At 41.9% G+C, this 72,089-nt stretch overlaps 2 protein-coding genes across 2 annotated transcripts; one reads left to right on the top strand and one right to left on the bottom strand.

Annotated features, from left to right (window-relative positions):
• Nucleotides 1–34,872: 34,872 nt before the first annotated feature.
• Nucleotides 34,873–45,305, bottom strand: ZCCHC18 (zinc finger CCHC-type containing 18). Its single transcript, XM_030304829.1, is given in 5 exon segments — nt 34,873–35,020; nt 37,484–37,629; nt 44,105–44,883; nt 44,886–45,116; nt 45,119–45,305. Coding segments are annotated over 5 exon segments (1,491 nt in total).
• Nucleotides 45,306–47,060: 1,755 nt separating this feature from the next.
• SLC25A53 (solute carrier family 25 member 53) lies at nt 47,061–57,576 on the top strand. The gene is made up of 2 exons (XM_030306321.1): nt 47,061–47,150; nt 55,046–57,576. The coding sequence occupies exon 2, from the start codon at nt 55,078–55,080 to the stop codon at nt 55,996–55,998; it is 921 nt and encodes a 306-aa protein (XP_030162181.1). The 5' UTR covers nt 47,061–47,150; nt 55,046–55,077; the 3' UTR covers nt 55,999–57,576.
• The last annotated feature ends 14,513 nt before the right edge of the window (nt 57,577–72,089 follow it).

The following is a 72,089-nucleotide window of genomic DNA, read 5'->3' as shown; positions in this document are numbered from 1 at the left end:
TCTAGATCTTCTGTTCTCCTCTTCATCATCTTTCTCTGTTTCTCTTTTCTGTCACCTTCAATCTTCAGTTTTGCGTTATAGTTATCTGGGCACGTATCTGGCCTTCCCGCTGGTCTGTGAACTCCTGGAAAACAGAATCTATATTAGATTGATTTGTCGGTTCACCATAGCTCTGTAATTGATGTTTTCATCTTCAGGAACTGTAGAGAGAGCACCTGAGCCTGGAGATGCTAGTGAAGATCACACATCGTCACATAGTGGCAGAACTAGGTACCAGAACTCAAGTCTCTTAATTCACAGCTTTATGCACTCCACTAGATGAAGGAGAAAAAGGAATGAAAGGGGGAAGAAGAAAAACAGGAGGAAGTAGTGTGCTTCATGAGGGCAAAACTTTATGTCTGTTTTGTTCATTGCTGCATCCCCAGTGCCTAGAACAGTACCTAGCACATAGTAGACACTTGATACATATTTATTGAAATTCTAAATGATGAACATATGTAAGCATCCTTGTACCTGGATTATAACAAGTTTTAGGGGTGTGTGTATTGTCTACTTATCACAAGTTTTTTTCTCATGCATTGCCTCGATGCAAGAAAGGAGAAACACCCACCCAGCTGTTTCTGCATTTGTATCTTTCTCACTGCTTTCTTGTACCACTTGTATTTCCCTGAATTGCAACTCTGAGAACAGTGAGGCAGCTCCCACTGAACTCTTTACATTAGTGTTCTGACAACAAAAAACGTGATGTGCTGGACACAAAATGTCTTGATTATATGTAAACATTTTCTGATAAATGTAACATTTCATTAAAATAAGAAGGAAAGAAAAGCAGAGCTCATTACTATGGCTGCCTTTTATGGGCCTTGCTGTCCAGCATCACAATGGGACACTGGGTCCAGTGTCCAGGGTTGTCCAGGGTCCAGGGTTGTCCAAGAAGCCTGGCTGTCTCAGTGGAGCTGACCCCAGGTAATGCAGACTGTGGATGTGGCTGAAAAACAAGAAATAGGATGAATAAAAACACATACTCTTTGGCTGTAGTCAAGCCTCACTAAGGGAATCCTCTGCTCACCAATCTGAATTCTTCTTCCCTTGGCTTGGTGGTCTTTTGTTTTTCTTGTCTTTGCTTATTGAGTTGGGAAGAAGATATTCTTTCCATCGTTCTACTCTAATCTTTTTTTTTCTTCCTCTCACCCCCAGGACCAAAGTGATTTGCACAAATTTATATAGGAAAATTATCCCCTCTGTTGTCTGTGGTGCCTTAAGATACAGTTTCTAAGATTTAAAACCTGGGACGGGGTGCCTTGCTGGCTCAGTCTGTAGAGCATACAACTTTTGATCTCGGGGTCATGAGTTCAAACCCCACGTTGGACAGAGAGATTACTTTAAAAAATGAAATAAAATATTATTTAAAAAGTAAAACCTGGGGGCGCCTGGGTGGCGCAGTCGGTTAAGCGTCCGACTTCAGCCAGGTCACGATCTCGCGGTCCGTGAGTTCGAGCCCCGCGTCGGGCTCTGTGCTGACTGCTCAGAGCCTGGAGCCTGTTTCCGATTCTGTGTCTCCCTCTCTCTCTGACCCTCCCCCGTTCATGCTCTGTCTCTCTCTGTCCCAAAAATGAATAAACGTTGAAAAAAAAATTTAAAAAGTAAAACCTGGAGCAGAGGGAGTAGGAGTAAGAACCCTACTTTGGCCTTAGTCTAGTCCTAAACCACATGGTTTATAAGAACCCCTCCATCTGAGGAGTTAAGGAGGCTTGCCCAGATTAAGAGTAAGAGGATTGACACTAGAGCAAGACTTCATGTGTTGGAATGTGGGCTCCACACTCTATATGGTTTGATAACCCTGGGAAAGTTGTTTAATCTATCTGTGCTGCTGTTTCCTCATCTGTAAAATAGAAGCTTTGTAGGACGATTTGCAGAGTTAATATAGGTAAAGGTGCCTAGTAAACAGTAAGTGCTGTTTAAATGTTAAGTATTATTATATTTGTCATAATTATCATTAAAATTATTAAAACAGATCCTTGTGTGTATGCATCATCAGAAGGCTGGAGGGGAGACAAGTGGTAACCCACATATGTAACATATGGGTGTTAGAGAAGCAAAACATGACCAATTAAGGAATTACATCTAAGAGAGTGTTTTCAGGAGTTTACTTTGGTTGTTTTAATCCTTTACTAAAAACAAATCTCAGTTACAAGTTGTTGCTTGTGCTTTTAGAGTCATAGCTAAGACACCATTGCCTGATCTAGGATCACAAATGTTTACACCTGTGTTCCATTCCTGCTTTATGTTTTTAGCTCTCACATTTAGGTCTTTGATCCATTTTGAGTTCATTTTTGCATATGGTGTAAGTAGGAGTCCAACTTCATTCTTTTGCATGTGGATATCTAAGTTGTCCCAGCACATTTGTTGAAAAGACTATTTTTTGAAAATCAATGGCCATAAAGGTCTGAGTTTATTTCTGGATTCTCAACTTTATTCCACTGATCTATATATTTATCCTATGCCAGTACCAATCTTAATTACCACAGCTTTGGAGTAATTTTAGAAATCATGAAATGTAAGTCCTCCCACTTTATTCTTTTTTTTTTTCAAGATTGTTTTGGCCATTCTGGTTTCTTTGCATTTCTATATGAAGTTTAGGCTCATCTCATCAAGTTCTACAATAAAAGACTGCTTGGATTGTGACAGGAATTGCGTTGAATATGTATATCCATTTGTGGAGTACTGCCATGTTAAAAATATTAAATCTTCTGATCCATGGGCATAGGATGTCTTTATATTTATTCCAACTTTATGTTGTTTCAGTATACAACTTTTTCACTTATTTTGTTAAATTAATTCCTAAGTATTCTTTATGCCATTGTAAATGGAATTATTTTATTAATTTCCTGTTTGTAGTGTTATTGGTAGTGTATAGAAATGCAGTTGATTTTTGCATATTGACATTTTATCCTGCAACCTTGTTGAATTTATTATTTATAGTAGTATTTTTGTGGATTTCTTAAAATTTTCTATATACAAGATCATGCCACTTATAAGTAGAGGTAGTTTCACTTCTTCCCTTCCAATATGGCTGCTTTTAATTTATTTTTCTCTCTTTATTGTCCTGCCTTGTGTAGAGTAAGTGCTCACCAAAAGACAGCCATATTTTTATCTCTGAATCCAGCTACAAATCCAGATGCTGAAATGCACAAAGCCTGGAAATCACATGGATGTGGTCAGAATCTAAACTGTTTTTGAATGCTCTCTGCAATTGCTTTGTTTATTTCTGTTCTGTTTACCTTTAGAATTTGTCAGCATCTTTTGAAAATGCCAGCATGTTTTTTTTTTCATGCTAGGAAGAATCATATGGAGTGTTTTTTGTTTATATTTAAGACATCACATTAAAGGAAAAACACTCACTTTGGGAGCAAAGAGTGTGTTAGAAGCAATGATCCAGCAGAGAGAATTCCGGGAACTAGGTGAGATTCAGAGGGATGAAGTCTTGATCAGTTTAACCTTCTACTAGGAGATTCTACTATTTGAGATTTTCTCATTGGGTTTCAGAGTTCCAAGGTTTTTATTTATTCAATCATCAAACAAGCATTGGGAAGGGGTGGGGGTGCAGTAGTATTTTTTTTAACTAGCACATGGGCTCTGGACCAAGGTCAGGTTTGAATCTAAGTTCTATCTTGCATTTCCTAGCTCTGTGACCTCAGCCAGCTTACCTAACTTTCATGTGCCTCTGTTGCTTTATCTATAACATGAGGATAATAATATTACCTACCACCTGGATTTGTTTTTAAGGGTTAAATGAGTTAATACATATATATGTAAAGGACTTAGATAAGTTCCAGGAATATATTAAGTGCTCAACAAATGTTAAATAACTATTATTTTTATAGTAGGTGGGAAGGTAGCTAATTTCACTCTCTGTTTACATGTTTAATTCTCTGTTTATGTGCTCAACTAGTTTTGTTCATGTTGTGTCTTCCATGCCTAACTCATTGTCCTAGATATGACACATAAGTTTGTTGGGTGAATTAATGAATGCTCATAGGTAAATCTAGTATAGTGAAAGGTGTTAGAAAAAGCTTAAGTACAAGGCACTTTTCAGGACATGAGGGATATGATATGATATGCTCAACTTTGTGGGGTTTTTTTTTGCTCTTAGATTTATTTATTTAAGTATGTATGTATGTATGTATGTATGTATTTATAATATGAAATTTATTGTCAAATTGGTTTCCATACAACACCCAGTGGTCATCCCAACAGGTGCCCTCCTCAATGCCCATCACTCACTTTCCCCTCCCTCCCATCCCCCCATCAACCCTCAGTTTCTTCTCAGTTTTTAAGAGTCTCTTATGGTTTGCCTCCATCCCTCTCAAACTTTTTTTTCACCGTTTCCCTCTCCCATGGTCTTCTCTTAAGTTTCTCAGGATCCACATAAGAGTGAAAACATATGGTATCTGTCTTTCTCTGTATGGCTTATTTCACTTAGCATTACACTCTCCAGTTCCATCCACATTGCTACAAAAGGCCATGTTTCATTCTTTCTCATTGCCGAGTAGTATTCCATTGTATATATAAACCACAACTTCTTTATCCATCCATCAGTTGATGGACATTTAGGCTCTTTCCATAATTGGGCTATTGTTGAAAGTGCTGCTATAAACATTGGGGTATAAGTGCCCCTATGCATCAGCACTCCTGTACCCCTTGGGTAAATTCCTAGCAGTGCTATTCCTGGCTCATAGGGTAGATCTATTTTTAATTTTTTGAAGAACCTCCACACTGTTTTCCAGAGTGGCTGCACCAGTTTGCATTCCCACCAACAGTGAAAGAGGGTGCCTGTTTCTCCACATCCTCGCCAGCATCTATAGTCTCCTGATTTGTTCATTTTAGCCACTCTGACTGGCGTGAGTTGATATCTCAGTGTGGTTTTGATTTGTATTTCCCTGATAAGGGGTGACGTTGAGCATCTTTTCATGTGCCTGTTGGCCATCTGGATGTCTTCTGTAGAGAAGTGTCTATTATGTCTTCTGTCCATTTCTTCACTGGATTATTTGTTTTTTGGGTGTGGAGTTTGGTGAGTTCTTTATAGATTTTGGATACTAGCCCTTTGTCCGATATGTCATTTGCAAATATCTTTTCCCATTCCGTTGGTTGCCTTTTAGTTTTGTTGATTGTTCCCTTTGCAGTTCAGAAGCTTTTTATCTTCATGAGGTCCCAATAGTTCATTTTTGCTTTTAATTCCCTTGCCTTTGGAGATGTGTCAAGTAAGAAAACTCAAACAGGAAGAAATAGAAAATTTGAACACACCCATAACCAGCGAAGAAATTGAATCAGTTATCAAAAATCTCCCAACAAATAAGAGTCCAGGACCAGATGGCTTCCCAGGGGAATTCTACCAGACATTTGAAGCAGAGATAATACCTATCCTTCTCAAGCTGTTCCAAAAAATAGAGAGGGAAGGAAAACTTCCAGACTCATTCTATGAAGCCAGAATTACTTTGATTCCCAAACCAGACAGAGACCCAGCAATAAAAGAGAACTACAGGCCAATATCCCTGATGAATATGGATGCAAAAATTCTCAACAAGATACTAGCAAATCGAATTCAACAGCATATAAAAAGAATTATTCATCGTGATCAAGTGAGATTCATTTCTGGGCTGCAGAACTGGTTCAATATTCGCAAAGCAATCAATGTGATACATCACATTAATAAAAGAAAAGAACCATATGATTCTGTCAATCGATGTAGACAAAGCATTTGACAAAATTCAGCATCCTTTCTTGATATGCTCAACTTTGAGCAGTTCAAGGGACATTTCATTGAGAAGGCCTGTTGTGTTCCAGAATTTTTACAGTGTGGAAACTACCAGAGGACTGACTGCATTCAGGAAAAGTAAAACCATAGTAGAGAGCCACCGGGTGGCAGTATTGCCAAGGGATTCAACCAGCAGAGGCCCAGACCAGCCCTTTCCAGCCAAGAGTTCATGTTTCATGTCTGCAGCAGTTTTTCTGTCCTCCACAAAAGTTCAAGCCATGATTTCTTTCCTAGTGGTCTGCTGGTCTTGGAGCACTGCCATTCCTACCCAAGGCTGCTTGGGAGCCCTCTGGCACTCTTAGCTACTCTGTATTTACTGAACAGAGAAGAGAAATGGTGCTGAGTATGTTTTCAGTTCTTTGAATGTTGGGTTTCTAATTTGAATCCACACTACTGACTTGCTGTTTCTTCTGCTAAACCCCCAGGGATGGAGTTAAATGGCTGAGGAGAGAAGCAAAACTAACATTTTTTGAGACAGCAAGGGCTATATCAGCAATTTTATATAATCATTTCATTGAATTGCCACAAAACCCTCAGATTAATTTTGTCTTTTACTTTATCCATCACCCTGCTTCAGCAATTATTAATGTAGGTGTGGCCAGTTGTGCTTCAGCTCTACCCCCACACAACAACACTGGGTTATTTTCAGGCAAATCTCACATTTCAATACATTCTTTCATTTTTAAATACTTTCTTACATCCCTTTAAAAGATAAGGACTTTTTAACACACCAAAGTACCATTATAACACACACACACACACACACACACACACACACAAACCCAACAAGTAATTATACCTTAAAATCATTAAATACCTAGCCAGTATTTAAATTTACCTGATTATCTCATTGTTAAAAATTGCATTTGCTGTATTCAAATCAGGGTTAAAACGAGATCCAGAGATTGCATTCATTTGGTATGTGAGCTGTGAGCTGAAGAGAGAGAAACTGAGGATCACATAAGATCTGTTCAGTATTCAACAACAATTGAATCAGACCTGGTATCAGATGTTGGGGATACAGAGATTAGGAAGGTACAAGTGTTTGATCTCAGGGAACTCAATCTTGTGCTTCTATAATGCTCTGTGAATGTATCATAGGACTTAATCACATTATGTCATTAATATATCTTTCTTCCCAGGTAAATGGCAAATTCCTTAGGAAGCAAGGGCCATTTTACAGTCAACATTGTATTGCTAATACCTAGCATAGTCCCTGGTACATAGTAGATATTAAACATCATTGGGGAAAAGTAGTAATTTTAGGCAGTCGGAACCAGTGCAGAGTTTCAAGCAGGCAGTAGCATGATAAAGTTTTCACTGTAGCTAGGTAACTCAGTTTGTCAGTTGGATTGGAGGCATGACAGACTAGAGGCAGAGAGGGGACTATTGCTGAGTCCATGCTGGAGAGGATGAGAGCCAGATTAGGGCAATGGCAATGAGTATAGAGAAGAGAAGACAGATTGAAGAGTTATAGGGGACATAAAATTGGCAGGATTTGGTGATTTATTAGATGTAGAGAATGAGAGAGAATGAAGAGTTCCAGGTTTCTGGCTTGAGTGATAGTGGTGCTGCTAATAGATTCAGAGTAAAGAGGGAAAGCAAATTTGTGGTGGGGGAGATGAATTCCATTTTGAATATGCTAAAGGTTTGTCTGTGTGATCTTCAGGAGACAATATCCATGTGATGTGTGACACCAGAGCTCAGGCAACAAGTGAGTAGTGAAGATCTGGGAGTCACTGCATATAGGTGGGGCTTGAAAGTCTGACAGTGGATGCCATCACTCAGGGAGAGGACCTGCAGTGAAATCAGGAGTGGACTAAGGAGGTAACCCTGACACTTACCAAGGGATTATATAATGAGAAGCCCATGGGAAAGATGGAAAAGGAATAGCCAGGGATATTGAAAGAAAACCAGGAGAGTGTGTTGCCACAGAATCGGAGGGAGGAAAGAGTTCAGAACAGAGGAAGAAGGAGTGGTTGAAACTTTCTTTTTTAATTTAAATCCAAGTTACTTAGCATATAGTGTAATAATGATTTCAGGAATAGAATTTAGTCATTCATCACTTACATGTAACACCAAGTGCTCATCCCAACAAGTGTCCTCCTTAATGCCCTTGGCCCATTTAGCCCATCCCCCCACCCAACACCCCTCTAGCAACCTTCAGTTTGTTCTTTGTATTTAAGAAACTCTTATGGTTTGTCTCCCTCTCTGTTTTTATGTTATTTTTGCTTCCCTTCCCTCATGTTCAACTATTTCGTGTCTAAAATCCCACATATGAATGAAGTCATATGATATTTGTCTTTCTCTGACTTATTTCACTTAGCATAATTCACTCTAGTTCCATCTACATTGTTGCAAATGGCAAGATTTCACTCTTTTTGATTGCTGAGCAATATTCCACTATATATGTATATATACACACCATATCTTCTTTATCCATTTACCAGTCGATGGACATTTGGGCTCTTTCTATACTTTGGCTATTGTTGATAGTGTTGCTATAAATATTGGGGTGCATGTGCCCCTTTGAAACAGCACTCCTGCATCCTTTGGATAAATACCCAGTAGTGCAATTGCTGGGTTGTAGGGTAGTTCTATTTTTTGATTTTTTGATGAAACTCAATACTGTTTTCCAAAGTGGCTGCACCAGCTTGCATTCTCACCAGTAGTGCAAGTGTTCCTCTTTCTCCGCATCCTCGCCAACATCTGTTGTGGCCTGAGTTGTTAATGTAAGCCACTCTGATAGGTGTGAGGTGGTATCTCACTGTGGTTTTGATTTGTATTTCCCTAATGATGAATGATGTTGAGCATTTTTTCATGTGTCTGTTAGTCATCTGGAGGTCTTCTTTTCAAAAGTGTCTATTCAAGCCTCCTGCCCATTTCTTCACTGGATTATTTGTTTTCTGGGTGTTGATTTTGGTAAGTTCTTTGTAGATTTTCGATACTACCCCTTTATCTGATATGTCCTCTGAAAACATCTTCTCCTATTATGTCTGTTGCCTTTTAGTTTTGCTGATTGTTTCCTTTGCTGTGCAGAAGCTTTTTTTTTTTTTAATTTTTTTTAACATTTATTTATTTTTGAGACAGAGAGAGACAGAGCATGAACGGGGGAGGGGCAGAGAGAGAGGGAGACACAGAATCGGAAGCAGGCTCCAGGCTCTGAGCCATCAGCCCAGAGCCCGACGCGGGGCACGAACCCACGGACCGCGAGATCGTGACCTGAGCCGAAGTCGGACGCTCAACCGACTGAGCCACCCAGGCGCCCCCAGAAGCTTTTTATCTTGATGAGGTCCCAATATTTCATTTTTGCTTTTGTTTCCCTTGCCTCCAGAGACACGTCACATAAGAAGTTGCTGCAGCCAAGATCAAAGAGGTTGTTGCCTGTTTTCTCCTCTAGGATTTTGATGACTTCCTGTCTACATTGAGGTCTTTCATCCATTTTGAGTTTATTATTGTGTATTGTGTAAAAAGTGGTCCAGGTTCATTCTTCTTCATGTTGCTGTCCAGTTTTCCCAGCACCACTTGCTGAAGAGACTGTCTTTATTCCACTGAATACTCTTTCCTGCTTTGTCAAAGATAAGTTGGCCATATGTTTGTGGGTCCATTTCTGGGTTCTCTATTCTATTCCATGATCTATGTGTCTGTTTTTGTGCCAGTACTATACTGTCTTGATGATTACAGCTTTATAATGCAGCTCGAAGTCCGGAATTGTGATGCTTTCAGCTTTGGTTTTCTTTTTCAAGATTGCTTTGGCTGTTCGGAGTCTTTTCTGGTTCCATACAAATTTTAGGATTGTTTGTTCTAGCTCTGTGAAGAATGCTGGTGTTATTTTGACAGGGTTCACATTGAAAATGTAGATTGCTTTGGGTAGTATTGACATTTTAACAACATTTGTTCTTCCAATCCATGAGCATGGAAATTTTTTTCCATTTTTTTTGTGTCTTCTTCAATTTCTTTCATACGCTTTCTATAGTTTTCAGTGTATAGATTTTTCACCTCTTTGGTTAGGTTTATTCCTAGGTATTTTATGGTTTTTGGTGCAATTGTAAATGGGATAAATTTCTTGATGTCTCCTTCTGCTGCTTCATTATTGGTGTATACAAATGCATACGATTTCTGTATATTGATTTTATATAGTATGACTTTGATGAATTCATGTATCAGTTCTAGCAGTTTTTTGGTGGAGTCTTTTGGGTTTCCAACATGAAGTATCATGTTATGACGAGTGGAAGTTTGACTTCCACCTTGCTGATTTGGATGGTTTTTATTTGTTTGTGTTGTCTGATTACTGAGGCTAGGACTTCCAACACTTTGTTGAATAACAGTGGTGAGAGTGGACATCCTTGTCGTATTCCTGACCTTAGGGGGAAAGCTCTCAGATTTCCCCATTGCACATGATAGTAGTAGTGGTCTTTCGTGTATGGCTTTTATGATCTTGAGGTATGATCCTTCTATCCCTACTTTCTTGAGGGTTTTTAATCAAGGAAGTGTGCTGTATTTTGTCAAATGCTTTCTCTGCATCTATTCAGAGGATCATATGGTTCTTATCATTTATTTTATTAATGTGAAGTATTGCATTGATTGATTTGCAAATATTGAACCCGCTTTCCATCCCAGGAATAAATCCCACTTCATTGTGGTGAATAATTCTTTTCTTTTTGAAGAGTTTTGCATCCATGTTCACCAGGGAAATTGGTCTGTAGTTCTCCTTTTTTGTGGGGTCTTTTCCTGGTTTTGGGATCAAGTTAATGCTGGCCTTGTAGAATGAGTTTGGAAGTTTTCCTTCCATTTCTATTTGGAACAGCTTCGAAAGAATAGATATTAACACTTTTTTTGACGTTTGGTAGAATTCCCCTGGAAAGCCATCCAGCCCTAGAATCTTGTTTGTTCAGAGATTTTTAATTACTGATTCAATTTCTTTGCTGGGTATGGGTCTGTTCAAATTTTGTATTTCTTCGTGTTTCAGTTTTGGTAATTTATATGCTTTTAGGAATTTGTCCATTTCTTCCAGATTGCCCAATTTGTTGACATATAATTGCTCATAATATTCTCTTATTTGTATTTTTTCAGTGTTAGTTATGATCTCTCCTCTTTCATTTGTGATTTTATTTATTTCAGTCATTTTTTTTTTTGTTCTGATCTGACTAGCAGTTTATCAATTTTGTTGATTTTTTTGAAGAACCAGGTTCTGGTTTCATTGATCTGTTCTGCTTTTTTTTTTTTTTTCAATATCACTGATTTCTGCTCTTATTTATTATTTATCTTCTTTTGCTGGTTTTGGGCTTTATTTGCTGTTCTTTTCCAGCTCTTATAGGTGTAAGGTTAGGTTGTGTATTTGAGAACTTTCTTCTTTCTTTAGGAAGGCCTGGATTGCTATACACTTCCCTTTTATGACTGCTTTTTCTGTATCCCAGATGTTTTGGGCTGTCATGTTTTCAATGTACTTTTGGCTTCCATGTACTTTTAATTTCCTCTTTAATTTCTTGGCTAATCCATTTATTATTTAGTAGGATGTTCTTTAATCTCCAAGTATTCATGGTCTTTCCAAATTTTTTTCTTGTGGTTGATTTCAAGTTTCATAGCATTGTGCTCTGAAAGTATGCAAGGTATGATGTCAGTCTTTTTGTACTTGTTGAGGGCTGATTTGTGTCCCAGTATGTGATCTATTCTGGAGAATGTTCCATGTGCTCTTGAGAAGAATGTGTATTCTGCTGCTTTAGGATGAAATGTTCTGAATACATCTATTAAGTCCATCTGGTCCAGTGTGTCATTCAAAGCCATTGTGTCCTTATTGATTTTCTGCTGACATGATCTGTCCATTGTTGTAAGTGGAGTGTTGAAATCCCCTACTATTATGTTATTATTATCAATGAATTTCTTTATGTTTAATTGATTTATATATTTGGGTTTTTCATGTTGGGGGCATAAGTGTTTACAATTGTTACAACTTCTTGGTTGATAGACCCATTAATTATGATATAATGCCCTTCTTCATCTCTTGTTACAGTCTTTATTTTAAAATCTAGTTTGTCTTTTATAAGTATGGCTGCTCCAGCTTTCCTTTTATGACCAGAAGCATGATAGATGGCTCTTCATCTCCTTACTTTCTATCTGCAGGTGTCTTAGGTCTAAAATGGGTCTCTTGGAGGCTCTTGGGGGCTCTTGGGGGCTCAGTTGGTTAAGCGTCCAACTTTGGCTCAGTTCATGATCTCACGGTTTGTGGGTTCGAGCCCTGCATCGGGCTCTGTGTTGACAGCTCAGAGCCTGGAGCCTGCTTCAGATTCTGTGTCTCCCTCTCTCTCTGCCCCTCCACTGCTCATGCTCTGTCTCTCTCTGTCTCTCAAAAATAAATATAAATGTTAAAAAAAATTTAGATGTGTCTCTTGGGTGTGGCTGGGTGGTGCAGTTGGGTGTCTGACTCTTGATCTCAGCTCAGGTCATGATCTCACAGTGTGTGAGTACCAGCCCCGCATCCGGCTCTGTGTTGATGGCATGGAGCCTGCTTGGGATTCTGTCTTTCCTCCTCTCTGCCCCTCTCAGCTTGTGGTCTCAGTCTCTCTCAAAATAAATAAACTTAATTTTTTTTAAATGGATATCTTGTAAGCAGCATATAGATGGGTCTTGTTTTCATATCCATTCTGATACCCTATGTCTTTTATTTGGAGTTTTTGGTCCATTGAAATTTAGAGTGAGCGCTGAAAGATATGAATTTAGTGCCACTGTGTTGCCTGTAGAGTTGGAATTTCTGGTGATTTTCACTGGTCCTTTCTAGTCTTAGCTGCTTTTTGTCTTTTTGGTTTGTTTGTTTGTTTTTGTCTTTTCTCCGCTCAGAGAGTTTCCCTTAAATTTTCTTGCAGGGCTGCTTTAGTGGTCACAAACTCCTTTAGTTTTTGTTTGCCTGGGAAACTATCTCTCCTTCTATTTTGAATGACTTGCTGGATAAAGAATTCTTGGTTGCATACTTTTCCGATTCAGCACATTGAATATATCCTGCCATTCATTTCTGGCCTGCCACGTTTCTGTGGATAGGTTTGCTGCAAATCTGATCTGTCTTCCCTTATAAGTTAAAGACTTTTTTCCCCTTGCTGCTTTCATAATTCTTTCCTTGTCTGTGTATTTTGTCAATATGACTATAATATACCTTGTTGATGGTTGGTTTTTGTTGAATCTAATGGGAGTTCTCTGTGCTTCTTGGATTTTTATGTCTGTGTCCTTCTCCAGATTAGGAAGTTTTTCTGCTATAATTTTCTCACATAAATCTTCTGTCCCCTTTTCTCTCTCTTCATCTTCTGGGACTCCTATGATTCAGATGTTAGTCCTTTTTAAAAAGTCACTGAGTTCTCTAAGTCTTGTATTATGCTCTTTTGCTTTAGTTTCCCTCTTTTTTTCTGCTTCATTATTCTCTATAATTTTGTCTACTATATCACTGATTCATGGCTTTGTTTCATCCATCCTTGCCATCATGGCACCCATTCAAGATTGCATCTCAGTTATAGCATTTTTAATTTCCTTCTGACTAGATTTTACTTCTTTTATCTCCACAGAAAGGGATTCTATGCTTTATTCATCCCCAACTAGTATTATTATTATCGTGGTTCTGAATTCTAGTTCAGACATCTTGTTTATATCTTTGTTTATTAAGCCCCTGGCTGTAATTTCTTCCTGTTATTTATTTTGGGGTGAATTCTTTTGTTTCATCATTTGGAGGAAGAAAAAAATTAATAAAATAGCAAATAAAAATTTAAAATAACACAAAAAATCAAATAAAGGAAGCTAGATACTAGGTGTGTTTTGGTCTGTTTTTTGAAAGAAGCTTGATAGCATAGAGAAAAAAAAGGAAAGAAAAGAAAGAAAAGAAAACAAGTTAAGAAAAAAATTTAAAAAGATTATATTATAAAATTCACTAAAATGAAATTGAGTAAAAACTTTTAAAAATTAAAAATATAGTAAAAAATTAAAAAATTAAAAATTTTTGGGGCACCTGGGTGGCGCAGTCGGTTAAGCGTCCGACTTCAGCCAGGTCACGATCTCACGGTCTGTGAGTTCGAGCCCCGCGTCGGGCTCTGGGCTGATGGCTCAGAGCCTGGAGCCTGTTTCCGATTCTGTGTCTCCCTCTCTCTCTGCCCCTCCCCCGTTCATGCTCTGTCTCTCTCTGTCCCAAAAATAAATAAAAATGTTGAAAAAAATTTAAAAAAAAAAAAATTAAAAATTTTTTTCAAAAGAAAATAGAAATAAATTTTTCTCTTTCTGTATCCAAGACAAAGGAAAAAACATTTTTAAATCAATTTAAACAAAGACAGAAGCAAAAAAAAATGAATAAATGGACCAGTAAACAGAATGAAACCCAAATGTTTCCCCTACAACTCAAACTACAAAGCACGTATAGTCCATACACTAAGCAGGTGGAGAGACTTGTGCTGGTTTTCTAGGGGATGTGCTTATAGGGCACATTTGGGCGGGGCTTACTGTAACTGCTCCATTCTACACTAGGTGGCGCTGTTTAGCTTACTGGGGTGGATCAGTGTGGAGCTCCTGCGTGTGTGGGGGGGTGGAGATGGGGGGGCGGGAGGAGAGAGGTGGAAATGGCTTCACCCAGCTCCCTAGTCTCTGGCACAGGAACTTTGCTCTCTCACCAACCTGTATTTAAGTATGCTTCCTTTGTCTTGGGCCTTGTTCCACTCCACACTTCTACCCTGTCCGTGTCCAAGCCCTGCACCTTCCAGATAGCACCTACCTCCAGAGTTTTATCTCAGATGGGTTGTGTTTCAAAACGCCATGCTTCAGAGACCCCCACACCTTGGACCCACTCTGAGTCTCTGGGGGGAGGGTCTGGCTGAGCAATGGCTGGGCGGAGGCTTGCCCCAGAGAATGTTCATGTGATCATGCAGTGGCAGAGGTTCAGAAATTGTGGCAAATCACAACACATGGCGGTCACCAGGGTTTCACCATACTCTGGTGTCCTTTTCCCAATACCAGCAAGTGAGGTTGCTCTCTGGGGTCCACTAGGACCTTTGCCTGTGTGGAGGCCATATGGCCTCTACCAAATGTTCTCCATACAGGGGAACTGCTTCTCCCTGTGTGGCACACAGACCTCTCAGACTCTGTTGCCTTCTCCTGGGGATTCACCCTAGTTCCTCACCACAGCAGTGCCAGGCACTGAACTCCAGAATTTCAGGTTCTGCACTACAGTGTTTATATTTTGGTGAACATATTTCTTGTTCTGTCTCCTGCGAGTGTTTTCACTCTTTCTATCCAGCTACTTTCGGGGGAGCACCTTATTGGATGATCCCGATGCACCGTGCTCTCCCCCTTTCTCTTTCTCTGTCTCCTGTCCACAAAAACAGTTCCCTGACCTCTGCAGCTTTTCTCTCCCCCAGTTCACCTCTCTGCACAGAACCTGCCAAGTTCTGTGTCTCAAGTTGTGCAATATTGTTGTGTTAATCCTCAGATCAATTTCCTAGGTGTGCAAAATGGTTTGGTGCTGATCTGTGTTTCACAGATGAGAAAAGCTGAAAGTCTCCATGCTGCTCTGCCATCTTTCCCTCATTGACACTTTTGAGGCAGGTAAGGAGAAGATGTTTGAGAATACTTCAGTGAAGCCAGCATATGGTTGGTGGTGGAGGAATGACAAGAAATGAGCCAGGAAAGGCCAGTTGGGTCCTCATTCAAAAGGGCCTGAGTCACCAGGCTAAGGAGTTAAGGCTTCATTTTGTAAATAATGGGGAGTCATCAAGGGGCTTAAAACAAGAGTGACCTGGACAGATTGGAGTGTTCTAGATAGGCCAGGCTGAGGCATTGTGGAAAATGCTGTGGAAGAATTGGACTGGAGTCAGGGCTCACTGGAGTGGAATAACATGGCACTTGAGCAGTGAAGGTAGAGACTATCTTTTAAGATCTTTAGTAGGTAAAATTGGCAGGCACTGAAAATGGTAGTTAACACTCATTAAGTGCTTATTATGTGCTAGGCATTATTCTCAGTGCTCATTTGAATTATCTTCCACAATTCCCACAACCAATCTATGGTATAGATAATGTTACTAACCTCATTTTATACATGAGGAAGCCAAAGTATAGAGAGATAAAGGAATTTTCTGGGGATCACAGAGCTAGGAAGCTACAGAGCATAGATTCAAGCATAGGTAGTTGGCTCTAAGGTACTCTAACCTGGTTCACTGAATGCTACTCCTAATTTCTAGATTATTTTGCCTTGATTACACTGGGGAGTGAGGGGGTTGTCAGTTAGGATTAGTTTCAGCTATGAGTTATCTGACATCCAAAATAACTGGATTAAACACGATAGAACTTCATTTCTATTTCATGTTAAACCCTGAAAGGCTTAATGTCCTATCATCTCCACAGTGTAATACTTGCCCTCATGATACAAAATAGAGCTCCAGCCATCACATTCATGTTCCAAGCAGCATAATGCTTTGTGGAGGAAATGGGATAACAGATACTGGAGACAACTAGTAGTCACTACTGTAAGAGAAATCCCAGGACTCTGCCATGAGTGATTGCATGGAAGATGGTGTTACCGCTGAGACAGAGAATACAGGATACCTGATAGATCGTTATTGTTTTCCCAGTGTCTTTCGCTTACCTTGGAAAAAAAAAAAAACAAACAACTCTGTTTTGGGGGAGGGGAGTGCTGCTTCTTTCCTGTCCAGCCATGTAGTTCTAGTGGGGGCTTCTAATCATAGTAGTTGATTTGATTGTTTTGATATATGGGCATGTGATCTAGATCAGAACAATCAGAATCCTTCTCTTCAACTTTTTTTAAAACTTAAATGGGGGAAAATATTGTGTCCCACTTTTGTGGCATAACTGGGATATGTGTGTCCAGGAACTGCTTATAGCCCCTTTAGCAGCCACAGGGAGGAAGCTTGCCTGAGAAAATGCACTCAGCATGCAGGATGAGCAGTAGATTCTTACTGGTGCTCAAGTCTCTGGTCTTACTTGTCCTTGAGGCCCTCCTGCATCCATGTCCTTCTTATAATTATATGAGAATTGCAATAAACTTCCTCTTTTGTTCAAATTAAAGTTGCATTTCTTTCCTTTGCAATCAAAGTCCTGATTAATCTGGAATCAGTGTAGATGTGTTTAGAATCTGTGTGTGTTTGTTTATGTTGGGGTAGAGGTCATACTAAATAGCAACCAGAAGCAGAGAGATGATTTCTGGTACCGTATTAATAGTCTACATGAAAAACAATGAGAATCTGAACTAAAGTGATGTCAGTGGGTACTGTAGCTCCTGGCCAGGCTACATTTTCTGTTTCCTCTAGAACTTGAGCCAGTTGCCTATATCTGCAGGCTGGTGATCTTTTACCTGGATGGAATGCAACTGGTCATTATTCATTATGAGCATATTTTCTACTATGTCCTTGGGCATAGTTATAATAGCTGCATAAAAAGTCCTGCTAATTCCAGCATCTAGATTGTCTTAGGGCCAGTCTTCATTGATTGTCCTTTTTCTTCAGTATGGTCACATTTTCTGTTTCTGCTATATCCAATCATTTTGAAATTTCTCCTAGACATTGTAGAAGACATGTTGTAGAGATTCTGGATTCCATTATGTCCCTCTGAAGAGTATTGATTTTTGTTTGTCTTAGCAGGCAGTTAAATTGACTGAACTCAAATTCCATATTCGGTCTCCCTGGTGGTAAGCAACGGCTGAAATTTTTATTCAGTTCTTTTAGCTTTAAGGGCTGTTTGGAGACTGCCCCATGCATGCATGGTTCACAGGTCATCCAGAGATTTGGATAGAATTCATACAAAGAATTTAGGGCTACACCTGTCAGGATCTCTCTATTCCAGGATTTTATCCCGGCTGCTGAAATACTGAATTCTGCCTTCTGGTTAAGATTCAGTTTCACCCACTGATTGAGGCCTGCCCTATGGCCAAAACCCTTAAAAAATTAGAATCTCACATAGTTCTAATCTTATCTTTTAAGTATAGACTCTCTTCCAGTTGCTGCCTGCTTTGGGTTGTTTGTCAGTACTTTCATGTAGTTGTTTTTTACCATTTTGTCCAGAGTGTATTGTTGTTACATTTCAGAGAGGATGGGTTTCTTAAGCTACTTTGTCATTTAATAGTGGAAGCCAGAAACTGTGTGGTCACTTTTATATAACCTATAGCCAGTATAGCAAGAACGTTCTGGTGGGATAGCAAGAAATTGTACCCAGTATCTGATGTTAATTCCTGATGATGTGGCTTGATAAAATAAGTTTTTATAAATAGAGAAGCTAAATGTGATGAAGTTTCAGGATAACAGGTTCAGGAGAAGCTTCATAAGCCCCAAGCTGGGATTTCCCATGAGCCAAAATAACTTCATTGTGGACAGGTAGAATCCTGTTGCCACCCATCTGAGTGCTTCTTTCCATGAGGAGCTTTACTCTTTAAATATCACCTATCCTGATATCTCTTGGTCACCTCTTCTTTAAAAAAACAATATTCGAGGGGTGTCTGAGTGGCTCAGTTGGTAGAGCATGTGACACTTTAGAGTTCAAGCCCCATGTTGGGTGTGGAGATTACTTAAAAATAAAATTAAAAAAAATTAAAAAAACGTCATTTGAGTTTATTACATTAAACCATAATTTCTGTACAACTTATAGATCATTAGAACAGGCTAAGACCCCTCAGTCCTCTGCCAGACCTGATATCTGGGATGAAGAAGGGTGGATAAATTGAGCAGCTTCATAGCATGCTGAATGGTCATAGATTGCTAACAAAATATATGAAGGAGGATTTGAGAGAGTAGACTTAAGGATGACTTCCACGTTTTTGCCTTGGCTTTCTGGAAGGATGGTCAATATAGGATAGGGGCTATAAGAAATAGAGCAAGTTTAGAGGAGAAGATGAATTCATGTTTGGCCACATTTGAGGTACCATCCAAGTCAAAGTACATCTGAGTCTGGAAGACTGGAGAGACATCTGGGATGGAGATTTATATTGAGGAATCCTCAGTAGATAAGTGATAGATAAGGCCATAGGTGTAGAGGCTATAACTAGATAGTATATGCAGAGTGAGAAGATAATTGATAACAAAGCCCAATAGTTAAGGGGAGAGCATAAGACATGAGTCACTTTAGGAGACTGAGAAACAGCCAAAAAAATTAAGGGCAAACCAAAAAAATGTGGTATATAGAAGCCACGGTAGGAGAGTTTCATGAAGTAGTTAGTGGTTAATAGGGCCCAATTCAGCAGAAAAAGCAAGCAAAGAAAGCACTGAGCAGTATGCATTGGATTTAACAACTAAGAGGTCTTTACCTCAGAGATTGTGATTACAGTGGAGTGACAAGGAGTGTTGCCCGATTGAAGTTGTTGAGGAGTGCACAACTATGATAGATTTTAACATGTGGCTCGTATTGACCATTCCTCCCAATAATCATGCCCCTGTGTTGTCCCCTATTCTTGAATTAGGTGGTCCCTGTAAATAAGTTTAACTGCTAGATTGAAGGGAAATAATGATGCTTGACTTCCAAGGGTAGGTCATAAGAGGCCTTGAAACTTTTGCCTTGGTCTTTTGGAGCCCTAAGCAATCATGTAAAATTCTGATCACCCTGATGGAGAGATCGTGAGAACATGTGGAGAGAGAGAGAGAGAGAGCGCAGCCCAGCTGTGCCCAGCATTCCAGATATCCCCACTAAGGCACCAGGCATAAAGGAAACCATCTTGGACCCTCCAGATCAACCTAGCCATCAGCTAGATACCACTGAATGACTCCAATAGATGCCATGTGGGGCAGGAGAGTTGTTCAGTGAGCCTTGCCCAAATTTCTCACCCATGCAATCATGAGTATAACAAAATGATTATTGTTTTCAGCCCCAAGTTGTGGGGTGGTTTATTACACACCAATGTATGTCTGGAATGTTGGGATTGAAGTAATGGAGACTGTAAATGCATGTTATACTTTCAATAAGTTTGGAAAGAGAAAGATCAGATGGCAGCTGGAAGGTCTCATAAGATTGAGGTAACACTTTTTTTAAAGATGGTAGAGACTTGAGAATGTTTATATGCTGATGTGGAAAGAGTTAAAGAAGTTCAAAGATGAAGAGAGAAGAGACGGCTGATGCACTAGGTTTCTCAGAAGGGAAGGTATAATATCTAAAATACTACTGGAGGGGCTCATCTTGGACACAGGGGTAGTGGGATACTTTATCCTCTAAAATAGGTGTCAGCCACCCTCTCACTCAGTCTTTCCATGTATTGAATCTGAGAGAATATATGATGGTTTGTTGGACAACAATAGATCTCTCAAGAATTGGTTGACTGAGGCACTTTGGCTTATTCACTTACTCTAGACCAGGAGGTGACTTGAATTCATACCCTTAGTTTTATTTTTCCTCTGTTAAATAAGAGTTGATTCTGTCTACTGAGAATATTGAGATCAGGGATAGGTATTGGGCTCAAGGATAGTGACGATTCGGAAGAGCTGTTGTGAGAAATGAGGGCAGGAACTGACTAAAGATTTGTGAGAGGATTTCCAGGCAGTATTATTGGTTGAAAATCACAAAAATGGGATGACACTAATCATCATATCTACAATACTTTTTTCATCAGTGCTTAGAAGCCATGGCATAAGATAGAGAAGACAATTCTTGGATGGATTCAGAGCTGATGTCTTGTGGGTAAGATTTGGTGAGCATATTGGTCAGAGAGGTTGAAGCAATTGATTTTAATATGTATGCTAAATAAACAAGGAAATGGGAAGACATACTGTGAGAAAAGTAGAGGGACCAAGGAGGTCTCAATAATGTTGCAATGTTGGGGCAGTGGGAAAAAGAGAAGGAATGAGATGCAGAGATAGTAGTAGACTAAAGTTCATTGTTTCAAGGGTAAAGAAAATTCTAGGTGATCACAAAGTTCAAGGCATGACCATGGAAGAAGATCATTGGAGATAAGATGATCACGGAATAAGAGGCCAGGGTATTAGCTGAGTAAAATTGTGAAACTTGAAATCACTTAAGATAATGGGAATACTTGGGGGTGGAGAAGTAGAAATTAATTGAGATGTCATATCCCTAAATGAATATAAGGGAATGAACAGGGATCAGTAGCTGATACAGCAAGAAGACTGTGATATGCCTTACAGAGAAAATGCATGTAACTAGATAAGCTTCATTCTTGAATGAGTTATAGTGTTGTTGGCTGTGAGTTCAATTGATTGAATTAACAGTACAGTACATCTAGAAAAGGAAAGAGGAAATTTATCTGTAAGTGATGCTGCTCCAGAAAGTGCTAAAATATTATTTATTGTGTGTGATGAAGCTATGGAAAAGATGGAAAAGCAGGTAAATTTGTGGATTCATGAGATAACAATGTAATTGTAAAAAGCATAGTAGACAACGTTGTTGTAAGGCTGAGAGCCAGAGAAATTTAAGATCATGTTACTCAGGGTCAGGAAAATGTTAAACCCTTTACAGCTAGTGTTTTATTATAAATAAATGCTGCATATAAATCATTATTTTGAGAAATATAAAATAAGGTGTCTTTAAACAGAAGCACAAGTGAAACAAGGTTATATATTGATTGGTTGATGGGAATGTGACCAGGGGTTTGCAGGGACCTCACTCTGCATTTTTACTAGGAGCACTAGCTCAGTATTTGTTAACTCACTGCTAGTGATGATATTATTGAACATAACTACTGCATATAATGAGAATTTACATGTGTGTATATGTTTTAGAGTATTTTAATTCAAATTGCAGACATTCTAACATTTACTTTGTAAATTTCTCCAGCACTGCGATTCTCCAAGTGTGGTCTGACTCTAGGGACAGCTGACACCTGAGACCTTTCCAAAGGTCTGGGAAATCCTGCTTTTTCCAACTACATATCTCCATAAGGTTGGATTTTTTTCATATACTTCAACCAAAACAACCATATCACAATGCAGAAGCAAATATGAGAATCTGTCTTGTATTAAGGCAGACATTAAAGAGATTTTCAAACATATAAAACATTTCTAAATCATTTTTTATTTTGGAAAATATAGTTATTTTATAAAATATATTATTTATGTTAATAAGTAGTAGGTTTATTGGTATTTTTGATGAATTCATAAATGCTTTTAGATAATTTCAGTTTTGATTTCCAATACAGTAAATATTGGTAGATCTGTAACCTACATAAGCAAAAACTCTTTAGGGTCTAAAAATATTAGTAATATCTTTTTACCATCTGAATATAATTTTATTTTAAAATGTATCATAAAAATAACTCAGAATTTTTTTTAAAAAAAGCACTAGCACACTTCCTTTGAGCACATGTTTGTAAAACTTGCCAAAAGATGGGGAATTTTTAAACTACTCCAACTATGCGTGGAAAGCAACCAGCAGAATGATTGCAATAATTAAATTTACCAAGGCTACTTTTTGAAACTCTGGACACCCATAGTAGCTCTTTAAAAACCAAGTGGCTTTTAAATAATTATAGATTCACAGGAAATTGCAAAAGAAATTCATAGAGGGGCGCCTGGGTGGCTCAGTCAGTTGGGCGACCGACTTTGGCTCAGGTCATGATCTCATGATTTGTGAGTTCGAGCCCTGCATCGGGCTCTGTGCTGACAGCTCAGAGCCTGGAGCCTGTTTCAGATTCTGCGTCTCTGTCTCTCTCTGACCCTCCCCCGTTCATGCTCTCTCTCTGTCTCAAAAATAAACCTTAAAAAAAATTAAAAAAAAAAAAGAGGGGGCTCGACAGGAAGATGGCGGCGTAGGAGGACGCTGGGCTCACCGCGCGTCCTGCTGATCACTTAGATTCCACCTACACCTGCCTAAATAACCCAGAAAACCGCCAGAGGATTAGCAGAACGGAGTCACCGGACCCAAGTGCAGACGAGAGGCCCACGGAAGAGGGTAGGAAGGGCGGCGAGGCGGTGCGCGCTCCACGGACTGGCGGGAGGGAGCCGGGGCGGAGGGGCGGCTCGCCAGCCAAGCAGAGCCCCCGAGTCCGACTTGAAAAAGCGGAGGGGCCTGACGGACTGTGTTCCGACAGCAAGCGCGACTTAGCGTCTGGGAGGTCATAAGTTAACAGCTCTGCTCGGAAAGCGGGAAGGCTGGAGGACAAAGGGAGGGAGAACTGCGGAGCCCCCGGACGACAGAGCTCAGTTTGGCGGGGAACAAAGGCGCTCGCCAGCACCATCTCCCCCGCCCATCCCCCAGCCAAAATCCCAAAGGGAACCGGTTCCGGCCAGGGAAATTGCTCGCTCCGCGCAAACACCCAACTCTGTGCTTCTGCGGAGCCAAACCTCCGGCAGCGGATCTGACTCCCTCCGGCTGCCACAGGGCCCCTCCTGAAGTGGATCACCTAAGGAGAAGCGGGCTAAGCCTGCCCCCCCTGCCGCCGTGCACCTTGCCTTCCCACCCCAGCTAATACGCCAGATCCCCAGCATCACAAGCCTGGCAGTGTGCAAGTAGCCCAGACGGGCCACGCCACCCCACAGTGAATCCCGCCCCTAGGAGAGGGGAAGAGGAGGCACACACCAGTCTGACTGTGGCCCCAGCGGTGGGCTGGGGGCAGACATCAGGACTGACTGCGGCCCCGCCCACCAACTCCAGTTATACACCACAGCACAGAGGAAGTGCCCTGCAGGTCCTCACCACACCAGGGACTATCCAAAATGACCAAGCGGAAGAATTCCCCTCAGAAGAATCTCCAGGAAATAACAACAGCTAATGAGCTGATCAAAAAGGATTTAAATAATATAACAGAAAGTGAATTTACAATAATAGTCATAAAATTAATCGCTGGGCTTGAAAACAGTATACAGGACAGCAGAGAATCTCTTGCTACAGAGATCAAGGGACTAAGGAACAGTCACGAGGAGCTGAAAAACGCTTTAAATGAAATGCAAAACAAAATGCAAACCACACGGCTCGGATGGAAGAGGCAGAGGAGAGAATAGGTGAACTAGAAGATAAAGTTATGGAAAAAGAGGAAGCTGAGAAAAAGAGAGATAAAAAAATCCAGGAGTATGAGGGGAAAATTAGAGAACTAAGTGATACACTAAAAAGAAATAATATACGCATAATTGGTATCCCAGAGGAGGAAGAGAGAGGGAAAGGTGCTGAAGGGGTACTTGAAGAAATCATAGCTGAGAACTTCCCTGAACTGGGGAAGGAAAAAGGCATTGAAATCCAAGAGGCACAGAGAACTCCCTTCAGACGTAACTTGAATCGATCTTCTGCACGACATATCATAGTGAAACTGGCAAAATACAAGGATAAAGACAAAATTCTGAAAGCAGCAAGGGGTAAACGTGCCCTCACATATAAAGGGAGACCTATAAGACTCGTGACTGATCTCTCTTTTGAAACTTGGCAGGCCAGAAAGAATTGGCACGAGATTTTCAGTGTGCTAGACAGAAAAAATATGCAGCCAAGAATCCTTTATCCAGCAAGTCTGTCATTTAGAATAGAAGGAGAGATAAAGGTCTTCCCAAACAAACAAAAACTGAAGGAATTTGTCACCACTAAACCAGCCCTACAAGAGATCCTAAGGGGGACCCTGTGAGACAAAGTACCAGAGACATCACTACAAGCATAAAATATACAGACATCACAATGACTCTAAACCCGTATCTTTCTATAATAACACTGAATGTAAATGGATTAAATGCGCCAACCAAAAGACATAGGGTATCAGAATGGATAAAAAAACAAGACCCATCTATTTGCTGTCTACAAGAGACTCATTTTAGACCTGAGGACACCTTTAGATTCAGAGTGAGGGGATGGAGAACTATTTATCATGCTACTGGAAGCCAAAAGAAAGCTGGAGTAGCCATACTTATATCAGACAAACTAGACTTTAAATTAAAGGCTGTAACAAGAGATGAAGAAGGACATTATATAATAGTTACAGGGTCTATCCATCAGGAAGAGCTAACAATTATAAATGTCTATGCGCCGAATACCGGAGCCCCCAAATATATAAAACAATTACTCATAAACATAAGCAACCTTATTGATAAGAATGTGGTAATTGCTGGGGACTTTAACACCCCACTTACAGAAGTGGATAGATCATCTAGACACACGATCAATAAAGAAACAAGGGCCCTGAATGAGACATTGGATCAGATGGACTTGACAGATATATTTAGAACTCTGCATCCCAAAGCAACAGAATATACTTTCTTCTCGAGTGCACATGGAACATTCTCCAAGATAGATCATATACTGGGTCACAAAACAGCCCTTCATAAGTTTACAAGAATTGAAATTATACCATGCATACTTTCAGACCACAATGCTATGAAGCTTGAAATCAACCACAGGAAAAAGTCTGGAAAGCCTCCAAAAGCATGGAGGTTAAAGAACACCCTACTAACGAATGAGTGGGTCAACCAGGCAATTAGAGAAGAAATCAAAAAATATATGGAAACAAACGAAAATGAAAATACAACAATCCAAACGCTTTGGGACGCAGCGAAGGCAGTCCTGAGAGGAAAATACATTGCAATCCAGGCCTATCTCAAGAAACAAGAAAAATCCCACATACAAAATCTAACAGCACACCTAAAGGAACTAGAAGCAGAACAGCAAAGGCAACCTAAACCCAGCAGAAGAAGAGAAATAATAAAGATCAGAGCAGAAATAAACAATATAGAATCTAAAAAAACTGTAGAGCAGATCAATGAAACCAAGAGTTGGTTTTTTGAAAAAATAAACAAAATTAACAAACCTCTAGCCAGGCTTCTCAAAAAGAAAAGGGAGATGACCCAAATAGATAAAACCATGAATGAAAATGGAATGATTACAACCAATCCCTCAGAGATACAAACAATTCTCAGGGAATACTATGAAAAATTATATGCCAACAAATTGGACAACCTGGAAGAAATGGACAAATTCCTGAACACCCACACTCTTCCAAAACTCAATCAGGAGGAAAGAGAAAGCTTGAACAGACCCATAACCAGCGAAGAAATTGAATCGGTTATCAAAAATCTCCCAACATATAAGAGTCCAGGACCAGATGGCTTCCCAGGGGAGTTCTACCAGACATTTAAAGCAGAGATAATACCTATCCTTCTCAAGCTATTCCAAGAAATAGAAAGGGAAGGAAAACTTCCAGACTCATTCTAGGAAGCCAGTATTACTTTGATTCCTAAACCAGAGACCCAGTAAAAAAAGAGAACTACAGGCCAATATCCCTGATGAATATGGATGCAAAAATTCTCAATAAGATACTAGCAAATCGAATTCAACAGCATATAAAAAGAATGATTCACCATGCTCAAGTGGGATTCATTCCTGGGATGCAGGGCTGGTTCAACATTCGCAAATCAATCAACGTGATACATCACATAAAAAAAAAAAAGAGAAGAACCATATGATCCTGTCAATCGATGCAGAAAAGGCCTTTGACAAAATCCAGCACCCTTTCTTAATAAAAACCCTTGAGAAAGTCGGGATAGAAGGAACATACTTAAACATCATAAAAGCCATTTATGAAAAGCCCACAGCTAACATCATCCTCAATGGGGAAAAACTGAGAGTTTTTTCCCTGAGATCAGGAACACGACAGGGAAGCCCACTCTCACCGCTGTTGTTTAACATAGTGCTGGAAGTTCTAGCATCAGCAATCAGACAACAAAAGGAAATCAAAGGCATCCAAATTGGCAAAGATGAAGTCAAGCTTTCGCTTTTTGCAGATGACATGATATTATACATGGAAAATCCGAAAGACTCCACCAAAAGTCTGCTAGAACTGATACATGAATTCAGCAAAGTTGCAGGATACAAAATCAATGTACAGAAATCAGTTGCATTCTTATACACTAACAATGAAGCCACAGAAAGACAAATAAAGAAACTGATCCCATTCACAATTGCACCAAGAAGCATAAAATACCTAGGAATAAATCTAACCAAAGATGTAAAGGATCTGTATGCTGAAAACTATAGAAAGCTTATGAAGGTAATTGAAGAAGATTTAAAGAAATGGAAAGACATTCCCTGCTCATGGATTGGAAAAATAAATATTTTCAAAATGTCAATACTACCCAAAGCTATCTACACATTCAATGCAATCCCAATCAAAATTGCACCAGCATTCTTCTCAAAATTAGAACAAGCAATCCTAAAATTCATATGGAACCACAAAAGGCCCCGAATAGCCAAAGGAATTTTGAAGAAGAAGACCAAAGCAGGAGGCATCACAATCCCAGACTTTAGCCTCTACTACAAAGCTGTCATCATCAAGACAGCATGGTATTGGCACAAAAACAGACAAACAGACCAATGGAATAGAATAGAAACCCCAGAACTAGACCCACAAACGTATGGCCAACTCATCTTTGACAAAGCAGGAAAGAACATCCAATGGAAAAAAGACAGCCTCTTTAACAAATGGTGCTGGGAGAACTGGACAGCAACATGCAGAAGGTTGAAACTAGACTACTTTCTCACACCATTTACAAAAATAAACTCAAAATGGATAAAGGACCTAAATGTGAGACAGGAAACCATCAGAACCTTAGAGGAGAAAGCAGGAAAAGACCTCTCGGACCTCAGCCGTAGCAATCTCTTACTCGACACATGCCCAAAGGCAAGGGAATTAAAAGCAAAAGTGAATTACTGGGACCTTATGAAGATAAAAAGCTTCTGCACAGCAAAGGAAACAACCAACAAAACTAAAAGGCAACCAACGGAATGGGAAAAGATATTTGCAAATGACATATCGGACAAAGGGCTAGTATCTAAAATCTATAAAGAGCTCACCAAACTCCACACCCGAAAAACAAATAACCCAGTGAAGAAATGGGCAGAAAACATGAATAGACACTTCTCTAAAGAAGACATCCAGATGGCCAACAGGCACATGAAAAGATGTTCAGCGTCGCTCCTTATCAGGGAAATACAAATCAAAACCACACTCAGGTATCACCTCACGCCAGTCAGAGTGGCCAAAATGAACAAATCAGGAGACCATAGATGCTGGAGAGGATGTGGAGAAACGGGAACCCCCTTGCACTGTTGGTGGGAATGCAAATTGGTGCAGCCGCTCTGGAAAGCAGTGTGGAGGTTCCTCAGAAAATTAAAAATAGACCTACCGTATGACCCAGCAATAGCACTGCTAGGAATTTATCCAAGGGATACAGGAGTACTGATGCATAGGGGCACTTGTACCCCAATGTTCATAGCAGCACTCTCAACAATAGCCAAATTATGGAAAGAGCCTAAATGTCCATCAACTGATGAATGGATAAAGAAATTGTGGTATATATACACAATGGAATACTATGTGGCAATGAGAAAAAATGAAATATGGCCCTTTGTAGCAACGTGGATGGAACTGGAGAGTGTAATGCTAAGTGAAATAAGCCATACAGAGAAAGACAGATACCATATGGTTTCACTCTTATGTGGATACTGAGAAACTTAACAGGAACCCAAGGGGGAGGGGAAGGAAAAAAAAAAAAGAGGTTAGAGTGGGAGAGAGCCAAAGCATAAGAGACTGTTAAAAACTGAGAACAAACTGAGGGTTGATGGGGGGTGGGAGGGAGGGGAGGGTGGGTGATGGGTATTGAGGAGGGCATCTTTTGGGATGAGCACTGGGTGTTGCATGGAAACCAATTTGTCAATAAATTTCATATATATATATAAAAAAAAAGAAATTCATAGAGGTCCGTGTGCCTGTTACCAAACTTCTCCCAATGGTGGTATCTTATGTCATTGTAGTACAATATCAAATCCAGAGAATTGATATTGGTACAATAGTAACTGGACCATAGACCTTATTCAGTTTTCGTCATTTTTTACATGTGTTTATTTGTATGTGTGTGTAATTCTATACAGTTTTTAAATGTTTATTTATTTTGAGAGAGAGAAAGAGAGCACACAAGCAGAGGATGGGCAGAGAAAGAGAGAGGAAGAGAGAGAATCCAAGTAGGTTTGCGTTGTCAGCACAGAGCCTGAGCCAGGGATTCGATCTCACACACCATGAGATTGTGACCTGAGCCGACATCAAGAGTCAGAGGCTTAACAGACTGAGCCACCCAGATGCCCCTACAGTTTTATTAATGTTTATTTATTTTGAGGGGGGTGAGGGGCAGACGGAGAGGGAGAGAGGGAATCCCAAGCAGGTTCCGTGCTGTCAGCATAGAGCCTGACGTGTGTGTGTGTGGGGGGGGGGGGTGGGCTTGAACCATGAGATCATGACCTGAGCCAAAATTAAGAGTTGAACGCTTAACCAACTGAGCCACCCAGGCGCCCCTCTATACAGTTTTATCCCATGTATACATTTGTGTAACCACCACATTAAAGATATAAAACTGCTCTGTTATCTCAGAAGTGCTTATTTTTGCTAACCCTTTATATTCACACCCTCTGCCCAATCCTTGTACCCTGGCAGTGATTAATCTGTTCTCAATCTTCCTAGTTTTCATGTGGATTGGAAAGTAAGTAAAACCATTATTTTATGCTTATGTATGCAGAAAGAAGGTAAAGATAAAATTTATAATTATTAAGAGACATTAGCAAATCAACATACAAAATTAACATCAAAAGATCAGTTATAGGGGCGCCTGGGTGGCGCAGTCGGTTAAGCGTCCGACTTCAGCCAGGTCACGATCTTGCGGTGCGTGAGTTCGAGCCCCGCGTCAGGCTCTGGGCTGATGGCTCAGAGCCTGGAGCCTGTTTCCGATTCTGTGTCTCCCTCTCTCTCTGCCCCTCCCCCGTTCATGCTCTGTCTCTCTCTGTCCCAAAAATAAATAAAAAAAAAAACGTTAAAAAAAAATTAAAAAAAAAAAGATCAGTTATATTTCTATATACCTTCAATAAGAACTTAGAAAGTGAAATTTAAACAAATATTGCATTTACAAAAGCATACAAAATCAAGTACCTTGAACTAAATTTAATAACAGATGTGTGAAACTTTAAGTGAAAATTATAAAGCTTTATTGACAATACCAAGTGTTTGTGAATATATGGAGTAACAGAAACACTTTTTAATTTTTTTTAAATTTCATTTTAAACCAAGTTAGTTAACATATGGTATAATAATGATTTCAGGAGTAGAATTTAGTGATTCATCACTTACATATAACACCCAGTGCTCATCCCAATAAGTGCCCTCCCTAATGCCCATCACCCATTCAGGCTATCCCCCCACCCAACACCCCTCCAGCAACCCTCAGCCTGTTCTCTGTATTTAACAGTCTCTTATGGTTTGTCTTCTTCTCTCTTTTTACCTTACTCAAATTCCACAAATGAGTAAAATCACATGATATTTATCTTTTTCTGACTGACATTTCACTTAGCATAATACACTGTAGCTCCATCCATGTCATAGCAAATGGCAAGATTTCATTCTTTTGATGGCTGATTATTACTCCAGTGTGTGTGTGTGTGTGTGTGTGTGTGTGTGTGTGTACCATATCTTCTTTCTCCTTTCATCAGTCGATGGACACTTCGGCCCTTTCCATAATTTGGCTATTGTTGATAGTGCTGCTATAAACATTGTGGTGCGTGTGTCCCTTTGAATCAGTGTTTTTGTATCCTTCGGATAAATACCTAGTAGTACAATTGCTGGGTCATAGCGTAATTCTATTTTTAATTTTTTAAAGAACCTCCATACTGTTTTCCAGAGTGGCTATACCAGTTTGCATTCCCACCAGCAGTTGGAGCAACAAGAACTCTTAAACACTGATGGTGGAAGTGGCAGTTGGTACAACTTTGGTAGACAGTTTGGCAATCTCTAGTAAAGTTGAAAGTATACATAATTTATGAGCCAGATTCCACTCTTAGGGGTGGGGTGCTGTGATCTGGTGGGAGCCAGTGGTTTAGGCAGTGAAAGAGTTCACCCAAGGCAGAACAAAAGAGATAGAAATTTATAGAGTACACCACAAGGGAAGAGAGGGCAGGACAGCAAAGGAGAGACTGTCTGCAAAGAGACTGTGGTAAGGGCCACCGTTATAGGAAAGAGTATGGATATGTATGGAATTTTCCCTTTTTTGGTAATCTTAAGAACTGTGCCTGATTGTAATTGGTCAGTTGGGGCCTATGGCTATGTCAAGGTGGGTAACTTAATAAGTCTGTTTGCACTCAGCTCTAGTGGTTGCTGTGGGCCCTTTTGCCTTGCTCAAGTTTCCATTGTTCAAGCCCGTTGCCTAAAGTAGCCTCTACACTAGGTAGATGCCCTATGTTTGCACATGTGCACCAGGAGGCAGAAACAAGATGTCATAGAAACATTTTTCATAATTGCCCCAAACCAGAAACAACCCAAATGTCCATCAACAGTGGAATGGATAGATAATGTCTTGTAAACTCATAGAATGGAATGCTGTAATGCAAGGCTGAAAATGAGCTAATGCTACATGCAAAGAAGGTGAATCTCAAAAACCTAATGATAAAGGAAATGAGCCAGATATAGGATACATGCATTATAGTTCTATTTATATAAAGTTCTAGAACAAAACAATGGTGTTTGGGGATTCCTATTTGAGTGGTAAAGCTCTAAAGAAAAGAAAGAAAATATTAGATATAACTGTCATGAGTGTGGTTTGATGGGCAGGGACTCAGGGACTTCAGGAAATCTGGCAATATTCTATTTCTTGATCTCTATGGTGGTTTGCTTTATAATAATTTGTTAAGGTGCATATTTACATTTTATGCATAGTCTCATTTTTTCCCCTTTACATAAGAATGCTTTTGAACCTGGGGATAATATTAGGATCTATCTCAGGTTTTATTGTGAGAATGAAATGAAGCCATGTGGAGCTCTTAGAATATGCCTGGCACTTTGTAAGACTTTAACAAATGTTAGCTATCAAAACACGATAGAACATTGCTGTTATTATGATTTTTCTTATTTGTTGTCAGTACTTATAGCTTGGTATTTCTTTTTTATTTCTGTTAATGCTGTCTTCTGAGTTATTGTTCTTTCCTTTAACATTTCTTTCATCACTCTTAAACATGGATTAAAACCTCTCTCCAATCCAGAGATTTAATATGTATTTTCTTGCAGTTTTAAGAGGAGTTGCTTTTTGGGACACCTGGGTTGCTCAGTCGGTTAAGCCTCTGACTCTTGATTTCGGCTCAGTTCATGATCTCAGGGTCATGAAATTGAGCCCCCTTCGGGCTCTGTACTAGGGGTGAAGCCTGCCTAAGATTGTCTCTTTCTCCCTCTGCCCCTCCCTCTCTCTCTCTCCTCTCTTTCTCTCTCTATCTCCGAAAGAGGGGTTGCTTTTGAACATTTCATTCTTTTTATTCCTTTCATAACAACAAAATATATTATTTCATAATTAGTACACATTTGCATAAAATCTACATTTATTTATCAAATTAATCTGGATTCATATTCAGTGTCATGGGAGAAAGCAAACTGATCTTTTTTTTTCCAATTGACTAATGAAGTTCCCCTAGCACCATTAATTGTACTATTAACCCCTCCCCCACTGATTTCTGCTGCTATCTCCTCTTACATATGTTAAATTCACAACTGTTTTCACCTAAGGCCTAGAGGGAAATACTACCACCATGCTTGAATGGAGTATGATAATGCAACTGAAGACAGGGGAGGGGGTGGTTGCCAGGCAGCTGGAGTTCTAGCTGCAATACAGGGGGAGAGAAAAAGAAAGGTAGAAAAGCCTCCAAATGTTCCTTAGAAGATTCCATCCTTGTGTGTGACACACACCACTGCTCTTATGACTTTTGGCCAACCACTTCATATGTGTAGACCTCGGTCTTCTCATGCATCATGTGCAGATAGTCATAGCACCTACATCATAGAGTGCTGTGTATGGGAACTAAGGAGTAAGGAGCACTGACTTTGGAGTCAGTCAGCCAGGCATCTCATCTCTGACTCCACCACTAATTAGCTGCATGACCCTCAGTAGTTTCCTAATTTTCCAGCCTCTTTCCTCATCTGAAATAGATGGCAATTAATAGTAATTGAATTAATGTCAATAGTAAATTAGAAATGGAATAGCAATAGCTATCTAATGGGATTACTGTAAGATTAAAGAGCTAGTACATATAAAGGGCTTGGCATTAGGGTGCCTGGCACCTAATAATCTGTCAATAAATCACGGTTGTGGTAGTTTTAATTTTTATTGTGTTACAGAACCAGGCTGGTGGAAAAAGCAAGTGGCACTCGGAGATCTTGGTGGATCGGAGATTTATTTAACACTGGCGGGCTCAGAGGAGACCGTTTCTCCAAAGATCTGAGCGCCAAATGAAAGTGGGAAGGGTAATTTATACTTGTCAGCTTCCATATCTGTGGTGGGTTTTCGTGCGCGCAGCAAACAAGGCAAGAAGAACCCAGAAGAGGGGTCTCTAAGCTGGAGACCAGAGCTTGTTTTAGTCCCGTTGGCCATCTTTGGCACAGTACTTTATTCATTTCTCCAACATTACCCTGCTTTGATGCCTCTTAAAAAAAAACTTTTGGTAGGCATCACCTTTTAGTTTTACAGGTTGGTGCTTTCGGAAGGCTAAGATACATGCTCTAGTTTGGCGAGCAACAGTGTTTTCAACAAAACGTACCACAGCATTCAGTATACAAGGGCCGATGGATACAAGTAAAATTATGGACAGGAGGGGCCCCGCCAGAGGAGAAAGCCAGAATACCCAATCTATGAGATCCCATCCTTTCCATTGATTGATACTTTACTGTTGTCTATCTTGGATTCTGTCCTTGAGTTCCTTAACCTTAGTTGTAACTATTCCTGACTGGTTTACGAAATAACAACATTCCTCCCACAGAAAGATGCAAGTACCTCCTTTTTCTGAAGTGAGGAGGTCTAGGGCTCACCTATTTTGGAGGTCACTGCGGCCAGAGAGTTTATTTGGCTTTGTAAGTTTACCAGAGAATCTGCAACCCATTTCATGTCTTCATTTAGCTCTTGAGATAGTCTATGGTATAGTCCTACAGATGAACCTATGCCCCCTATTCCTGTTCCTATTCCTGTCACAATTCATGCTCCAATCAGAACGGGTAGCAGGACTGCCTGTTTAGTCTGGGACTTGGGGCTAAAGGCTGTTAGGAGCTGATCTTCAGTGTATACAGATATCTCTGGGGTTAGGAAGACAGAATAACATATCTGAGTCCAGTTGGCTTCTAAGCATCGGTAGGCTGAATTAGAACATAGATAGAACACCCTAGGGGTTGAACATAGGGTTGTATTCCTCTTCAAGGTTATATTTCTTCGTTATAGAGAGGTACCATTCATACCCTCAGGGACTGTACAGATTAGATTGTTGGCATTTATGAGACGGACCCCAGTAGCCAGGGGTCCAATTAAGACAGAAATTTTGGTTTTGAGATTTTCAGGAGCTTCCCAGATCAAAGGGATGGGAGTGGCTAAGTAAGCCCTCAGGCTGAGGGGCAAACACATCCAGCAGGTTTGGGTGTGATTATCTGTTTTATGGAAGACTTGTAGAGTAGTGTTGGCCCAACGCTGCAGTGGGGAATTGGTAAGCATCTGATTGAGGGCTGAAAGGTTCAAACCTTGGTAGGCTGCGGGGGGAGTGGTCACCTTTATGGCTTGTATTACCCTATCCTGGGTATCCTTTATAACTTTTTGAAGGGCCCTGTCTTGCACCCCTCCCCCATCCAAGATCCCCCATTGAGGAAGGTAAGTGTAGCAAGCTCGCTTCCCTCTGTGGAGGCCCTTGTTGTGACATGGGTTCCTGACATTTTGGGTTATCTCTACAGTCCAATACTTAGTCCTTGGGGCACCGAGTGACTGACAGAGAGTGGGTGTTTTTCCCTTGTATAATCTTTGTGGAGGGAGGCGAAGGCGCTGAATGCCCTTGACCCCTTTATTGTCATATAACAATCCTGGGAGCAAAGTGGGTAAGCAGCAGTTGTGAGGGTGAGAGAGGTTATCATAGTATACAGGCTATACTTAATAATCCTCCCATCCAGAGGAGGTATGTGAGACCCGGCAAGTATCTTTTGTCCCACATCCAGCTTGTTGGTGCAGTCTCTATCAGCCCAACAGTAAGAAGTAAAATCAGGGCTATGACACCAGCAAGGGGCAAGGGCTGGCAGAGTTGCATCCAAACCCCTGGGCTAGGTTCACACATTGATTCTTCAAGCTTCTGCCTCACAGGCCAGCCAGCTTCTGGGGTGTGGCAGGAGTAGGGCTGAAGGTCTCAGGGGCCAGTGTCTTTTTGAGGGTCAGTTTAAGCAGGTTGACTGGATCTGGATCACTTTGCCAGGTTGTGGGTTCTTCTGAGTTGGCCTTCTTAACTCTGGAGTGATGGACCCATGGGGTGATACCTGAAACTTTAAGGGCTGAATCCTTTATTTGGCTGTATGTCAGTAAAGTCCACCTCTATATCTTCAAAATGGGCGGCCCCCATCCTTTGTGTGCCAGGGGTGGGGCGTGGGGCAGACGGAGAATTGTTTTTGGCACATGTTACACATTGTTCACTGAGAGCTCGGCATAATTCCAGTAGCTGGCTGATACAGTAGTTCTTTTTGAGAAGGGCCTCCAGTGCAGTTTTCCCTAGGTGCGTGAGTTGGTGATATTCCTTCACTAGGTGTTTTCCCATAGACGACAGGACAAAGATGTGCCCATTTGGCATGACCCACCACCCCTCTTTGCTTACTGTGCCCCCTTCTGTCGAGGCCCAACTTCTTTCCTCATTTGTGTACAGGGGTGGGGAGGCATCTCTCTGGGGTGCAAGAGTCATAGTTTAGGTAGGAGCTTTGCCTAGGTCAGGCTGCTCTGACTCTTTTGTCGTCCAGTCGGTTTTTTTTTAAATATGAAATTTATTGTCAAATTGGTTTCCATACAACACCCAGTGTTCATCCCAACAGGTGCCCGCCTCAATACCCATCACCCACCCCCCCTCCCTCCCACCCTCCATCAACCCTCAGTTTGTTCTCAGTTTTTAAGAGTCTCTTATGTTTTTGCTTCCTCCCTCTCTAACCTCTTTTTTTTTTCCTTCCCCTCCCCCATGGTCTTCTGTTAAGTTTCTCAGGATCCACATAAGAGTGAAGACATATGGTATCTGTCTTTCTCTGTATGACTTATTTCACTAAGCATAGAATGCAAACTGGTGCAGCTGCTCTGGAAAACAGTGTGGAGGTTCCTCAAAAAATTAAAAATAGATCTTCCCTATGGCCCAGCAATAGCACTGCTAGGAATTTACCCAAGGGATACAGGAGTGCTGATGCATAGGGGCACCTGTACCCCAATGTTTATAGCAGCATTTTCAACAATAGCCAAATTATGGGAAGAGCCTAAATGTCCATCAACTGATGAATGGAGAAAGAAATTGTGGTTTATATACACAATGGAATACTACATGGCAATGAGAAAGAATGAAATATGGCCTTTCGCAGGTGAGTTTTTTGAGTTATGGGCTCGTTTCCTTTCTGATGTCCCTTATAGTATAGGATAGCTACCTTGTCTGGCAGCCATACGGCCTCAAGAAGCTTTAGTATTTCTTCCTTGTTTTTTGATAGTTTTCCCTGCAGCAGTAAGGAGGCCTCTTTCTTTATAGATGGCCCTGTGTACATGCACAGTAGTGAAGGCATACCGAGAATCAGTATAGATGTTAACTCGTTTACCTTTGCTAAGGATGAAGGCTCAGGTTAAGGCATACAGTTCAGCTCGTTCTGCCAACCATCCTTCTGGCAATGCCTTGGCTTACAGAACTTCGGTGGTTGTGGTTAACGCATATCCTGCTCTTCGGCTGCCCTCTTATAAATAGATGCTCCCATCCCTGAACAGGATGGTCTCTGGACTTGTTATAGCCTGGTCTTGGAGGTCCAGGCAGCTGGCATGGACTTCATCCACTACTTTGGAACAGTCATGGTCAGGTTCTCTCCCTCTTCTGTGGGAAGGAAGGTGGCCGGGTTTAGTGTTCTTACTGTTTCGAGAGTGACCCTTGGGTTTTCATGGAGAAGGCCTTGGTATTGTGTCAGCCAAGAATTGGAGAGGAAACGATATCCTTGGGTGCTCATGAGGGACATGACTGCATGTGGGACCTTAACATTAAGTGTTTGTCCCAGTGTGAGTTTGTCTGCCTCCTTGAAGAGCAGGACTGTGGCTGCTAGTGCTCTGAGGCATGGTGGCCATCCTGCAACCACAGGATCAAGTTTTTTTTTTGACAGGTAGGCTACTGGCCGTTGTCAAGGCCCCATGCTCTGAGTGAGCACTCCAAGGGCTATTTTGTCCTTTAATGTACGAAGAGGTTAAAGGGCCTTTCTATGTCAGGCAAACCCAGGGCTGGGGCTCGTCCCAGAGCCAGCTTTATTTCTGTGAAAGTGGCCTTTGCCTCCTCAGTCCATGGGAGGGGCTCCCAGTCTGGCCCTCCCAACAGGTCACAGAGGGGTCTCGCTATGGCTGGGAATCCGGGAATCCAAATGCAACAGAACCCTGCGACCCCTAAAAATTCATGCAAGCCTCATTTTTTGGGGGAAGCTGTGGCAGTGTGGTGATAACATTTTTCCTTTCTGGTCCTAGTTCTCTTTTTCCTTTTGTGAGGAGGAAGCCTAAGTATCAGACCTGCTGCTGACAAATCTGTGCCTTTTTCCAAGAGGCCTGGTACCCCAAGTAGGATAGGAGCTGCAGGAGGGCCTTGGTACCTTTCATACAGTTTTCTTGGGTGTCGCTGGCAAGGAGGAGGTCGTCTACATATTGGAGGAGGACACACCCTGTGATTTCCCTCAGAAAGTCGATGAGGTTGGCAGCTAGTACTTACCCAAAAAGAGTGGGCAAGTTCTTGAAGCCTTGGGGAAGTTGTGTCCAGGTCAGCTGCAGCTGGCGCCCTGTAATGGACTCAGTCCATTCAAAGGCAAACAATGGCTGTTGACTTTGAGGAGCCAGGCGGAGGCAGAAGAAAGCATCCTTTAAGTCGAGGCATGTAAACCATCTGGCTGACCCCAGAATTTGGCTGAGGAGTGTATAAGGGTTCAGAACCACTGGGTGTAAGGAAACACTTTGTTAATGGCCCTCAAATCCTGTACTGGTTGGTATCCTCCTCCTGGCTTCTTGACTGGCATGAGTGGGATATTCCAAGCCAATTGGCCCACAGCTAGAATACCTGCTTCTCTGAGCTTGGTCAGGTGCTCTTGTATACCCATTCTAGCCTCAAGTGGAAGGGAGTACTGCCTTTGTCTCCAAGGTTGGGCTCCAGGGATCAGGTCAACAATGATGGGGTCCAGTTCCAAGCTAGTCCAGGTGGGTTATCTTCAGCCCATACAGAGGGGAATGTAAGCCTGAACTCTGAAGGGCTACAGGGTAGGGCCTGGGTGCAGAATAGTCTCCATTCTTCTTCCCTTGGCAGGGTAATCGCCACGACCAGGGTATCCTTCTGCCTTGAGTTTAACTGGAGGCTAATGTGTCCAGTGGGTTCAAAAGTTATCTGGTCCCCAAGTTTGGAGAGCAGATCCTTGGCCCAGGAGAGGAATTGGGCAGTCAGGTAAGTAGAGGAACTCATGCCGGACCTTGTGACCCCCAGTTTCACATTGTCAAGCTTGATGGAAGGGCTGCATCACTGTGTCCCAGTAGCCCCAAGTATGGTTTCCATCTTTTGGCTGAAGGGCGCCACCAGGGAAGTAACAACCGAGTGTTCAGCTCCAGTGTCAACAATGAAATTGATTGTTTGGCCCCCTGCTTTCATTTCATGGGGGCCAAGAGAGAAAGAGCCCTGTCCCCTCAGTCTGATTCTATCCCGGCCAGACCAATGAGGTTCTCGCCTCGAGGTTCTTCCCGATATCAGCAGGGCTTTGAGGGGCCCTTTCAATTTGGACATTCATTTTTCCAGGGTCCCTTCTATTTGCAGTATGCACATTGGTCCCTTGCTAAGGGGGCTCTGGTCTTCCCCCCTTTTGGTGGTTGGGGTCTTCCCATCTTCACAGTGTCTGTTTCTTTTAGTGCTGCTGTGAGAAAGGTGGCCTTCTTTTTTAGTCTTCTCTCTGCTTCTCTTTTGGCTGTGACTTCTCTGTTCATGAAACTTTACTGGCAACCTCTATCAGCTGATTGATATTCATCCCGGCAAAGCCCTCCAACTTCTGGAATTTTCTTCTGATGATATTTTAGTCATGTTCATGGGCTTTTTGGCTCCAGCTTGGATTCCCCCAAGGAGGGCTTCCTGGTATCATCAGATGTGGGCTTGTCCTTCTGTGGTGAAATCCCATGTTGGGCGTTCTTCAGGCACAGCAGCTTGAGCCCAGACAGCAGGATCATTGATCCCCGGAGGTGTGTGATCTTCTAGATACTGTCATGTTTCTCTCATTCTTCTTCTTTCTTCTGTATTAAACAGAGTATGGAGTAACTGTTGACTATCTTCTCAAGTCAGTTGGTGGGTCTGGAAGAGGGACTCCATCAACTTGACCATTGCTTGTGGCTTTTCAGAGTATGATGGAGTATTGTGTTTCCAGTTGAGGAGGTTGGTTGTAAAGAAAGGTTGATAATACATCATGGAATGGCTGGCTGGATGGTTCCATCCTCATTCTGTCTTTCAGGCTCTTGTCTCCCTTACAGGCATTTGGAGAGCGTTAGGTCTGGGTCTGGGGTGCGGTCTGGCTGCTGGCCCTTGTCTCCCGGGGAGGGTTCTCTCAGTGCAGGAGGTGAGGAGAGATGGGCAGCAGTGGCAGCAGAGGAGAGACAGATGGGGGAGGAGTTTCAAGCTCAGGGGCATGGGGGAGGGAGCCTGGTGAGTCATAAGGTGGCAGAAAGACGGGATCTTCCTCCAGGTGTCATGCAAACACTAGGGGAGTGGTTGAGTTTCTTCTTTGGCTCCCTGGGTGAATCTCCGGATAAAGCTGCTAAAACCTTTGCCTGACTCTGCTTGCTATGGATGAGTTGCACCTAAGACAGAGGATTTCAGGCAATTTCAAGTCAGGAGTCTATGTATGGAAATTTATCAGGGGTGACCTGGGTTCCCATTGATTATCAGCCAAACCCGCTGCACTACTTGAGCATCTAATGTCTGTTCTGGGGGCCATCCTACATTCAATATGGGCCATTCTAGTTCACAAAAGGTCCTTAACTTCCTGGGTGTCATTTTCACCTTGTAATCGCCTGAAAATCCCTTTTTAAAATTTTTGAGCGTGACCTCTAAAATTGTAGGCTTACTCTGTTTTGATCCCATTATTAATTCCTTTCTCGTGTTTGGTGTCAGGGAAACAGACAAAGGGAGGGTATCCCCTCGGATGCCCTCAGGACCAACCAGATACTCCATTGGTCATGTTCCCAAGGGAAACTTTAGGTGAGGCTTGGCCGTAGCAGACTCAGCTTTGTGACTTGCGATCGGAGTCTAATCTGATGCCACCCTGGACCGTATGCCTTTCACTGAGACTCAGGAGAGCCCACTCAGACTCCGTAGAATTTTGGGACCTTAAGCGTGCCTGTCCGTGGAGCCACAAACTCGAACTCAAGTGGCAAGCCTGGCCAAGCCACACATTCTCTCTCTCTCTCTCTCTCTCTCTCTGTCTCTCTCACACACACACACACACACACACACACACACACACACACACCAGAGTCTATTACATTCCCTCCTGTAAGATTTTCTACCTGTGAGACCACTAAGGTCTCCGGGAAGTGATCAGGTCCCCCCCTTCCACCCTTTTGGTTGGGCCTGACTACTTTGGTGCCCCAGCCTTACCGGTTCTCACTTCAGGTCCAGGTCCTCACCTACCAGGTCTCTTTGAGTCCAGCAGGAACGACAGAACACGGCCAGCCCCAGGTGACTGAACAGGGGACTGCCAAAATTCAGTCAGGACACGCCTTCTCCTTTATGATTCCTTGCTCCTTGCTCCGTCACAGCCTAGCCATTCTTCCAAACCAGTGGCAACAATGGGCCAGCGCGGTTAGGTTTCTCAGTCAAGGAACCAAATATGTTATGGAACCAGGCTGGAACGGTGGCAGAAAAACCAAGCAGCACTCAGAGATCTTGGTGGATCGGAGATTTAGTTAACACCGGAGGGCTCAGAGGAGATGGTTTCTCCAAAGATCTTAGCGCCAAATGCAAGTGGGAAGGGTAATTTATAGTTGTCAGCTTCCATATCTGTGGTGGGTTTTCGTGCCCGCGGCAAACAGGGCAAGAAGAACCCAGAAGAAGGGTCTCTAAGCTAGAGACCAGAGCTTGTTTTAGTCCCGTCGGCCATCTTTGGCGCAGTACTTTTTTCATTTCTCCAACAATTGCTGTTATGAAAGGATCAGGAAGAGAAAGAAAATTTAACAAAAGAGACTGAGAGGTAGGCACCGAAAAGATCTGAGGGAAACTTTGAGATAGGGGTGTCATAGAAAGCAAGGGAAAATAGTATCTAGAAGAAGAGGGATAATGCACAAGAAGGTCATGCAAAGGCTAGTTTCTCCTGACAAAAGATTCATTTCATCTCTTAGCAATTCATGAGAGTGAAGGGAGAAGGGGAAAAATAATCTCAAATAAAGGGTACCAGGCACAAAATTCTCTAAAAGCCTTATTTTGGTTAATCCCCTTAGTTTGATCTGAATTCCCACGTCCCTCAGGGAAGATACATATGTCCTGAATACTGGAAAAGCAAATGCTACACAAAGTAAAATAAAGGATCAGGTTTGTGTCATTTTGGTGAAATAAAAACTCAGACAATTTTAGGTTTACAGGACAAAGAAGATGATGAGGGAAGGAAGTAACGGGGATTAATCAGAACAGTTTTACAAAGCAGTTGTCTGTACTGAACTCCCAAGCTAAGGCCAGTGAAAAGGAGGGCAGTGGTAGGTGTTGTATTTATTTTTCTTTTTACCCTACCTGGTTCCAGAAAGAAATTATGACAGCATAAACTTTTTATTTGGGTAAATTATTCAACAAGCATTTATAGAGTAAAAATGAGAAAAGGTGAGCAGAAAAAGAAAGGATACATTAATCTAGGATAGATAAACGGGCAGATCCCTTCCAAGGGTAGATGTAGAGAAGAGTAGGGAGGAATAAAAGACTATAAACCAAGAGTCAGGGAACGTTGGTGGGCCCCTATGGCTTTGGGGGCCTGAGTGGAACTCAGGGGATAGGGGTCTCTTTTGATGCTAGAGAGATGGAGGTGGCTACCAGGGGCCCAGAATTGTCCTAGAGGGATGCAAGAAGTGGGCCTCATGAGCCTTTGCTCCTGGCCAGTTCTCAGCTAGAGGGTCCAAGGCAGAAGGGCCCTCCCAGTCTCCTTCTGGCCATGGGGTTAAGGAGGTGAAGCTGAAGGCAAACACAGGGTGCTAAGGGGAGGGGAGGGGTGCTGGCAGAGCACAGGAGGCTGAGCCTCCACACCCGTCCATAGAGAGAGAGTATGTGGCTGGGGGAGAGGAGAGGTGGGTTGAAAGGTCGGATTAAGGGGTCAGGGACAAAGCAGGAGCCAGAAGCCAGGGAGGAGCTGATGGGGATGATTCTGGAAGGAGAAGCACTTCATGGCAGGGTCTGGGTATGGCAGTCCGGGGAAGGCTGCAGTGGGCTTCTTGCAGTGCCTGGCTTCTACCCCTCCCCAGAGGCCTGAGCCTGCACCCCTTTGTCCCTGTTGAGGGGCTGTTAACTGCTAGCATAATTAGAGCCCCAATACCCTTCTTCCCTCAGGACCACACAGCCCAGGGTTCTGTGTGAAACCTCCAGAGTCTGCCATTCCTACCAGTCTAGATGTGAATCCCCTGCCCAGTCAAGGTGGCCTCCCCTCCTCTCCCTGTCTTCTCCTCCCCCCAATCTCTACAGCTCTATGCTTCCTCTCCTCCACACACTACCTTCCACCGTGCCACACTCTGTCCTCTCAGCCATATTTCCTTCCTCACAAACCCCCTCAGGTCTGTATTCATTCCACTCTATCCCCTGATTTAAATTAAAACATCCCCTATCAACCTTGTCTTGCTCACAAGGATAGGAACTGATATACCTACAAAGAACAGGGAGACCCTTATGGACAGAGGGTCATTTTTTATCACTCTCCAATGTGAGGCCATGAGATGGGGCAGGAATAGGTGTCCAGGAAGGTCCTTCTGTGATCTCTCTTTCCTATTGATGTCCTCAGTTCTAAAAGGGTATATGGAGGGGTGCCTGGGTGGCTTAGTAGGTTAAGCATCTGCCTCTCTTAGTACATGAAACCAAGCCCCATGTTAAGCTCTGAGCTGACGGCATAGAGCCTGCTTGGGGTTCTCTCTCTTCCCCTCCCCACTCAAAATAAATAAACACTAAAAAATAAAAAGAGTATGTGGGCTTTCTAATTCCCATGTATTTTCATATTCCCTGGCACCCAGATTCCTTTACATCCTTCCTTGGGTATTCCCATTTGTTGGATCAGAACAAGGTTAGCTTAGAGTCCTTGGGCTGCTGTCCTCTACAATGTAGCCAGGGGAAGCTTGGGAGGTGCTGAGGTTCCTGGTAGTAAATTCTGATGAGTAGCTGCTTTCTCAGTACTGAGGGAAGAAGCATAGGGTAGTGTCAGCCCAAAGGACAGTCTTATTGGTGCCACCAGGTATTGTCCAGAAGAAGCAGTAGCAGCAGTCTAAGGAATCTACCCAGGGGAGGGAGAGCACTCCTTCCCAAAGTGAACAGGAATGGAACCCCTGAGATACCCATTTCCCATTTTTCTCCCAACCCTTGTCCATGATCACTTTTCTCAGGATGCATTAGGGAAGAAAGCATTGGGATATTATTAACTAGTGGGTGCAGATTTGACCCTGACCTAGGACCAGGTCAGTTGTGATAAGGAGCTTTTGGGGAGATATTCAGCCCATTTCAGCTTCCCTTTTCCTCATCTGTAAGTGAGGCTGGTAAAAAACTCCATTTCACAATATGACCCCACCCCCATTAGAGCTTCTATGTTTGGTTCTTATTTTTTTTTTCTTCTATATTCCTAAAAGTTACATCACACACAGAGACATTGAACTTGATGCTTGTATATATTCATTGACATAGAACTCCACAACATATATTTGTTTGTTGAAAAATACACAGTATAGAATAGAACTTACCTTTGATCACTTTTATCTATACATACCTGTACACAGTTATAGGGAAATATCTAGAAGGACATTTATCAAAGGACTCACAATGTTTATATAAGGATGGAGAGTTTCAGGTAATTTGTATTTTTTGTATATTCGTTCATTTTGTGAAGGTTTAACAGAGTAACACTTCTTTCATAAGAAGAATAAAGTCACCAAGGAAATGGACACAGGCAGAGAACAGACCCTTAGCAGGGACAGAGGGCAGGCCATCCTCTCCACTTTGATGGTATCCAAGACCTCTCCAGTCCAAAATAAAGCCAATTTGTGGATTAATTAATGCAGATAGAAGTCTACCCACTCTCATTTTCCCATCTGAATACAGTAAAGGATTCACTTAGGGCTGGGTCTAGCACCTTACTAGAGGCCCAGAGAGGTCATTGTGTCTGCTAGGGACTTCTTTTGACCTCTCCTTTTCTGTATGTGTCAGCTCCTGCAGAATGATGATCAGATTCTCAAACACCTCAGCCTTGTTGCTCTCACTGTCACAGGTTTCCTTTGAGTGGCCCTCCTCACCGCAATATGAACAGAAGACCGTGTATTTTCGCTTCCTGGCTCTACGCATATCCCCAGGACCATCATTCTTATACCCAGAACCCCCACTGGTAGAAGGAGATTGAGCCACAGAACTGCTGGAAGAATCAATGACCACTATTTGATCCAGACATCTGGTCCTGCCTCTGAGAGGAGGGACATCCATGGATGTAAGTGGAGGGTCCTGAGACTCAACTAGGATCACATCCTCATTTGAGTCATCAAGAGTATCATCTACCTTTATCACATTGCAGTCATCATTGCTGATTGCTATTGGCTGAAAGCCCTGAAATGCCATGTGGCTTGCTGCCCTCTCCAAGATTAGCCCAGACCTTTTGAGTCTCTTCGGTTTCATAAAAGTGTCATTCCAATCCCCTTCCTCCCTTATCATCTTGATTAACTCCAAAAAATTAGGACGATGCTCTTGATCATTTGCATACATCTTAAGAAGATGTTTCAGCTTAAAATGCAGGTCCATATTCAGCTCAGCTCCTAAAAGTAGCTGGTGCAGGCAAGTCTGGTTTGCATCTTTCTGAGCTATGATCCCTGCGTGAATAGCATTCTGAAGCTGCACTTCTAAAAGAATCACATAAAGGGAGGCTTTCTCCCTTGTGCCTACAGAGTGTTAAAAAATTTACCATGGGCAGCGACACTGCTTTCAGACTCCCCAAACACCAATTTCATTGCCCACAAGAAATCAGCCACTCTTAGATTGGGGTTGGCAGCCTGGAGCAAACGCATGACCTCCCTGGCAGGGCCCCTAAAGGTTTTCATCAAGCACTTGAGCTTTTCCTCCTCAGACATACTCCAATTGGGCAGGACCCCATTGACTTGGATCAGTTTTCAAAGGTTTCTTCCCCTTGGGCTGGCACCACTCTCCCTGAGAACAATTTCACATTTCTTTCTGCCATGTTGACACTTAAAGGACTAAGACTCCTCCCCAGAGACCTCAAAATTGAATGGGCCCAAGGTGGCCAGGGTGTGTTTTGCCTCTGGCTGTTACCCACACATGCAATGATGCTAGCCATGATGGTGGATGATCTTCTATCTGAATATAACAAGATGCTCAGGCTTTTCAGAAAAGCCTAATCTGTATGAGGAATCCCCAAAGCAATGTTCCCAGGCTCTGCTTTCCTTGTATCTCAATAGGGACTGTAAAGAAAAGGGGGAAGAAAAGGTCAGTAAGTAGTAGATTGCAGGGAAGTGGTCTGCAGTCGCTCTACTTCCATGAACACCTACAATAGATTTTATATTTGCTAACTGACCTAAAAATATGCTGCAGGAGACTGGCTATTACAACTTTCTGGAGATACTGGATGTCTTTGTGCTAGCAGGGTACTTTTCAGAGCTACATCCATCACTCCTTTAAGTCCTACAGGAGGGAGGGCAACTGTTGCTTTGAATTCTAGGTGAAATTGTGTGTGGGGCTGTTACTGGGCTCTCAAAATAGAGTGCAAAGGTCTAAGTCTCATAGATTTGTGATAATAAATAAGATATCCATTAAAATAATTGTGTGTTAATCATACTCAAATAAAAAAAATGTAAAGATATCCCTTAAACTCACTTCTCGGATCTCAACCACAGCCCCTTCTCAAAGTCCCTCACCCCTTATTTCTTAGATTATAAAACATAAGCTAGGAAACAAGTGCACGCCTTTATTTCACTTCCAGCCTCTGCAACAGGTGCCCTCCTGAGAAAGCTCGCCATCGGAGTAGGTCGACCTCTGTCCACTGGGGGTTGCAGATCCCAGCCCTGAGGCCGTCAAGACTGCGTGGTCAGGGAGGGCCAGACAGAGAAGGAGGAGTCAAGTGCAGCCTCATCCCTCATTCTTCATCCCACTCCCTCTCCCCCCTCCCCCCCCCCACCTCCGCTGTAGCCAGACGGAAAATTCTATCTCCCACCTTCAGACAGAAAACTCCCTCTTCTACCTTCTGAATACAAGCCAAAGCAAACCTTCCCATTACTTTTCCCTGGGAAATCGTTGGCCTGCCAGCTCTGCAATCAGCCGCAAAGAATTCAAGTTCTGATTTGGCTTTGATGGCCTGGCACGGAGAAAAGGAATAAGAGTTGGACATGCACACCCACATATATTCCTCCCCAGGAAGAGATGGGGATATGCAAAAGGAGTTCAAAGCAGACAGTTTGTGATTCTCTTCCCCTTGTCCCTCCCTTACCACCCTTTGAAAATTCCCCCCCCCCCTTTCAATTCAGGCAAATCCTACCCATTTGGCAGCTTCCCGCAAAACCCCACCTCCTCCCTTAGCTAGCGGGGCCAAGGGAGTGCTCCTTCCCTGCCTCGCAGTTCTTGATTCCCTAAGTGGTGAGCCGCCCGGTACTAGTGGAGCTTCCCCTTCCTCTCTCCTCTCGGGGCAATCGCGCCCCCCCCCCCCCGGCGTTTTATTATTTTTTTTACCTGTGCTCTGCTGGTGGGCAGCGGATGCTTCGTCTTGGACAGCTGTGGATGTCTCCTCCCAGTCTCCGCGGCCTTGCATGGGGATGCTTCTTCGACCTAAGAGCGAACCGGTGCTGCCCAACGGAGCTGCTCCACAGGGCAGACCGGTAAGTGGTAGCTAAGCCTAAGGCAGCACGGTTCCCAAGGCAGCCGCGGCCGCCCCCGCCCACCCACTGGGTCCTCCCTGCAGCCGCCACTAAGGTTAGCCTCTGCCCATTGACACAAAAGAGCTTGATGAGCGGGGCGGCGCGGCCAATCAGCGGAGCGCGGGGGCGGCCTCCTCTCTCAGTCTACGGCCCTGAGGCCATTGCTAGCAAAAGGGGGGAGCCGACCAGCAGGGGCTGCGGCATACGGGCGACAGAGCCAGCGAGGTGTCAAGTGCAGCTCGGACGCACGGACCGGGCCGATTTGCATTTTACCCGTGAGTTTGCTGCTTTCCCCCTTGCTTTCTTTCTCCCTCTCCCCTCCAACTCAACTCTCCTCCCTCTGCGCTTTGAGACCGGATGCCTTAAACACGAGGTGGGACAGAAATCAAGTGAACAATAAGAGTTCCTCACCTTTGTATAGGGGGAAGGGGAGAAAGCATTTACTGAGCGCTTTCTGCGTGCGAATGTGCTGGCACAGACATCTCATTTATTCTCAGCAGCCCTGTGAAGGAGGTAGTGGTGTGCCTGTTTAACAGAGAGAGAGAGAGAGAGAGAGAGAGAGATCTTCAGCACTCAACCAGTATGGTTAGGAAGTGCAGAGCTAAGCGCTCACACCCAAGTCAACAAGTCTGATTTCAAAGGCTACCCCCTGTAAATACTCTCTACTCTTTGAGGGTTGGTGGAGAAAAGCCAAAGTGGAGATGTGAGGGCCCATTTGGAACTATATAGAATTAGTGAGCAAGGACTATTATCTTCATTGTACAGATAGGGAAACAGAGAGGTCAGGCGTCTTGCCCAGCATCACACAGCAAATAAATTTCAGCATCCGATTTTGCATCCAAGTCTGTTGTTCTAATGCCAACTATTTGCCTAGCTGACCTGCCTAGACAGTATGTTTACATCGGTGGTCTCAAACCACCAGGAGTCTTGGTGTGATAGTAGTGTTCAGTGAGAGGGGGAGGGGAGGGAGTGGGGTGGGGGAGTGGGGTAGGGGAAGAGGTAGGCAACTTTTACAGTACCCACTATAGAAAAGAGGAAACTAAGGCACTTTTCTTTCTCATTCTACACTATACTTTATACTACAATAAGCTGCTTGTTTATTTAAAAAAAATAAAACATTATTTCTACAGCTTATGAGCTCAAAGGAAACAAGGCTCAGAGAAGTGAGATGACTTGCCCGAAATTACAAGGTGAAGCCAAAATTTGGACCAAATCTCTCTGACACCAGAAACTATGCTTTTAACCAAAGTATGGGTACAAGACTGGTTGCCTCAGAATCATTTTGGAGAGCTTGTTAGAAAGGCATATTCCTTAGCTCCACCTCTGGGAGATTCAGATTTGTTAGGACTAGGGGTGGGGAGTGTGATTTATATTTTTAACTAGTGCTGTGGTTAATTCTGAGGTGTAGAGAAGTTTATGAATCAGTGCTGAAGACACCACATCATGCTGAGGGTAATAAGTAAATGGCCTGGTGCCAATGTATCTGGCCCACAGCACATCTGTCATGAAATGTAACCCCACTGAGCAGAGGTTCCTACCCAGGGTTCCTTATGAAATTGTCTGCAAAGAATTTGGACTCTGTATATTTTTCTGAGTTCTTAGTTTTGTAGATTTTTCAAGATAAGTTTGTGGCCCAGAAATGGTTAAGAATCATTCCCCTATAATCTTTCTTAATAACATCTTTCAACTTGTACTTCAGGAAGAAGTGTGAGAAATGAAACAGTTTGACCTAACCGCTGATCCACAGCTCTCTACCGCTGATACAGCTCTTTCATTTCCTGGCTTGAGGACAGGTTGCTAGGTTGCCCTTCTGTGAGCTCTTGAGGGGACCTCTCCTTTGCTGTATTTGGCATCACTGGCCCCAGAGAAAGAATAACTCCATGGAAACGGCATGCAAGGCTATGCTGGTCATGCAGGGCCACCAGCTTGAATGGGCTGTGAGGCCAGTGGCTGGGAAACCTTCTCTATATTCTAGGACTTCTCATTCTTGGAGAGCAGGTCTTACTTTCCTTATGTAAATTGTGGCTAGGAGGCCCCTGTGGGGCTTGTTCTTGACTCCTGATGTTTAGAAGCAAATGAACAATCTAATGCCCTTCCACGACTATTGTTGGGTTCATCTTCAACATGCCAAGATATTTCACCTGCTCCTTTCTGCCCTCTTATTTACAAACCCAATACCTAGGGTTCTTTGAAGTAAACAGTTCAAATTTGGAAATGAGGACTTTTATCTGAGGGACCTTTCTCTTGTGGATGGAACAGTGTGGAAGGGGTTGTGGAGGCTGGAGGGTATGGGAGGTAGAGAGAAGGCTGACCTCACCCAGTCAGCAGTGATGCTGGCAGTAGCTCTTAGGCTTCTTGAGACTTTTGCTTCTGCTCCCCAATACCATGAAATCGACCCTGTGTCACAGCAGATTCTGTGTTTAAATTGTCTTCACTGCCAACTTAGGTGATCTGCAGGTGGACCTGGTGGGGATGGGATCATATAGGAGAAATAGATTCTAGAACTCTGACCAAAAAAGTGAGAAGAAATGAATTATGTAAAGGTGTCTAGATTGGGCCCTTAAAACTAAGCTAAGGTCTCTTCCAGCAAGGCTGGGAGGAGGATTTGCTAAACTGGCTCCAGTTGGATATAGAGTATCCCTTACCTCTGGCCTCATGTGTGGGAGTGTGTTCCAATTCATGGCTCTGATGAGACCACATTTTCCAATTTCAACAAAGAAACCTTAAAAGTCTGAAGGTTAGGGAGATAAAGCTTTTCAGCTGAAACAGTAATAGCTTCCCTGGCTGCCTGCCTCCTCTGTGCCAGGAACTTTCCATCTGTTATCTTTACATTTAAGCTTCTCAGCAGCCATATTAGACAGTCATTGTTATCCCATTTTGCAGATAGGGAACCTGAGTTTCAGGGAAATTAAGTAACTTATATAAGGCCACACAACTAGTAAGTGGAGTTACTGGGACTTCAGCCCCCTCAGGGCTGTCACACTTTAAAGCCCATGAACAACTTTGCTGTCTCCCAAACAAGCAATTTAAAATGCACTCTGCAAGGGCACCTGGGTGGCTCAGCTCACTCAGTTAAGCATCTGACTCTTGCTTGGATCAGGTCATGATGTCATTGTTTGTGGGCTCCATCTGGCTCTGTGCTGGCTGTGTGGAGTTTGCTTGGGATTCTCTCTCCCTCTCTCTCTGCCTGTTCCATGCTCCTGCTCCCTGTCTCTCCCTGTCTTTGCCTCCCTCCCTCCCTCTCTCTCCCTCTCAAAATAAATGAAATAGACATTAATAAAATAAAATAAAATCTACTCTGCAGATGACCCAGTGCATTAGACTGATTTCAGCTTTTAGAAGAAGTGTAGTTGTAATCTAATCTTTATTTCTGGGATCTTTTTTTTTATAATGAAACTAGTAATATAATTTAGAGAGCAATTTATATACTGAGTACTGTGTTAAGAGTGTTATATACTTCCTCTCATGCAAGCTTCATGATGATAATTTTAAAGATACGGATACTGAAGCTCAAAAAAGTGAAGAGACTTGGCCAAGGTCATAAAGCTAGGAAGTGACATGGTGAAATTCACACCCAGATCTGTTTGACTCCAGAGACTGTGTCTTTATGCTATAACACTTTTCAGTGGGGAAAACAAATATGACCTTTTTTTTCTAAATCCACTCCTGTCAGCCACAGCTCTATCTCCTTCCCACGGCCTGCATCCAGAACTGTGCACCATTCATATTTTTAGGCCTCTGTGCCTTAGGCCTCTTCCTCAGCATAGAATGCCTGCCATCACTCCTTCACCTAATGAAATCCTGGTCATTGGTTAAGGATCAAGTCAAATGCCCCTCATGAGAGAAATTTCTTCCCTGCTCCCTGTCCCAGATAGAATAAATTGCTCTTGTCTTTCTGCTCTTACCTTGATTAGTGTACCCTTAATTTTGCCTTCCAGTATAGTTTAGTTCATTGTTGACCTGTCTCCCCGACTATATTCCCGAGCCCTTGAAGGCAGGTACCAAGTCCTATTCACCTCTAGCTTCACAGTAATTTATCCACAGTGATTTAGTACACAATCAGTACATGTTTGTGAGCTGAACAAAGACTGACTGAGGGAGACCCTGCATGAACAAATAAATGAGGGGCTGGATTCTGGGGTGATCACAGTCCAGGGTGATTCCCCTGGACTCGACTGGCCAGGGGAGTCTGGAATCCCCTGGGCTCACTTTATTAGGCTTTAAACATAGGAGACACATCATGAGGTATAGGGAATAACTACTCAAGACTGACTCCAGACACATTCTATGGTCTGTACTTTGAAATTCATGTCAAGGGGCCAGAACAGTTTATAGAACATCTTTGCATTCACAGAAGAAAGGTCTTCTCTGCCTCATATGTGAACACAGGATTTGTTCCACCATACCTCTTTATCTGGTTCTGGCTGACCTGATCTTGCAGGAGTATATGCTCTATGGAGACAGATGGCGAAGTCAGGAAGCATCTCTCTATTTTTTTTAATACATTTTATTGAGGTCACCATGATATGGATGCTTAACCACTTTCTCCCATTTTGTTTTATTAATCTTTGCAACAATCTTTTGAGGTAGGTCTATTGTTGCTATTTAATGGCTAAAGAAACAGATTGAGTATAGTGTCTTGTCTAAGGTCATATAACTAAGTGGTAGAGACAGAATTCGGTTTCTTTTTTTAATGTTTATTTTTAAGAGAGAAAGAGAGGTGGGGTAGGGAGAGAGAGGAGGCAGAGAGAGAGAGAGAGAGGGAGATAGAGGATCTGGAGCAGGCTCTGTGCTGACATCAGAGAGCCTGATGGCGAGGCTGGAACTCATACATCACAAGATCATGACCTGAGCTGAAGTCCGACGGTTAACTGACTGAGCCACCCCAGGCACCTCCAGAATTCAATTTCTGATCTGTCTGCTCCCAAAGCCTGGCATCATAATGAGAGACTACACGGGAAAAAATGTGGATTTTCCTTCTCCCCTATAAAATAGGAAGAATTAAATTTATAAAATGATGAATTAGATATTTAAGCTAAGGTGTTTCTAAATTATTGTTCACCTTTAATTCCTGAAAATGACTGACAAAATTGGCAGAAGGAATTGGGGATGGAAAAGCACAATTCTGCAATCAAATATTGGCCCTAATTCCTCCATGTCAGCCCCCAGTGACGTGCACAATATGAGAATGCCTAGAGAGCATTTCACCCTATCAGCTGATTGTATTTTATTATTTTGTTTTATTTTACTTTATTTTATTTTATTTTATTTTATTTTATTTTATTTTCAAGAGAGTGAGGGTGAAAGTGAGCAAGGGGCAGAGAGGGAGAGAGAAAGAATCAATCCCATGAGGAGCAGAGAGAGAGAGAGGGAGAGAGAAGAGGGGCTCATGCTCACCGGAAGCAGGGCTCATGTTCACCCAATGAGAGGCTTAAACTCATGAGCTGTGAAATCATGACCTGAGCCAAAGTCAGATGCTGAACTGACTGAGCCACCCAGACACCCCATTCCATCAGTTCTGTTATAACTGAGATGGATCAGACTCCAAGATGTCAATGAATTTCTAAAGGTCATACAGGAAGATAATAATAGACTGGCACTTAGAATGCTAGTCTGCCAAATCCTAGCCCAGTTTTTCCCCTATGTCAGCCTGCCTTATGCAGTCAGTCAACACATGTTTATGGGTAACTCAGGAAAATGTGGGTAAGAAGTGGAACATCACTACACTTTGAAATAGAATAGGGTGCAAACATTTCCCTCATTAACTGTCCTTATTTAGATGCAGGTAAGACTTGGGGTAGAAGTTCCTTAGTAGTATATTTGGGGGGTGTTGGGGGTACCTGTGGCTTTGGAGGTATGAATGGAGCTCTTGGTGGCCTGGAGTTGGGGGAGGCGTCCTTTTGGTTCTAGAGAGATGGAGGTGGCTACCAGGGGCCCAGAATTGTCCTAGAGGGATGCAAGAAGTGGGCCTCATGAGCCTTTGCTCCTGGCCAGTTCTCAGCTAGAGGGTCCAAGGCAGAAGGGCCCTCCCAGTCTCCTTCTGGCCATGGGGTTAAGGAGGTGAAGCTGAAGGCAAACACAGGGTGCTAAGGGGAGGGGAGGGGTGCTGGCAGAGCACAGGAGGCTGAGCCTCCACACCCGTCCATAGAGAGAGAGTATGTGGCTGGGGGAGAGGAGAGGTGGGTTGAAAGGTCGGATTAAGGGGTCAGGGACAAAGCAGGAGCCAGAAGCCAGGGAGGAGCTGATGGGGATGATTCTGGAAGGAGAAGCACTTCATGGCAGGGTCTGGGTATGGCAGTCCGGGGAAGGCTGCAGTGGGCTTCTTGCAGTGCCTGGCTTCTACCCCTCCCCAGAGGCCTGAGCCTGCACCCCTTTGTCCCTGTTGAGGGGCTGTTAACTGCTAGCATAATTAGAGCCCCAATACCCTTCTTCCCTCAGGACCACACAGCCCAGGGTTCTGTGTGAAACCTCCAGAGTCTGCCATTCCTACCAGTCTAGATGTGAATCCCCTGCCCAGTCAAGGTGGCCTCCCCTCCTCTCCCTGTCTTCTCCTCCCCCCAATCTCTACAGCTCTATGCTTCCTCTCCTCCACACACTACCTTCCACCGTGCCACACTCTGTCCTCTCAGCCATATTTCCTTCCTCACAAACCCCCTCAGGGTCTCAGATCTACGCTGAGCATTCATTTCTTCTTGGTCCTGAGTTTCCTTCATGTGTCCTGGATCCCAGTTGCGTCTCATCTACCCCATCAGCTCCCAGCCATTTCTGCGGTGGGATCAGTAGTTTGGTGCCCTTGTACTGTCTTTCCTCTAGTACATTGATTCTGAACTAGTGGTGATTTTGCTTCCCAGGGGACATATGGCAATGTCTGGAGATAATTATATTATTGCTGGATTGATCCCACCTTGTGCTGCTGGCATTCAGTGAGTGGAGGCCAGGATGCTGCTAAACGTTCTATAATGCACAGGACAGACACCTACAACAAAGAATTGTCTGGTCAAAAATGTCACATGTGTCAAGGCTGAAAATCCCTGCTCTATTATATAGCTACAGGTCTGCAAGGATAGGCTTGGAAATTGCCAGGTATAGAGATTTTTGGTGCTGACCTTCCAGGAACAGCTACTCTCTCTGTTCCTCAGGTGGGTGGGGGCAGGGCATTGCTAATGAAACAGTTACAACAGTGTTAGGAATCTGCAGGCAGAGAGATGAGGGAGATTCCCCACTCCCCAGATTTACTACCAGCTTTTAGAGAAAGTATTGGAATACAACTTCTGAATGCCTTTCTGCTTCTTTGAGATAGTTCCACTTTTTGGAAAGAGAATAGCAACTTATTGTAGCAGTTTACCAAATGCAAAATTTCATGTGGTGAAAGTTGAATGCAATATGTTTTGGAGCCCTGTTTTCCCAATTTTATTTTCTTCAATCACAAACCTTCTTTGAATATTAGAATATTTGATTTATTGGTAAACCACTGCACAGGTGACTCTGTTCAGAAAAAAAAAAACTTGGCTTTTTTTTAATGCTTATTTTGAGAGAGAAAGAGAGAGCACAAGAGGAGAAGGGGCAGAGAGAGAGAGAGGGAGAGAGAGAATCCTAAGCAGTCTCCACTGTGCTGTTAGTGTGGAGCCTGGTGGGGCTGCATCTCACGAACTGTGAGATCATGACCAGAGCTGAAATCAAGAGTCAGACACTTGGGGCACCTGGGTGGCTCATTCGGTTGAATGTCTGACCTTGGCTCAGGTCATGATCTCCTGGTTCTGTGGGTTCGAGCCCCATAGCAGCAGGCCTGGGCTCGGTGCTTATAGGATGGAGCCTGCTTTGGATCCTCAGTTCCCCACCCCACCCCCGACCCTTCCCTGTTTTCTCTCTCTCTCTCAAAAATAAATAAACATTAAAAAAATAGTTCCAATTTCTCTACATTCTCACCAACACTTAAAAAAAAAAGAAGAGGAGTTGGAAGCTTAACTGGTTGAGCCACCTAGGTGCTCCAACCCTTCCTTTGTTTTAATTTGAGGCTGATGAACGATTTCTTAAGAAATATTTCTCAGAAACTCACCCAAAGTGTTACTTGTTTCCTTAGAGCTAAGTTTCTTGGGACTCTGTAAGTAACGAAAATGCCACCAACAGATTTAAGTGGTCAGTAACCTCTTTTTTTTCCCACTCTTGCCAGTTTTCTTCCATCTGCACCCAGTTGTCTTCAGCATGGCAGAACAGAACCACTCTCCTAGAAAGGAACTTCAGCACAGGACACGAGCAGAGTCTCCAGGAAAGAAAAGCTGGCATTCCCAGGCCTATGCCCTTGGGGCCATTTCCAACTTTATGTCTACTTTTCTGACCTTCCCTATCTATAAGGTTGTGTTCCGTCAACAGATACATGCTATGGTGGTGTCAGAGGCTGTGCGACAGCTTTGGCATGAAGGCCCTCAATACTTCTACCGGGGAATATACCCACCTCTTCTCTCCAAGACATTGCAAGGGACTCTACTGTTTGGGACTTATGATAGCCTGCTGTGTTCTCTCTCCCCTATTGGGCCACACTCACTGGGACACCGCTGGACTGCAGGGCTCATGTCTGGTGTGGTGGAGGCTGTGGCACTGAGCCCCTTTGAAAGGGTGCAAAATGTGCTCCAGGATGGTCGCAAGCAAGCTCGCTTCCCCAGCACCTTCAGCATTCTCAAGGAATTCAACTCTTATGGGCTTTGGGGGCGGCTGTCACTGGGCTACTATCGTGGTTTCTGGCCTGTCCTTCTCAGGAACAGCCTGGGGAGTGCTCTGTATTTTTCCTTCAAAGACCCCATCCAGGATGGCTTGGCAGAGCAAGGCCTGCCCCATTGGGTTCCTGCCTTAGTGTCTGGGAGTGTCAATGGAACAATCACCTGCCTAGTTCTGTATCCTTTGATTGTGCTGGTGGCCAATATGCAGTCCCATATTGGCTGGCAAAGAATGCCAAGCCTATGGGCCTCTGCCCAGGATGTGTGGGACACTCGGGGCCGAAAGGTGTTCCTCATCTACCGTGGTGGCTCCCTGGTCATCCTAAGGTCCAGCGTGACATGGGGCCTCACTACTGCTATCCATGACTTCCTGCAGAGGAGATATCATTCCAGGAAAGAGCTGAAAGACTGACTAACTGTAGAAAGTCTGGCCATGGCAACTTTGTTATCCTAAGCCTTCCCAGTTGGTCTAAATAGCTTACATCTTTGGCTTGGTTACCTAATGCAACAACTGTTTAGCATCTTTGAACTGCGAGTGCATGGGAGAAGTTGTCAACCACCAGCCTGTTGGGAAAAGACAAAGCCCAACAGGGTTCCTTGGCCAGAAAAAAGAAAGTCACCCCAGTCCATCCACAGCTTCAACAGCCTCAGACCCAGGAGGCCCTTAAAAAAGCTTGTGACCCAGGTGAAATGTCATTCCTTTAAAGAATTCCTTGACAATAAGAGTAAAACTTTAAAAGATGACCTTAGTTAGGCACTGTGAGTTCTGGGACCCCTCCAGTTGTCCTTTGGACTAAACTTAGTGGAGGACCAGATACTCCAATTTCAAAGAACTATGCTTGACTTAGGATGCAGATTCCATAGAACATCTCAGATGACTGCATTTTCATGATATTGTTCACTACCCCTGCCACCATCACTCTCACTTCTCAGGGCTGTAGGTTCTTGTTTCAGTCAGGCTGGCATTTGCGGCTGGAAATCCTAAATTAGGCTTGCCTCAACTGATCAGATGTCATAAGAACTGATGGGGCTGGATATAGGGGTGGGAAGAAGTATTGTCACTTATGTCGCTAGATGGAAGGAATAGACTTTGAGGGAAGAGATTTAGGTCATGAGAAAAATTTACTATAGATTGCTTGGTATTATCTGCCAGTATATTTTTGATAGCAGGGCAATAACACTGCCTAGAAACCACTTGAATTTCCCTAATAAATCTGGAAGTGAAATGACCATATCTCTTCACAAATAATTGCATATTTTATTGTGTGGATAAATACAGTTACAGTGACATAAATATTAGAAATCTTAGCCTGTAGTTCAAAGCTATTCAAAATATGGTCTCCATATAACTTGCAGCATTTTATCACACCACTACCACTTACATAGATCCCATACAACCAGCCAAACTGAACTATTGTTCTCTCCCCCAAAATGCCATGAACTTTCCCATGGCAGTGCTTTGGCCCACACTATTTCTCCACCTGCAGTATCTGTTCCCCACATGCTAGTCTGCCAAAACCCTTCCAGGTCCTCAAAGCCTAGCTCACATGCCACCTTCTCTGTGGAGACTCTTCTGATGTCCCATAACTGAATGTTACATTAGTCTCTAGTGATGCCCCTTTCCAATAACACTTCATACATGGCACTGATTCCATTATGTCACTGATCTCATGGTGCCCTGTGTTCTTCTTGATGTTCTTCAATACCTCCTACTAGACTGTAAAACTCCTTGAAAGCAGGAATTCTTGTATGCATTTTAAAATCTCCCATTGTGCCTAGGTGCTCAATAATGTTGGCTGATTACCGAATTGATTGTCAAGCTGTGATATGATCTTTATCCTCAGGTTGCTGTCCCTTGTACATGAAAATGATGTTATTGACTCACTGTCAGCAAGACACATACCTTTGAGGTGTGATTTTGTTTTCTTTTATTAGTGGATTTAGTTTTGTGCTAATGATAATGCTGCTGCTGATAATAATAATAAATGACTATTAACTAGAACATTTGATGAGTTTGTGTTATTGATGGCATGTTTGCTATTAGCAACACCACAGGAACTAAAATTTCGCAAACAGAAACACATTGCATAACTATCCCATTCATTTCAACTCCAGAATTTTGAAGATTTCCAAGATGACATATGTTGCAGTTTTCCCCTTGGAGATAATATCATGATAGTGACCTCCACTTGCACCTCCTTACCTAACTGAATTTGTCATTTAAAATGACCTACTTATAGATCCTAGCAGTGAGAATTCCTCACTTAACATCATAGAAATTAAAGATACAGCAGTAGGCAGTATGAGATCAGAGAGCATTTGCCAGCAAGGTTAACAGAAAATGGGTGGTCCAAAAGAGCTGTGGATGAGTTCCCACATCTGATCCTTGTGCAGATTCGGATGGGGTTGGACAGTGCTCTGCTGGTGGATTTAAGGGCAGGGAACATGGGGTCTGTACAAGGAAAGGAAAAATAGAACAGCAGCTAGTGATATTTCAGCATAGTTATATCTATGTATTCCTTCTAACTCTCAGAAGGAGCAAAATATTTCTTAAAAATTTGTAACTTAGCTTATAGCTTTTTTTTTTTTTGAGATAGGGCACAAGTGAGCGAGGGGCAGAGAGAGAGAGAGAAAGGAAGAGAGAAAAATGGGGCTTACCTGATGTGGGGCTCCAGCTCATAGACCATGAGATCATGACCTGAGCCAAAGTCAGATGGACTGAGCCACACAGGCACCCCTATAGCTTTTTTTTTTTAATTTTTAAGTTTACTTATTTATTGTGACAGAGACAAGTCAGCACAAGTAGGGGAGGGACAGAGAGAGAGAGGGAGACAGAATCCCAAGCAGGCTCCACACCGTCAGCATGGAGCCTGACATGGGGCTCGAACCCATGAAACTGTGAGATCATGACCCGAGCCGAAACCAAGAGCTGGACGCTCAACCAACTGATCCACCTAGGTGCCCCTATAACTTTGGTTTTTAAGCTGAAAAGGAGATAAACTACTGTATTCCCCCACGTTTTAATCCAAGAGATGCATTTATTACCAAGTACAATGTCGATTTCCACTTATGTCACTGTGCCAGTTCATGTCCCTTTATTCATTTTAACTTATTTAGAAGTTTCAAACTTCTTGAAACTGTAATTTCAAACTCATAGAAAAGTTGCTAGTGTAAGTCAAGTTTAAAGAACACGCATATACCCTTTATTCAAATTCCCCTGTTAACATTTTAGCCCATTTGCTTTACTGAACATTCATTCTCTACCTACACACACACACACACACACACACACACAGTATTTTTCCGTGAACTACCCAGAGTTGCAATTTTAATATTTCTTGATTCAATATTTGTAGATTCAAATTTTCAAAGACTGTGTTTTAACTCTATGACAGTGGCACAGTTACTATATAGACGATCCCCAAATTAACAGTGATTCAGCTTAGGATTTTTTGACTTTATGATGGTGTGAAAGCAATAGGTATTCAGTAGAAACTGCACTTTGAATTTTGAATGTTGATCTTTTCCAGGCTAGTGATGTGTGGTAGATACTAGTGTGAGCTGGGCAGCAGCAAAGAGTTGAGGCTCCCAGTCAGCAACAAGGTCATTGAAGGTAAGCAATTAATACACTGACAACCATTCTGTACCCACACAGCCATTATATTTCTAACTTTCAGTTCAGTATTCAACAAATTACATGAGGTATTCGACATTTTATTACAAAATAGGCTTTGTGTTAGATGATTTTTTCTAGCTGTAAGCTAATGTGAGTGTTCACATTTAAGGTAGGCTAGGCTAGGCTATGATGTTCAGTAGGCAGGGTGTATTAAATACATTTTTGACATAAGATATTTTCAGCTTATGATGGGTTGATCAGGATGTAACTCCATGCTGAGGAATAGCTATAGAATATTAGAAAATGAAAGTTCATGGCATATTTTAAAGTTACATTGGTGGCAATTGTTTAAATGTACTATATTTGTCTTTATAGAAACTTTGGATTTACATTGTGTTAATAATTGAAGCTATGCAATTCTAATATTAACGTGAATTTACAACTAAAGCATGTTATAATTTAAATAATTGATTTTTACAAATTGCTTCATTTAAGAACCTAAGCAAAATTACATATCTTTTCCCATTTTAAGTCTTCTGAGCAAAGTTTAAGAGTGTAATAGTTTTCTAGTAATTTAAATTTTTTTTCATCATTATTTTTGAGACAGAGACAGAGAAAGCATGTAGTGGGGAAGGGGCAGAGAGAGACGGGGATAGAGGCTGAAGCGGGCTCTGTGCTGACACCAGAGAGCCAATGCAAGGCTTGAACTAAGGAACTGTGAGATCATGACCTGGGCAGAAGAAGCCAGACACTTAACTGACTGAGCCACCCAGCCGTGCCCCAGGAATTTTAAATATCCATATTTAGTTTTGTGATGTAAATGTGGTTATATTCTCTGACATTTAAAAAATGACTTTTGGATTTGAGATAAACCAGGAGGTAATAAATACCTATGTATGTTTAAAACTCATAAAATGTAGAATTTAGTGCTAAAGTTGCTTAGTATAAAAAGTTGAAAGAAAAAGAATAAAAATCTCCATATGAGCCCTGTATATCTTTGTCTAAATATAAACTATATCAGGTTTTCTAAAGCTCAAGGTGAAATAAGAACTAATATATTACTATTATTGTTATATGGTTTATTAAGACTTCAGTTTGCTCTTAAAATTTATTTTTAAACATTATATAGTATTATAATTTAACTACATTTTTGTAACAACTGCATATAGTATAGTATATTAAAGATAATAAAATAATGTTCCATATGAGAGAAAAAGCAGCATAATAAATCAGGAAAAAAGTGAGAAGTGTTCATAAATAAATAAATAAATACTATATTTCCATATATTCTCCCATTTCTGTTTCTTTCATACCACCTTTTCTTTCCTCAAATCTTCAACACTTCCTCACCCCTCCTGAATCGTAGTTGTTGACCTTGCTTTCCATTTTATTAAGAAAAGAGAAGCATTCAGAAGAGAGCTTCCAGTTAAAAGAACATTTATAATCACCCATGTAATGACCACCCAAGACAAGAAATACAACATCTTGATAACTTCCACCCCCTCATTTTTCCTGCCTCCAGTCCCCCATCACTGATGGCCTTCTTCTCTCCATCCTAGAGGTAACCCGTGACTATTGTGATATCATTTCTTTGCTTTTCTTTATAAGTTTATCTTCTATATAAGATTCTCTAAACACAGTTTGTTTCACAGATATTTCAGCTTTATATAATTTATGTATTTGGAATTGTGACTACCTTGTTTCATTCCACATTATTTGTGAGATTCATCCATGTTGTTGCAGGTAACTGTAATTTCTTTTTTAAAAATTGTGATAAATTTACTTAAAAATTCTTTGTTTCTTAGAACAGTTTTAGAGTCAAAGGGAAGGTACAGAGAGTTCCCATCTACTCCCTGCTCCCACACGTGCATAGCCTCCAGTATTATCAACATCCCACACTACAGTGATACCTTTGTTGCAATTGATGTACCTACATTAATACATCATTATCACCCAAAGTCCATAGTTTACTTTAGGGTTCATACTTAGTGTCGTATGTTCTATGGGTTTGGACAAAGAAAAATCAGGAAAAAATAGAGACCAGAGTAAATAATAACATAACATTGAAAGTAATGACCAGTTTTCCAAAAAAAACAAAACTGGCAATGCTTTAACTACATTAACTAAGAAAAAAAGAAAGAAGACTCAAAAACTGAAATGAGAAATGGAAAAGAGTACAACAGATAACACAGAAATATATAGTGTGATAACAGATTACTATAAACAATTATATACTAATAATTCAGATAACTTAGAAAAAACCCAAATAATTCCTAAACACGCACAAGTAACCAAGACTGAATCATGAATCTTATACCCAAGAAATAGGAAATCGTCTTAGACCAATAAGAAGAATGATGGTTGAGGGGCGCCTGGGTGGCGCAGTCGGTTAAGCGTCCGAGTTCAGCCAGGTCACGATCTCGCGGTCCGTGAGTTCGAGCCCCGCGTCGGGCTCTGGGCTGATGGCTCAGAGCCTGGAGCCTGTTTCCGATTCTGTGTCTCCCTCTCTCTCTGCCCCTCCCCCGTTCATGCTCTGTCTCTCTCTGTCCCAAAAATAAATAAACGTTGAAAAAAAAAATTAAAAAAAAAAAAGAAGAAAGATGGTTGAATTAGGAATCAAAAATCTCCCAGCACAGAAAAGCCCAAGACCACATGGTTTCATTGGTGAATTCTACCAAACACTAAAACAAATTTAATGACAATTTTTAGCAAAATCTTAAAAGTAATAGAATAGAGGGAGCACATTCAAAATCATTCCAAGAGGCCAATACTACCCTGATACCAAAGCAGGGTAAAAACAATACAACAACAAAAAAGTCTAGTTTATCCTATATAAGCACTGCTACTCCAACTTTCTTTTTTTTTTTTTTTAGGTCAAATCTGTTTATTTTTTTATTTATTTATATATATATATATATATATATATATATATATGAAATTATTAACAAATTGGTTTCCATACAACACCCAGTGCTCATCCCAAAAGGTGCCCTCCTCAATACCCATCACCCACCCTCCTCTCCCTCCCACCCCCCATCAACCCTCAGTTTGTTCTCAGTTTTTAACAGTCTCTTATGCTTTGGCTCTCTCCCACTCTAACCTCTTTTTTTTTTTTTCCTTCCCCTCCCCCATGGGTTCCTGTTAAGTTTCTCAGGATCCACATAAGAGTGAAACCATATGGTATCTGTCTTTCTCTGTATGGCTTATTTCACTTAGCATTACACTCTCCAGTTCCATCCACATTGCTACAAAAGGCCATATTTCATTTTTTCTCATTGCCACGTAGTATTCCATTGTGTATATAAACCACAATTTCTTTATCCATTCCTCAGTTGATGGACATTTAGGCTCTTTCCATACTTTGGCTATTGTTGAGAGTGCTGCTATGAACATTGGGGTACAAGTGCCCCTATGCATCAGTACTCCTGTATCCCTTGGATAAATTCCTAGCAGTGCTATTGCTGGGTCATAGGGTAGGTCTATTTTTAATTTTCTGAGGAACCTCCACACTGCTTTCCAGAGCGGCTGCACCAATTTGCATTCCCACCAACAGTGCAAGAGGGTTCCCGTTTCTCCACATCCTCTCCAGCATCTATAGTCTCCTGATTTGTTCATTTTGGCCACTCTGACTGGCGTGAGGTGATACCTGAGTGTGGTTTTGATTTGTATTTCCCTGATAAGGAGCGATGCTGAACATCTTTTCATGTGCCTGTTGGCCATCTGGATGTCTTCTTTAGAGAAGTGTCTATTCATGTTTTCTGCCCACTTCTTCACTGGGTTATTTGTTTTTCGGGTGTGGAGTTTGGTGAGCTCTTTATAGATTTTAGATACTAGCCCTTTGTCTGATATGTCATTTGCAAATATCTTTTCCCATTCTGTTGGTTGCCTTTTAGTTTTGTTGGTTGTTTCCTTTGCTGTGCAGAAGCTTTTTATCTTCATAAGGTCCCAGTAATTCACTTTTTCTTTTAATTCCCTTGCCTTTGGGGATGTGTCGAGTAAGAGATTGCTACGGCTGAGGTCAGAGAGGTCTTTTCCTGCTTTCTCCTCTAAGGTTTTGATGGTTTCCTGTCTCACATTTAGGTCCTTTATCCATTTTGAGTTTATTTTTTTAAATGGTGTGAGAAAGTAGTCTAGTTTCAACCTTCTGCATGTTGCTGTCCAGTTCTCCCAGCACCATTTGTTAAAGAGGCTGTCTTTTTTCCATTGGATATTCTTTCCTGCTTTGTCAAAGGTGAGTTGGCCATACGTTTGTGGGTCTAGTTCTGGGGTTTCTATTCTATTCCATTGGTCTGTGTGTCTGTTTTTGTGCCAATACCATGCTGTCTTGATGATGACAGCTTTGTAGTAGAGGCTAAAGTCTGGGATTGTGATGCCTCCTGCTTTGGTCTTCTTCTTCAAAATTCCTTTGGCTATTCGGGGCCTTTTGTGGTTCCATATGAATTTTAGGATTGCTTGTTCTAGTTTTGAGAAGAATGCTGGTGCAATTTTGATTGGGATTGCATTGAATGTGTAGATAGCTTTGGGTAGTATTGACATTTTAACAATATTTATTTTTCCAATCCATGAGCAAGGAATGTCTTTCCATTTCTTTAAATCTTCTTCAATTACCTTCATAAGCTTTCTATAGTTTTCAGCATACAGATCCTTTACATCTTTGGTTAGATTGATTCCTAGGTATTTTATGCTTCTTGGTGCAATTGTGAATGGGATCAGTTTCTTTATTTGTCTTTCTGTGGCTTCATTGTTAGTGTATAAGAATGCAACTGATTTCTGTACATTGATTTTGTATCCTGCAACTTTGCTGAATTCATGTATCAGTTCTAGCAGACTTTTGGTGGAGTCTTTCGGATTTTCCATGTATAATATCATGTCATCTGCAAAAAGCGAAAGCTTGACTTCATCTTTGCCAATTTGGATGCCTTTGATTTCCTTTTGTTGTGTGATTGCTGATGCTAGAACTTCCAGCACTATGTTAAACAACAGCGGTGAGAGTGGGCATCCCTGTCGTGTTCCTGATCTCAGGGAAAAAGCTCTCAGTTTTTCCCCATTGAGGATGATGTTAGCTGTGGGCTTTTCATAAATGGCTTTTATGATGTTTAAGTATGTTCCTTCTATCCCGACTTTCTCAAGAGTTTTTATTAAGAAAGGGTGCTGGATTTTGTCAAAGGACTTTTCTGCATCGATTGACAGGATCATATGGTTCTTCTCTTTTCTTTTATTAATGTGATGTATCACGTTGATTGATTTGCGAATGTTGAACCAGCCCTGCATCCCAGGAATGAATCCCACTTGATCATGGTGAATAATTCTTTTTATATGCTGTTGAATTCGATTTGCTAGTATCTTACTGAGAATTTTTGCATCCATAGTCATCAGGGATATTGGCCTGTAGTTCTCTTTTTTTACTGGGTCTCTGTCTGGTTTAGGAATCAAAGTAATACTGGCTTCCTAGAATGAGTCTGGAAGTTTTCCTTCCCTTTCTATTTCTTGGAATAGCTTGAGAAGGATAGGTATTATCTCTGCTTTAAACGTCTGGTAGAACTCCCCTGGGAAGCCATCTGTTCCTGGACTCTTATTTGTTGGGAGATTTTTGATAACCGATTCAATTTCTTCGCTGGTTATGGGTCTGTTCAAGCTTTCTCTTTCCTCCTGATTGAGTTTTGGAAGAGTGTGGGTGTTCAGGAATGTGTCCATTTCTTCCAGGTTGTCCAATTTGTTGGCATATAATTTTTCATAGTATTCCCTGATAATTGTTTGTATCTCTGAGGGATTGGTTGTAATCATTCCATTTTCATTCATGGTTTTATCTATTTGGGTCATCTCCCTTTTCTTTTTGAGAAGCCTGGCTAGAGGTTTGTCAATTTTGTTTATTTTTTCAAAAAACCAACTCTTGGTTTCATTGATCTGCTCTACAGTTGTTTTAGATTCTATATTGTTTATTTCTGCTCTGATCTTTATTATTTCTCTTCTTCTGCTGGGTTTAGGCTGCCTTTGCTGTTCTGCTTCTAGTTCCTTTAGGTGTGCTGTTAGATTTTGTATGTGGGATTTTTCTTGTTTCTTGAGATAGGCCTGGATTGCAATGTATTTTCCTCTCAGGACTGCCTTCGCTGCATCCCAAAGCATTTGGATTGTTGTATTTTCATTTTCGTTTGTTTCCATATATTTTTTGATTTCTTCTCTAATTGCCTGGTTGACCCACTCATTTGTTAGTAGGGTGTTCTTTAACCTCCATGCTTTTGGAGGTTTTCCAGACTTTTTCCTGTGGTTGATTTCAAGCTTCATGGCATTGTGGTCTGAAAGTATGCATGGTATGATTTCAATTCTTGTAAACTTATGAAGGGCTGTTTTGTGACCCAGTATATGATCTATCTTGGAGAATGTTCCATGTGCACTCGAGAAGAAAGTATATTCTGTTGCTTTGGGATGCAGAGTTCTAAATATATCTATCAAGTCCATCTGATCCAATGTCTCATTCAGGGCCCTTGTTTCTTTACTGATCATGTGTCTAGATGATCTATCCATTTCTGTAAGTGGGGTGTTAAAGTCCCCAGCAATTACCACATTCTTATCGATAAGGTTGCTTATGTTTATGAGTAATTGTTTTATATATTTGGGGGCTCCGGTATTCGGCGCATAGACATTTATAATTGTTAGCTCTTCCTGATGGATAGACCTGTAACTATTATATAATGTCCTTCTTCATCTCTTGTTACAGCCTTTAGTTGAAAGTCTAGTTTGTCTGATATAAGTATGGCTACTCCAGCTTTCTTTTGGCTTCCAGTAGCATGATAAATAGTTCTCCATCCCCTCACTCTGAATCTAAAGGTGTCCTCAGGTCTAAAATGAGTCTCTTGTAGACAGCAAATAGATGGGTCTTGTTTTTTTATCCATTCTGATACCCTATGTCTTTTGGTTGGCGCATTTAATCCATTTACATTCAGTGTTATTATAGAAAGATACGGGTTTAGAGTCATTGTGATGTCTGTATGTTTTATGCTTGTAGTGATGTCTCTGGTACTTTGTCTCACAGGGTCCCCCTTAGGATCTCTTGTAGGGCTGGTTTAGTGGTGACAAATTCCTTTAGTTTTTGTTTGTTTGGGAAGACCTTTATCTCTCCTTCTATTCTAAATGACAGACTTGCTGGATAAAGGATTCTCGGCTGCATATTTTTTCTGTCTAGCACACTGAAAATCTCGTGCCAATTCTTTCTGGCCTGCCAAGTTTCAAAAGAGAGATCAGTCACGAGTCTTATAGGTCTCCCTTTATATGTGAGGGCATGTTTACCCCTTGCTGCTTTCAGAATTTTCTCTTTATCCTTGTATTTTGCCAGTTTCACTATGATATGTCGTGCAGATCGATTCAAGTTACGTCTGAAGGGAGTTCTCTGTGCCTCTTGGATTTCAATGCCTTTTTCCTTCCCCAGTTCAGGGAAGTTCTCAGCTATTATTTCTTCAAGTACCCCTTCAGCACCTTTCCCTCTCTCTTCCTCCTCTGGGATACCAATTATGCGTATATTATTTCTTTTTAGTGTATCACTTAGTTCTCTAATTTTCCCCTCATACTCCTGGATTTTTTTATCTCTCTTTTTCTCAGCTTCCTCTTTTTCCATAACTTTATCTTCTAGTTCACCTATTCTCTCCTCTGCCTCTTCCATCCGAGCCGTGTGGTTTGCATTTTGTTTTGCATTTCATTTAAAGCGTTTTTCAGCTCCTCGTGACTGTTCCTTAGTCCCTTGATCTCTGTAGCAAGAGATTCTCTGCTGTCCTGTATACTGTTTTCAAGCCCAGCGATTAATTTTATGACTATTATTGTAAATTCGCTTTCTGTTATATTATTTAAATCCTTTTTGATCAGCTCATTAGCTGTTGTTATTTCCTGGAGATTCTTCTGAGGGGAATTCTTCCGCTTGGTCATTTTGGATAGTCCCTGGTGTGGTGAGGACCTGCAGGGCACTTCCTCTGTGCTGTGGTGTATAACTGGAGTTGGTGGGCGGGGCCGCAGTCAGTCCTGATGTCTGCCCCCAGCTCACCACTGGGGCCACAGTCAGACTGGTGTGTGCCTTCTCTTCCCCTCTCCTAGGGGCGGGATTCACTGTGGGGTGGCGTGGCCTGTCTGGGCTACTTGCACAATGCCAGGCTTGTGATGCTGGGGATCTGGCGTATTAGCTGGGGTGGGTAGGCAAGGTGCGCGGAGGCAGGAGGGGCAGGCTTAGCTGGCTTCTCCTTAGGTGATCCACTTCAGGAGGGGCCCTGTGGCAGCGGGAGGGAGTCAGATCCACTGCTGGAGGTTTGGCTCCGCAGAAGCACAGAGTTGGGTGTTTGTGTGGAGCGAGCAAGTTCCCTGGCAGGAACCGGTTCCCTTTGGGATTTTGGCTAGGGGATGGGCGGGGGAGATGGCGCTGGCGAGCGCCTTTGTTCCCCACCAAACTGAGCTCTGTCGTCCGGGGGCTCAGCAGCTCTCCCTCCCTTTGTCCTCCAGCCTTCCCGCTTTCTGAGCAGAGCTGTTAACTTATGACCTCCCAGAGGCTAAGTCGCGCTTGCTGTCGGAACACAGTCCGTCAGGCCCCTCCGCTTTTGCAAGCCAGACTCAGGGACTCTGCTTGGCCGGCGAGTCGCCCCTCCGCCCCGGCTCCCTTCCGCCAGTCCGTGGAGCGCGCACCGCCTCGCCGCCCTTCCTACCCTCTTCCGTGGGCCTCTCGTCTGCGCTTGGCTCCGGGGAGTCCGTTCTGCTAATCCTCTGGCTGTTTTCTGGGTTATTTAGGCAGGTGTAGGTGGAATCTAAGTGATCAGCAGGACGTGCGGTGAGCCCAGCGTCCTCCTACGCCGCCATCTTCCTCCAACTTTCTTTTGACATCCATTTGGGTATTAATGTTTCTCCATCCCCTTACTTTCAATTTGCATGTGTCTGTAGGTCTAAAATTTGCTTCTTGTAGTCAGCATAAAGATGGGTCTTGTTTGTTTTTTTTTTTTTTTTACCCATTCTGACATCCTATGTCTTTTTTAAAAAAGGTTTATTTATTTTGAGAGAGAGAGAGAGAGCACTCATAGCCAGTGGAGGAGGGGCAGAGAGAGAGGGAGAGAGACGGACCCAAGCAGGGGCTCTGACATGGGGCTGGATCTCATGGACCATGAGATAATGACCTGAGCCGAAATGGAGTCAGATGCTTAATCAACTGAGACATCCAGTCTCCCCATGGCATCCTATGTGTCTTTTGATTGGAGAGTTTAGTCCATTTACATTCAAAGTAATTATTAATAGATATGTATTTATTGCCATTTTATTACTTGTTTTGTCCTTGTGTTTGGAGATTTTCTCTGATCCTTTCTTGTCTTTGTCACTTTTGGTCTCTCCTTTCCATTCAGAGAGTTCCCTTTAATATTTCTTGCGGGGCTGGTTTAGTGGTCAGGAATTCTTCAGCTTTTGTTTGGGAAACTCTTTTTCTCTCCTTCTATACTGAATGATAGCCTTGCTGAATAGAGTATTCTTGGCTGCATATTTTCCAATTCAGCACTTTGAATATATCATGCCAGTTCCTTCTGGCCTGCCAAGTTTCTGTTGGGAAATCTCCAGCTAGCCTTATGGATTTTCCCTTGTTACTTCTTTTGTCTTGCTGCTTTTTCTTTCTTTATCACTATATTTTGCAAATGTAATTACAATATGTTTTAGTGTTGGTCTGCTTTTGTTGATTTTGTTGGGAGTTTTCTGTGCCTCACGGATCTGGATGCCTGTTTTTTTCCCTCCAGATTAGAGAAGTTTTCTGCTATTATTTACTGAAATAAATTTTCTGCCCCCCTTTCTCTCTCTTCTTCTGGGACTCCTATAATACAAATGCTATTATACTTGATGTAGTCACTGAGTTCCCAAAATCTATTCTTGTGTTGCATAATTCTTTCTCTCTTTTGCTCAGCTTCATTATTTTCCATTATTTTGTCTTCTAGGTCACTAATTCATTCCTCTCCTTTTTCTGGCCTGCTATTCATTGCATCAAATCTGTTTCCACTCTCATTTATTGCATTGTTCATCTCCAAATGATTCTTTTTTTTTTACTCTTATTGTAAGTTGTAAATTTAACTCTTATTGTATGTTGTAAAGGTCTCACTGATGTCTTCTATTCTTTTCTCAAGTCCAGTGAGTATCCTTATGATTGTTGATTTAAATTGTCCATCTGGCATATTACTTGTATCTGTTTCACTTAGATATATGGCCATGGTCTTATCTTGTTCTTTCATTTGGGATAAATTCTTTCATCTTGGCATTTGATATTGCCTCTTCTCTCCTGTTAGTTGTGGATTTTGTTCTTCAGTCTTCAGACTGATTTCTGGGGTATTTAGGATGATTTGATAGTTATCTAGTTGTGTTCATGGGACAAGAGGAACCTAGGGTCCTTTTACTACACCATCATCTTTGGGACTCTCTAGATAGACTTCTTTCACTTAGTAATATTCATTTAAGTTTCCTCTATGTGCCTTTGTGGCTTGACAATAATATTCGATTGTCTGGATGCATCACAGTTTATTAATTCATTCATCTACTGAAGTGCATCTGGGTTGCTTCCAAGTTTTGCCAGCTATGAATAAAACTGTTATAAACATCCACGTGCAGGTTTTTGAGTGGATATAAGATTTCATCTCCTTTGGATAAATACCAAGGAGAACAATTGGTGGATTGTATGGTAAGCATATGTTTAATATTATAAAAAACTGTCAAACTGTCTTCCAAAGTGGCTGTACCATTTTACATTCTTACCAGCAACGAATGAGAGTTCCTGCTGCTCCACATCTTCATCAACATTTGGTATTGTCAGTGTTTTGAATTTTTGTCATTCTAATAGGTGTGTAGTATCCTATTGTTGTTTGGTTATTTCACATCTTTTTTAAAAAGTAGGCTTCATGCCCAAGGTGGAGCCCCAAGGCAGGGAGCCCAATGAGAGATTGAACTCATGACCCTGAGCTCTAGACCTGAGCTGAGATCAAGAGTTAGGTGCTTAATCGACTGGGCCACACAGGTGCCCCGGTTATTTCACTTTTATTGTTGTACATACCATTGTATGAATATACCACAATTTATCCATAATTACTTTAAGAAACATTCTGATTGTTTCTAGTTGTTGACTGTTGAAAAAACAGTGCTACCATGAATATTCTTGGTAATGTACATAAACACAAGTGTCTCTAGGATATTTACTTAAGAGTGGAATTGCTGGTTTATACTGTATGGGCACCTTCAACGTTAGGAGATTGTGACTAACTTTTCCTAAGGGCACGTACCAATTTACACCCTTACTAGCAATGTCTAACATTTCCTATTGCTCTCCCTGCTGGCCAACAATTGTATCAGACTTTAATTTTAGCCAATCTAGTAAGTGTAAAATGGACTCTCACAATTTTATTCTCCTGATTATTAATGATGTTGAGCATCATTTAATTTCCTATTGGACATTATGGTTTATTATTTTGTGAATAATTTATTCAAAACATTTGACATTCTTTTTTTCTATTTGGTAGTGTACCTTTTCAAATTAATTTGTAGGAGTTATTTATATATCTTAACTTTAGTCCTTTGTCCTTTATATGTGTTGCATATATTTTTTTTCCCACTTTGTCTCTTATATTTTGATAATTTTCTTGATGGTATCTTTCAATAAGCAGGAGTTCTTAATTATAATATAGTCAAAGTTTTCTTTATGCATAGTACTTCTTTGTGTCTTTTCAAAGAAATCCTTCTCTGTCCCCAATAACAGAAGATATTCTGATATGAATATGAATATGAAGATATTTCATCTATATTAACATTTAAAATTTCTAATTTTTTTTCCTTTTACACTTAGGTTTTTAATTTTTTTATGTTTATTTATTTTTGAGAGAGAGAGCAAGAAGGGTAGGGGCAAAGAAAGGGAGACACAGGATCTGAAGCAGGTTCCAGGTTCTGAGCTATCAGCACAGAGTCCAAGATGGGGCTCAAACTCACAAACTGTGAGATCATGACCTGAGCCGAAGTCTGACGCTCAACCAACTGAGCCACCCAAGTGCCGCTACCCTTAGGTTTTTAATATACATGGAATTATTTTTTGTGCAGGGTGTGAAAATAGAGGTTCAATTTTATTTCTTCCTTATAAATACTCAATTGCCCCAATATAATTTGTCAAAAAATCTCTCCTTTCCCCACTCATTCACAATGCCAACTCTGTCAAATATCAAGTGTTCACATATTCTTAGGACTATTTGTGGCCTCTCTATTCTATTCCATTGATCTATTTTTCTAACCTTGTGCCAATATTACATTGCCTTATTTACTGCAGCTTTGGTTTTATTTTTTAATTTTTTAAAAGTTCTATTTATTTATTTTTAATTTTTTTTAATGTTTATTTCTTTTTGAAGGAAAGAGAGACATAGTGTGAGGGGGGAGGGGCAGAGAGAGAGAGGAAGACACAGAATCCAAAGCAGGCTCTGGGCTCTGAGTTGTCAGCACAGAGCCTGATGCGGGGCTCAAACTCACAAACCATGAGATCGTGACCCGAGTCGAAGTCAGACACTTAACCGACTGAGCCACCCAGGCATCCCAAAAGTTCTATTTATTTATCTTGAGAGAGAGAAAGAGAGAGGGAGTGGGGAGGAGCAGAGAGAGGGAGAGAGAGAATCCCAAGCAGGCTCCACGCTGTCAGTGCAGAGCCTGATGCAAGACTTGATCTCATGCTGTAAGATCATGACCTGAGCCCAAACCAAGAGTCAGACACTTAACAGAACCATCCAGGCACCCCAATTACTGCATCTTTGTAATAAGTCTTGATACCTGGTAGGGAAAGTCTTCCTACCTCATACTTGTTCTTCAAGAGTTTCCTAACTGTTCTTACCAACATCTACAAAAATAGATGCTGAGATTTTATTTTC

The sequence above is a fragment of the Lynx canadensis genome, chromosome X (assembly GCF_007474595.2).
Source record: "Lynx canadensis isolate LIC74 chromosome X, mLynCan4.pri.v2, whole genome shotgun sequence".
NCBI lineage: Eukaryota > Metazoa > Chordata > Mammalia > Carnivora > Felidae > Lynx > Lynx canadensis.
This window is presented reverse-complemented; position numbering and strand designations above follow the sequence as displayed.

Coding starts and splice junctions, on each gene's coding strand:
- SLC25A53 (XM_030306321.1), top strand. CDS start 55,078: ATGGCAGAACAGAACCACTCTCCTAGAAAGGAACTTCAGCACAGGACA.